Raw genomic sequence first — 69551 nt, 5'->3', positions numbered from 1 at the left:
CAACTTAATAAATAGAGTATAGATGAAGATGATGCTAAAAATTCTATATTGAATGATGCAGCGAATTAAATATGCATTTAAGGAAATGAAAGTAGGGGGTAATAAATTGGAGTAATTGGTCAGACAGCATATTTTACCAGGTAAGTAGCTCCATGGACCCCAAATCAGTAGTACCAAAATAAAGCAATGACAGCTTCTAGAGAACAACACTTGAAATATTGGTAGCCCTAACCCTACTAACACATTGCTAAAGCTCTCAACTCCCTCTGAAGACCTAGACAGACTGATTTATTTCGTATTTTTTCTTGTATTCCTTGTGCTTCATGCCAACTGATAAACCTAGTTTCAGCACTATACTGGTACAGTTTTAGCTTAGGATGCAAAGTCAATAAACCTAAGTTTTCAGCCTTCAAAAAAGTAAATAGATATATACATCTGGATAATAATTTAGATGCATTCGTTGAAACAGGACTGCCATTGTAACTTGCATATTACACATATTAACCAATGATTTTTTTTAGAGAAAGAACATTCTAGTTAATTATAAATAATATATAAAATGACAGTAGCCTACCTGAGCAGTGTTATAGACAATATATTCATTATACAAAAGCTCCGAGGCTCGAATGGATGACGGAACAGGCCGCCCACTAGGAACTGTCACTTCATCCCGCCATTTTATAAACTCAGATTCTTTCGGAACATTCTTGCCTAATCCTTTGGTTGAGTGTTTCCCTTCAGGAGGCTTTTCCATATACTGAAAAGGAAATCAATATAAAAAGTAATACATTTGGATATTAAGCAACTCTGTAGACATATGTAATAAAACATGATAAGAAGACTAGACACTTTATGTAATATTATATAAGATTTTAATAGTTGGGAATGAAGAGACAGGTGAACTATTTATTTAAAAAAGAGAGACAAGTAGACTTACACAAGCTTTCTTGAGTTCATGGACCTCTCCCAAGGCAACCTCACTAAGAAGCATTAGTCCGACAGGGGATTTGTTGTCAGTATAGCAATATTGTGCACTCTTACTGACAAGATCAGCAAAATAAAGCCCTTTCCCAAACTATTACCAGAAAAAGTATATACGTTAACTCAGGCAATGCGTGCCATTTCAATAACAAAACACATAAACAAAGAGAGAACAAGAGAGAGAGAGAGAGAGAGAGAGAGAGAGAGATTCAACCATGTAACCAGTTGCAGGAGCTTCTGGAGGTGCTATTCGTAGTCCTTGGCTGAGGATACCCACAAAGTTTGTCACCCGAGAGCCTAGTGAATACAAAGCATAAAAGACTTGGTGAAAGAATGCTACAATCATCAGCTCTTTATATTGATATAATGCTAAAAAATCAGTTCTTTATACAGATACCACACTGCCACCATCAGTTCCTTACAGAAACTACACTGCAGCAAGCATCCCATGTGCTTATCTGATGCTTATCTAAAGATTTTGCATGTGTCATGTAATGCAGTTGCACCAGGGCAATCACATTAAACTCAATGCAACGTATTGCACACTATAATAAATGAGTAGGAAAAAATGTAAATGGAGCAACTTTATATAACAAACTGTCACATAAAATGTTTCATCTCATCTAATTCTGAGATTCCAAGGGAAAAACAGTTAAGTATCCAAGATAAGTCACCCTGATGGATACTGAGACAGATCTGGCGATAATATCTGATCAATCCAAACTATCTAATATTATTTAATTCGACAGAGCATCCTTCCCTATGAAAATCCAAGTTAATTTCCAAAAAATCACAATGATTTGTGTTTATTTGACTTACCATGCCAAAGGAGCATTCTATTTCCAAGTTTGTTTCTGTACTCTTCATATTTGTCATATTCACCTTCCCTTTCTAGTGAGAACACTTCCTCCAGCTCTAGACTCCAGTCCTGAGTGTGACCAAATATAATTCAGAAAATAGGATTTGTAGAATTTCACCAAAACCAAAAAATGTATAAAATCTTAACCAGCAGGAAAAATACTCAAATTCCGATAATATCAAATATTCCAACCTTGTGTGTAGGAGCATGAGTTGTTTTGAGGTACTTCTCAACTAATTGGTAATCTTCACTATTGTGAGGAACAGGGGAAATACCACAATGAAGCTTCTTATATTTTTCATCAAAAGAGTCCTCATCTTGGACACCAAAACCTACTAATCTTGAAGCTATTTCAATGTCCTGAAGAGCTTCTAGCATTTTTACCTACAAAGAGAATTCGCATAACATGTAAGTTTTATAAAAAGGAACTTTAATAAGTTAAATCATTTCTAAACTTGAGATATCATACTGATTTTGGACACAAAGTACAGTTTTTGAAACAAGAAGATTGTTAAGCAAATTAAATAGTAGATTTCAAGAAATGAGTGTACGTTCTGTCATAAATCTCAAACAAGGAGTCCATTTACATATAACACATGAAATTGCTATTTGGCTTCTGGACAAGTCCTAACCATGAGCCTCTTAAATCTAAGAATTTTCACTCTGTGGTTAGTATTTCAACACTTTTCGAAGAAAAAAGAAGAATTAAAAGAATACTTTTCCACATAAAAACAAACTAGATAATTCTCTTGGCTATTTTCTTCTTGTCCTTCAGAAGAATACCGAAAGACAACTGTGCATAAAACAACCAGAAGTTAAAAGAGTCATGACATCATATACATAAATGTTTTCAAAAGTTATTCGGGGAACAATATTGAAAAATAAGGACAAACCAAATCAAAAGAAATACTAAACAAAGAAAAAGTTATTCATGCCAGGAGTCATTAATTTGAGTTAATTTAGGTTTTTAAATTTCTAGGAAAGTGCGTTCCAATAAAACATAGATTCCAAGGGTTCACAGGTTGCAGGGAAATAAATATAATTTTGGATATTGTTTAAGTTATAAATAGTAGAAAAGGGTCTCTAGACCCTAACCTCTCCAACACTCATTTCTCCTGCAAATTTCACAATTCACAACTATCAACTGAAGAAATAGAAAATGTAAAGACACAAGGAAACCAATTATGTTTAAATTATTAAAAGACAACAACCTTGAACTTAAATTCATCTTCATCTCTAATAACATGAGGATGAATGGAAGGAATCACAGTGAAAAATCGATTACTAGCATCAATAATCAAGCTCTCTTTAACAGATGGCTCATAGTTATCATTGTTTAGTAGATTTTGTATCTCTGTTAATGCTTCAAAACCTGCAAAAGAAAACAACATGCAGTCATTCGATAATCACTGAATTTTGTACGTCTGAGCTACCAAAAAACAGACATGGCATATGTGACTTTACCCTTCTGGATGTTGCTTTTGCTGAGTTTCCCGAGAGGCATTTCTGATAAGTTTATCTCAAACTCCATCATGGCAGCTCTGCAAATGTATCAAACCATACCATCAATCAAGACAACAACGTGCTATGCTAACAATAGTCAACGTTCTCAGTTAAAACTATGATGTATATGGTTACTGGCAACTAAACCAAGCCAATTCAAGATCCTGCAACACCTCTGCTTGCTTGCAGACTGACAGTGCAAGCCAAGCACTTCAATGCTTCCAAAAAAGCCTACCTCAACAGCAAGCCAAGCTCAAGTTCACATTCACCACTCTTGAGCTCTTGCAGCACATACTCCGGCTTTTTGCACCATATACAGTTCAACAATTTCAAACACTAAACATCGTACAAGGTAAATATCAAATTTGCATAAACTGAAGTGTGAGATATTAGGGTTTGGGTTGACCGCTCTCCTATTGATAAACTAACTGATGGTAAAAATTACAATAATAACTCTACTCCCTTAACCTTAAGAATCTAATTTTCAAAAGAAAATACTTCCCTGCAAAATAAATAATTGTTTTTTGAGAAAAGGTGTTTTTTTATTAAAGCCCGAAGGCAAGGACATCAAGAGCCCAGGAGGGATCGGAAGCATTAGCAATACAATTGGCAGATCTATGGATATGAATCCATACAAAGAAAAGTAAATAAACTCCAAATATAATTTCTAACAGTAAATATGTGAGGCTTACTCAAAAAAAAAACTTTCTCAAAAAACAGTAAATATGTGAGGGCAAACTAAGAAATCGAAAAGGCAAAAGTTGGCCCACCTATTGTCAACCTCAAGCTTATACCTTTATTTTCAAAGTCAAAAAATTTTGAGCAACCAAAGCTTCAGAGAGGCCCAAGTAACCATTCTTCACCTCAAGAAAGATTGAGAATATGTTGATCAGAGATGCTGATCAAGTGACCCATAATAAGGCCAATAAGGAGCCTAAGTTCTGCTGGAAAAACATACAATCCTAAACCCATGAGCTTAGGGATATTTCCTGAGAGTGTTGTTTTCTTCTCCAAGAAAATAACCATAATTGCACCACTGATGATTTCTTCTAATAAATAAGAGTGCCCTGTAGAAATCAATTAATAGCGCCATGCAGGCATAGGAGACAAGCCATGAGGCCAGGAGGTTTCACATTGTATCCAAAGGGAAAAGCAACATGAAATTCTCTCAGAGGAAGAGCATATTTGTACCTGTAAGTTTCAACATCAAAAAGCATCTTGACTAATTCCACCAGCTGAGGAGCAAGTTTGCTCTCCTTATGATGATCTTTCTTCTTAGTCACTGGTTTGTTAACTCCATAATCCTACAAGGTTCAATAAAAAAAATATTTCACAAATGATGTGCTGATCAACAGATCATAGAAAGGCCCTTGAAAATCGAACGCAGTTCAGAGGATAAACAAATTATGAAATACTCTTACAATTTCCAGAGGAAAAAATCTGCCCGGCTGCTTTTCAAAGTTTTGCTTTTTTTCCCATGCTTCCCATGGGTTACCCGTCTTCTCAAAGAACAAGCGCTTGAACTCCCGAATACAATCTGCTTCTGGCATCTCCTCCAGCTTTGTCCCACCTATCTTTTCATTTCCTACTCGGCCCCACTTACGGAAAACATAGCAGTTGGATATTTTATCCTCTTGAATGATTTGAAGAATATAGTAGCTTTGATAAAAAGTCGAAGTCAGGCTCCACAGGAAACACATATTTAATGAGAATGAGAGAGAGAGAGAGAGAGAGAGAGAGAGAGAGAGAGAGAGAGAGAGAGAGAGACCTGTTAACGCCAGTGGATAGGTCAGACATGTTCAAAGTTGTATTGTAGACACTAGTACCATCCTCGAGGATGTGACCATAGTCTTGCAAGCCAGAGGCTCCATGAACTGCACTTTGCCCTTTGACTTTGACAGTCATTGTATCATTTTTCAAAGCTTCACTGACAAATTCCACTTTGTACTGATCAACTGCAAGCTTTTTCTTTTTTTTGAAACAGTCAACCAGATAATCCTCCCGCACAATGGGTACTTTCATCCTCCTGTCAAACGAGTGTTAGCTATGTGAAGCAAAAAAAATGAACACAAATACTCAGCCCGAAGAAAGAAATGAAAAAGAGAATTTACCGTGCTTTTCTTATCTCGATATTTTCGGCATCCAGTTCTACATTCACTACTAAACAGCTACTTTCTGCAATAACCCAAAGCATAAAACAGGAGTCACTTCTTATTGCATATACACTCTCATGGCCAAAGACTCTCATACAAGCACAAGAGTAAGATTCAAATAGGCTAGACAGGGTAGCGTTTACAGTGAGGACTCAGATACAGAAGAGACTGATCACCTTTTTTGACCTTTGAATGCACCACTCCACCCACTCCTTCAATCTTTTTCTTCCACTCACCCTGCACATTGCGTCACTAGAGCTGAGCATATTAAAATAAAGAAAAACTACAACAACAGGAGCAACAATGTTAAGAACAGTATTTTCCAAAAAAACAATGTTAAGAACAGAAATAACAACAACATCAACAGTATCAATACTGATGAGTAAGAGGAGAGAAATTCCTTGAAGAACAATAGAACAATATAAACAGTGATTTGAGTAGTAGCTATACTAGTAACTCTTCTAAGAATTTCTAGTATTTTTAGTTGTATACCACCTTTAATCAATGATAGCCAATCATTTGCTCCCTTTGATAGTCACAGAGAAAAAGACATGCTACAAAATAAAGACATGCTAACCAAAATAATCTGCAGAACAAGTAAATTTTCACCAATAGATGTAGACACTTTTAATAAATTCTTTAACAGTATTTTTAAGGGAAATGGGCCTGGAGATAATTTCTAGTAACAAGCACCTTAAGCTTTTTTTACAAGTCTATATCAGGAGAACAACTATAAATATTGCAGCAGGAGATAACTGTATCATATGAAGCAGAAACTTACCTGAATAGCTGAGAAAACAGTAAAGTATATCTCAGTTTAGAAGTTAAGAAATAAAAATAAAAAGATAAAACATTAACGTCGACTGTATTGCATTCCTTTGTTTGAGGAAAATTAGTTTTTACCATGTCATGCACACTTGCAAAGAGATAACCAGACAAACCAAGAATGTATCATCACTACCAATACTTCAAACAAGTAAACTTACATTATTCTCCCTGATTCATGCAACTAAACAAGCCTACAAGACATTTATCAACTTTTTGAGGAAAGTAACCCATAAAAATCTTTAGGAGTCCATTGCAATAGGGCGCCTTGCTTTTAATTATGATTGTATAAAATTAAAATAAGAACTTAAACTTCCTAATTGTGTCCAAGAGTTACCCCAGTGTGAGATTAAACAAGAGTTTTTCAGAGAAGGCATGTTAGACATGCCAGTTAAATATAAAATATACTTATAAACATAGATTATGTAGAGAGAGAATCTGTGGAAAACCCAACAGCAATGCCTAAAAATATAGAAAAAAAGAAATTCATCAACATGGACAACCAACCAAGCAAAGATTGTGCGTCATCTTGGCCTCTAGGACTGCCCAAGCAGGCACTACAAAGGAAGACCCAAAGTTCTAACTGGAGTGAAACATCACAAGTTACTGTTTTTAACAGTGGAAGAAATACGTGAAGAAGCAAAAGCACTGGAGAAAACGTAGAACTTTGATAAGTTTTGAAAAGTGGGGTAGATGTTTAAGAACTACTTCTACAGAAAAAGATGACTTCGTCTGGGAGCAAAACAATTTTCAGTATCGATGAAGAGAGAAATGGTATTATCAAGATCTTCATAAAACATGTCATGAAGAATTTGATTTTTCTAAACTTGTGGAACTGGTAGTTTGATATGGTAGAGAAAAACAATGAGATAAACACAAAGTTTTGCAGACTTAGGCCCTCAATTAAAAGATCAAAAGACTCCTAGCAGCAATTAAAACTTCTTTTTTTTTACGACGCATAGTTGAAGTTAGATCTTTGCTCCTTGGGAAGGCTGCCCTTCAACAAGTCTAGGCAAAAGACTGCACAAATTCATAGAAAACACCTTGACATCATTTCTTATGAGCTGATATCACAAAAATGCTTGATCAGGACATTACTATATATGTGCAAATAAAAAGGTAAATATCTAAAACATTGCAAATGGGTGGCGGGCCAGCCAAGAAAAGAAAATACCTCACTATACTGCATCATTGACTACTTTTTACATGGCAGATGATACTTTCACAGGAAAGAACTATAACAATTATTTATAATTAGCCTACACAACTCATATAAGTATAGCCTGCACAACTCATATAAGTATGGCCTACAACTTTCACAGGAAAGAACCATAACAACTATTTATAATTAGCCACAAAACAAGACAAAAAAAGAAAATTACCACAGATTCCTTCTCCAATCCTGCAATTGCAACTTTCAGATCCTCCAATTTCCCACTTTTAGATGTGTGACCAACCTCATCTGAGCATTTTGACACAGATGGAGGCAAAATCCTATCAGGTTTCTTTGCCTTCTGAGACTTGAACCACTACAAGAAAACAACACCCATCACAAGGTTGATACCAACTACAAGAACAGATACAAAAAACATTACAAATTTGTACCTTTGTAAGATAATCATTAGTTGTTTCTTCCGGTATTTTCCATTTCCCCTTCAAACGAAGGTGTTCGGTCGTTGAGTACGAACATTTGCTCCATGCCGATACATACCCATGGCAGACATATTTACCCCCAGAATAATAGAGGGAACCAGAACAAATAGGACATATATCAAGTGCTCCAAACAGCATCCCATCAGCACTTTAAAGGCAAACATCAAAGACACATGTCAGTTTTACATGAAAACCAGCGAGATCTACAAAATAAAAATAGTGGTGAACCATGTCATATCTGAAATTTTTGCAAAGTTGAGATGCATGATCACTGAATCGTTTCAAGTTGATTATACAGTGTCATTCTCCTAAGCTCACCAAATTGATCAATGTTAACTTTTATAACTTTTATAACTTTTTGGGAATGAAAATGGGTTGACCAGTTATAATAGCCTTTCCTCCACGAAGATGAAAAGAACCAGAATAAGAGAGCTACTAAATGCTCTAACAAGCAACTCGTTGGCACTTGAGGAAGAAGGCTTAGAGAAAGTTTTAAGTTTGTGACATGAAAATACCAGAAAAAGGGGCAGCTAATGGTTTTAGTGCTTCTTTGACTCTTGAGATGTTTTTAGAAAACTCAAGTCAATTAAGTTCAAGTCAAAATCAATTGTCAGCTTCCATAGGAAACTCAATATTCAGATATCTAAGTTAAGATTTTGAATTGGTTTCCCATTTCAAAGAAAAGAAAAGAAGAAGAAGAAGAAGAAGAAGAAGAAGAAAGAAAGAAAGAAAAAACTGTCTCTGTTTCTTCTCCACCGATGGCGAATTTGCTCAAAGGAAAAGAAGACATAACATGTTTTCCAACTGATTGAGTCAACCTGCAACTCAGCCAAGCAACTCACTATGAGGAGGGAACTGGCTAGGTCAGAGACTCTGACTCGACCCTTCTATTCTGGAGGAGTCACCCCCGACTCACCCCTAGTCATGCTACCAGACTTGCGAGTTCTGATCAACTCAGAAATTTGGAACCCCAAGTCAGTTCCCGGTTCTGAATAAAAAAAAAAAAAAACTGAAATACAAAAAGAGCCTCCTCCAAAGCTAAAAGAAGTGAAAAGGCACATGAAAATGCAACAAATACCAAAGGGAAGAATGAGGACTGCTCAGAAGGAGTTGATACCCATTCCTTCACCAAGTAAACATTAGCACCATTTCTAACATATTACCCAGTAGCTCAAAAAGCTCATCAAAAACTGGTACCAAAAGGTGGAAAATACAAGCAAATTTTTTAGTCAAGTGGATTTAAACAGTCAGTAGAACAAGATCGCTGGCAACAGTTCTCCTTACCAATCAATTCAAAGTTGTATACAAGTGGCCGTTGAACAAAATACCTTTTTGAGGTTTCATACAATCAAGACAAAAGCTAAATTAAGTCAGGGTATTTGGTCTTTAAACTACTGGTAATAAAGTCGCAAAGCTATACAAAGACAGCTAAACTAGATAGCAAGAGCAAAGAAACTACAGCAGACATTGTCATTACATAGAACTCTACAGAAACTGGGAATGAAAATTTCATTACTTTTTTTTGAAATGAATGAAAATTTCATTATGACCACAAAAATGTTTTAAAATAATCTTCAGGATACACTAGCACTCAAAGCTAAAGACTGGAGATTTACCAACGGTCCCGTAGATCAAATTCAGATCCTGATGAATCTTGGCTGTTAACTTCAAGCATCTCTCGCATCTCCGCTGTTGTCACATGCCTTTTAAGATCATCTTTAATGACCCACAAGGCTCTACTTTGTTCTTCCAACTTTTTGTCCAGACTGGAAGAGTCTGAATTGGAGCTCTGTTTATTTCCATCAGATTTGGCAACTTTGGTCTTTTGCTCATCGCTTGATCCGTGTTTTCTTTTAATGCCCTTTGAAGGGAGCTGCTGAGAAACTTCATCCTTAGTGTCTTGCTTCTTACCTTTGGAACCTGAGAGTTAATAATAGATTCAATTTAGGCAGCAAAAAATTCAAACTAGGAGATTAGGATCACTTTTTATTGTGGGGAAGAGAGATTTGGGATGTTGTACACAAGAAAATTTGATTTTTTACATTCCAATCTCAATACTCCAGAATCACATCCAAATCAATTATCAACTGATTAAGAAATAGTTTGATATTTTCCCTTTTTTTAAGTAATTCAAATGGCACAACTAGCAGATATACTTTTTTTCAACTTAACTAGCAGATATTCTTGATGTAATGTTTTTGCTCAGTAAGTATATTTGCAATTGGCCAAATGACCCCTCAAGTGGACAAGAATGAAAGCCCATACCATCTATTGTTTTGGTAGTAGAAGCATTCTTTTTGGCTACAGCAAGAACAGATTCCTTGTCTTCAGCCGAAAGATTATCCCAACCCGCTATCTTTTCAACCTGAACTGAAGGAGAAACTTCTATGAAACAGTTGACATGGTGCCAAGTAAGACCTTTGCGGCCTTGTCCATCATTTTTGGTAGAAACACGAATCTAACACACACAAGGCAAAAAAAAACATCATTAGTAAAATATTATGCTTAACAAAAATGAGGAAGAGAAGATACACATCATGGGATAAAATAACTAATAATATAAGCACCATGCAGAAATTTTCAACACCAGCTTAAAGAAAGCCCAATGGAGGAATCTTGAGGTTCCTAATGAGGAACACTCCAACTTTCTGTTCCAATAAAATAAACAGTATTTGACAAAAATGAACATAGCAAAACTCAAGTGCAGGGATTCTTAAATTCATCTGATAGATTTGGCAGAACTTCACCATCAAAGAAAGAGATAACATTTACAATTTATTTCCTTTGGAGCAAAGACGACTGTACAGATATGAAAATTCAGCCTCATTGAGCACAAAAAGAAAATGTTTAAAGAAAGAAAGATCACATTGATAAATTGTAAAATAGACTCTTTCCAAGCTCCAAGAATAAATCAGAAGAAGTAAATGAAATAAGCCAACATACATTTCCTTTAACGATCTTTTGACTGCAGATTTTGCAAGAAGCACGAGATGTCTGGGAGACTTCTATTGCATACTCAATTGATGGAACAGCAGATATATTCATAGAATTTCCTTCTATATATTTCTTTATCTTCTGCTGATCTTCCCATCGCAGCAAATCTATCCCTTCAACATCATCAAGCCTATAATACAAGCAAACAAAATTATTTACTGAATTAGTATTAAAATATGTTTGAATGAATTTCTTAAAGATGTCAACTAGAAGTTGGTTGAAAAAATATTGACAAACTGTTAGACTTGGTTACATGCAGGCATTCTAGTCTCTATGCCATTAGCAGTTTCAAAGTTGAATTTCTCAACCTTTGAGACCATCTTTCACTTTAAGAAAAATATGGAGGCACACTGCAACTAACAAAAATCTCCAAACGGCCAGAGCTTCCTATTTCTAAACTAAGATGATCTCAATCAGGTAAAAAAGTGTATATTTGTAATTCAACTCTGTCAAGCAGATCCTCTCAATTCGGTAAAAAGGATTCCTCAAAGCATGCAGAGATAGAGATAAGTGGCTTGAGCCTTATTTTCACAAAAAGAAAAAAGAAAAAAAATTGGCTTGGGCCTTTAGTTCAATGGTTAAATAGGGAGAAGGGTGGAGTTCAAGTCTCACCAGGGGGTAGAGGCGTGTGTGCATGTCTAGTCAACATTCCCCCCCAAACAAACAAAAAAAAAAAAAAAAATTAGAGATATAAATGGTGGAAAGACATACGATTTGATCTGGTTTGATTTCTTCAGAATGCAGTCTGCATGATTCCACATCTAGACCAAGAAAACAGTAGATTTTAGAAACTGTCACATGCAGCAAATAACACAACAGAAAGTAAAGCTGCTTTAAAATAAGTATATGCTTCACAATAAGTACGTCAAACACATATGCTAGCAACAGTTTGTTTATAGGTCAGAAGAGATGTTAAGTGAATGAAGCCAAACCCATACGATAAAGTATGTAATTTGTCAGCACCTTAGCTTTGTGCTTATCAGTATAAAGACTAACTGACTGATTTGAACACTCTAAATATAAAGTGCAAATGATTTAATAATTTACTTAGCTTGGCTTGATCAAGACTTTTACCACTTTAGTTGATCAATCACAAGCACAGCCATGACTAAATTCAAATGCAGTCAGCTTAAAAGAGAATGGATGTGCTTCTGGTATGATGAAACCATCATCTCCAAGAGAACTAGAACCCATACTCGATACAAAGAGTTATGGTACCTACAAAATAAAAATTGAATAGACAAAAACATGCTTTTTCGGTACCTAGACTAAAACGCGACGTATTTTACTAGTGTTATAAAAGAACCTCCATTTTTGTGCTAAAAATTGCAATGAATTATAAAAATTCACCCACCACCCCCTACCTGTAACACCTTGGAAAGTGTAGAAACAAGGAGCAGAAAGCAACAACGCAACCTTTTCTCCAGAGAAAAAAATTCATCACTATACCTACGTAACCGTTGGTTCAAGTACAGACAAAAAATCACCATACGAAGAACAAAAACGCCAAACGTACCAAATCATTAAAAAAAAAAAAAAAAAAAACGAAAGCAATCGAACTGGCACAAATTGCTCAATAAACATCCGAAGAGCCAGTTAATTAAGTTGATGAGCATAACGGGCTCACTGGAGCACGAGAAGATGCGATTATGAAAAACGGAAGTGAAACTAAACATGCAATGTGGCAGTGAGAGTGAGAGAAAGAACGATACGGGCATGAATCCGTCGAACTGTGAGGCAGCCACCATTTTCCCTAATCTGAGTTTTTCTTTGTCGATTGGAATCTTGCAGGATTTGCACGAAGAGCGAGAAGATTTCGCGTATTCCGCTTTCCATGGCTTCGGAGGGTTCGACATGAAGTAGAGAATGGCTACAAAGAAAGCACCGAGGAGGAGTACTCTGCAGTTCCTCAAGCACACGACCAAAGGAACTTCTGTCGTCTCGCTGTTTATTTTTGGCGCCTTGAAAACCGCGGCGCATTATAGCATTTTAATGACACGTGTTATAACATCACCAGGCTGACTTTCAAAATATAAAAAGCACATTTTTAAAAGTTATATTTATTAAAAAAAGGCCAGAAACTTACGATCATAAACCCGTCGAACTGAGTTGCAGGTTTCACTTTTCCTAGTCTAAACCTCTCGTATAAAATCGATTTCCTGCATTTCTTGCACCTTGAACGAGCAGACTTGGCGTATTCAGCTTTCCAAGCCTTCACGATAGTAGTCTCCATTGAATCAGAACTCTCTCTCTCTCTCTTCTCTCTCACAGTATCTTTATCTGGGTTGGGGTGCCGAGCTCCATGAACTCGAGCTTTCTTATATAGAAGGAGCGCCAGAGAAGCCTTCCTTTCTGTAGCAAATTTCACGGAGGAATGAGTCCTGGAGAAGCTTGATTTAATTTTGTTTGGAGAGAACAGAGTTGTGTTGGAGAAGGAAGAGTTATCTTAATCATGGTTGAAGAAATCCTTAAGAAAGACAGATGGTTTGTGGTATGAGTTGAAAAGCCAAATGTATGATAATTTTCTATTGGACATTGCGATTAGGACGAGAGAGAGAGAAAGAGAGAGTTTTGAGCCCCTAAAATTGAAAAGAAAAGAAAAAAATAAGAATTTGACTCTTATAGTAAGTTAATTCACTTTCACGCTCTCTCACTCTTGTTCTGTGCTTTCTGCCCTCTTACTTTTGCATTTGGATATAATAAAAATTAAGTATTTGTTTAAGTATTTTACTTTATATATTTAATTAAATTAAAAAAATTAATTTTTTTTAATATTTATTAATTTAAACAAGTTCAAATTTATCTTAGTTTATTAATTGAATAGTTAAATAAAAATAATCTTATACAAATTAAATCTATCAGAGTAATTTTATATAATAAAATACCCTATTTTTTATTTATATAAATCCATGATTTTAATATTGTTGGAAGATGAGGCAAACCCACACAACTAAGGAAGGCCCACACATCCAAGAGATGTAGAAGATGGACTCAAGTCCCACAGACCAAAGATAAAGCCCACTTGCCTATACAATAATGGTAGGATGGTAAATAAATAATCATCTCATAGAATAACATTGATGTAATTAGGTTAAGTATTAGGGGTATTATTGTAATATTATAGTTTGATTAATTTATGAATTGAGCTTTAGGGGGAGGGTTAGGACACAGTCTATAACCTCTTTTCTTCTTCCTCATTTCTCCCAATGAGTCCCTCTCTCTTTTTCTTCGTGAGCTACATCCATAGATTCCTAAAAATCAACAAATATTATATTTGATTTCTAATTTAAGAGTGAGAATTTAGATATTACAATGTAAAAATTTGATTAACTATTTCAATATTATAAAAGTCAGTATTTGTCTGATCATTTTATTTTATACAATTAATTAATTAACTATATTTAAATTATTTTTTATTTTAAAAGTTAAATAAATTTTTATAAATATATTAATTTAAAATTAATTAAAATAAAATTTAATTCTATTAAAGTAATTTTATATAATAAAATACATTTTTATTTATATAAATTCCTTATTTTTAATATTATATTTAATGATTATTTTAAGAGTGAGAATTTAGATATTGTAAAGTTATAATTTGATTAACATTTGGATATTATAAAAGTAAGAATTTGTTTAATCGTTTTATTTTATATATTTAATTAATTAAATAAAATTAACTTATTTTAAATTATTTATTAATTTTAAAAAATTAAAATATATTTTAGTTTAGTAAAAAAACTATCTTATAAAATTAAATCTAAAAAAGTAATTTTTATAATAAAATACCCTCTTTTTTATCTACATAAAGTTATTATTTTTAATATTATATTTAATCAATATTTTAAGAGTGAGAATTTAGATATTAAAAAGTAACAATTTGATTAAGAATTTGGATATTATAAAAGTAAAATTTGCCTAAGTATTTTACTTTTAAATATTTAATCAAATAATTTTTATTTTTTTATTTTTTTAATTATTTATTATTTTTTACAAGTTAAAATCTATCTTAACTTATTAATTGAAATTAAATAAAAATATCTGATAAAAGTTAATTCTATTTAATTTTTTAGTATTTTTCACTATTCACTAACACAAAAAATTACTTATCACTATACTTTCTATTGCGCACACTAACACAAAAAACGTAATTCGTTGTCACTAGGTAATTCACTTTTATTATTATTATTATTATTATTATTATTAATATATACATATAATAGTTTTCAAACTTGAAAATTTTATAAATTAAAAAAAAATATATATATAATGATTATTATATGAATACATAAAGGGAGAGGGCTTGCCCCTCATCCTCCAAGATGACAATAAGGGTTCCAAAAAAGGATTGAGTTGCTGAGATTGGCAAGATGAAAACGAGATAATGTCTGAAAATTTGTCTTCATTTCTGTTAATATACTCATAATTATATCTCAAACAAACTCGACTTCCTTTTGTTTTTTCTATTAATTGATTCGCTAGCGAAGGAGACGACCATGTTAGGAATTAGATGCTCTAATTCTAAACTGACAAGATCAATAATAATAATTATGAAAGAAAGGAAAGCAAACGCAGAAAAATACAACAAGATTTATATAGGTTCACCTAAACATGAAACTAGGTCCTGTCTTTCGCCGTTGTAATAATCCACTATAAAGATAAAATAGTTTATAAGAGAAATCGCACACACTTATAGGTGTTTTTCTTTAACCTCTCTTTGGTCGTAGTTTGTGATACTCCTCGAATGATGAATGATAAAAAAAAACCCTAATAGTGACACCCCAAATATAAAGAGAAAACTAGGGCAATCACGATACCAGAGTGAAACCCCCAAAGTGCCCTTAATGAAATAATAGTCAATATATCATAGACCTTTCGGGGGCTCCGCCCCCCTTCCTTCCCCCACAGCGATCTTAGGTCGATCCGTGTACCGACTCAACGTAGGGTGTAGATTAGACTCCACAACTTAACAGACCACCCATGTATAACTTTCGAAGATACGATGATTAATGGCAATGGCTATAAGAGGAAAATCGGTTCAAAAAATAAACTAATCATCAACACAAATGATGTTGTCTTTACTTCCGGGTGAAGATGCCACCAACTGGAAGATAAGTTTTTGGATGATTTCTACTGTGAGAAAGGAAATGAAGTTGTCTATGCTTCTGAGTGAAGATGCCACCAACAAGTAACAGAGCAAGTTACAGAACAAAGCAACACGACTTCCAAAAATAAACTAATCTGGTAGAGACGCTTGATAAAAAGGGAGAGAAAAAGACACCAACACCACTAAACTAAAATGATATTTGAAAACTTGATGTGCATAGATTAAGGGGGAGCTATTTCACTACATCGACAAATTTTATAAACACCTACTTATAGAGATTTTTTTATTTTTTTTATTTTTTTGAGATTAGGTTTTGTCATCATAAAAAAAGGGAGATAGTTGACCCAGCGTTGACCTCATTTTGATTTTGATGATAACAAAAGTTAACTGATCTAACATTGGCGAATCTAGCATTTTAGATACAATTTCTTCAAGAGACACACAAATCAAGGTCTATACAAAGAACTGACGAAAACTTCTCAAAGACCTCAAGTTTCACTATGTCAAAGTCATCTTGAAGAAGCACCCTCAGAAATAAGAAGCAAAGAATTGAAGACTAGAGTTTAGGCCGTCTATAAAAATCACAAAACTCAATTTATATAAGAGAACGAACCCAAATCTTCAAACTTGTGGTAGAATGGAAATCTTTGGAGCTTTCAGTCAAAATTGCATTGTCCACATGTTTTATCGATGCATACTATGTTTTAAACATGTTAGAATCACTTAGGGTCAAATTTATTCATGATTTAAAATTGTACTTAGAAATTTGGCATTGATTTGATTGATCAACATCTGCCAATGATTGATCAACTAGAAGTGCACAGAAAAAAAATATAAAACACGATCGATCAATTTGGCCAAGTTCTAATTGGTCAATCAATTTGGCCAAGTTCAAATTGATCAATCAAATATAACTTGGTCAAATTGCGCTATGAAGCATGATGGATTATCCTATGTTAGACCAATCGATCAATGATGTCCATGCAATGTAAAACATATGAAGAATGATCAATCATTGACTAGCCATTGATTGATCACACATGCATTACAATGCCAGTAGGAAAACCGATTGATCAATCAATCCTTGGACATTGATCAATCAACTTAACTTGTTAGACCCGACGGGAGGACATTGATTGATCATACCATCGATCAAAATGTCATTTTCTAACAAAAATATAGTTGTTACACACGATTGATCACTAAATACTTTACATTGATCGATCAATGTCTAGTCAACTTTTTGCAAACAGGCAAGTAACGACTAATTTGGCTTGGTGAACTTATAAATACCTCACCAAACATGATTTTAAGAAGTTGGTGAGTATTTACTCATCTCAAAGTTATTATCCTTGAAAATTCTTCCTTACTTCATTTTTTAGAGAAAAATTCTTATTTTGAAAAACCATTCAAATTTTGCTTAATTCTTTGTGAGCATTCATTTATTCAAGCTCCAAATCATCTTCATTATACATCAAAGATGGAGGCTTGGACAAATAAGGAAGAAGGTTGTCTCTCCAAGTTTATAAAAGGGTACAATTTGAGTGTCATTAACTTAAGGAAGAACCCATCTCACCAATCCTAGACCAGACACATTAAAATTGGATAATATTCTACTCAAGAATTGGTTTAAATTAGGCCAATCAAAATTGTATTTATACTTATAAAAAAAACCATGAGCAGGCATTCCCACAAGCCTTAGGAGTTGATTGATGTTCTAAGATAGGAAGCGAATTAGGCATAAACTAGCTAGCTCAAGATTAATGGTAGTTAAGGGTATCTCCATTAAAAATGAATTTAAAACCTCAGAAGAATTAAGAAATATTTCGAACTTGAAAATTTAGGAGTGAAGCCCAGGTTCATCATTTCTCTACTTTTGTCTCTACTCATGCCATGCATTGAGTATTATCTTTTTTATAAATGACAAAGACGGGGGAAAAAAGTGTAGCATAAATTAAGGAAGATTTTACACCACATTGGAATAAATTGGAATAAAGACCCATGTATGCATAAATCAAAGGGGAGTTAATTACCATGCACAAATCTTGGGGGAACCCATGTTTAGGAAGTTAAGTCCTTGTGTTGAAATATTAGAACTTTTAGAACTTTACTTCATATGGTTGATGAATTTTGGAAGATGCATATAGATATGTTTTTTTGGCAATATCATACCATTTCCAAAAATTATCAACATATACCTTTAATATATATATAAATTTCAAGATAGGGATTTGTCATTAGGAAAAAAAGGGGGAGATTGCTAAACCCAAGGTAAAATTATATTAGTATCCATTATTCGATGATAACAAAATGGGTAACTTGAAAGTGTGCTACTAATGGTGTCATGAGTGTATTTCATACACATACCTTCCAATACAAATATTATGAGGTCTATGGCAAAATCTCAAAACAAAAGAATGATCAATCAAGTTGCGAAGTCAAAACTCGAAGTAAAAACTCATTGAAGATTGTTGTTGTGAAGAAGCACTGACACTTAAAGACTCGAAGACCTAGAGTCAAAGTCAAATAGAAAATCTCAAGAACTCCAGCTATATAAGTAGATAATCATCCAAACTCAATTTTTTAAGCACAATTATGTTATGAATTTTTAGGCCATAAAATATTTCAAAACCATGTTTTAACTGAATGCATATAAATGTTTTACAATCATAAATCCCTTAGAATAACCTATATCATGCTTAAATATCAAAATAATACTCTGACATATGGTATGATTGATCAACCTACATTGGCTTGATCAATCATCTAGAATGCAAAGTAATAGAGCTTATAGAGCATGATCGATCATTAGCTCAGACATTGATCAATCACATGAAATATTCTCAAATGAGATTATAAAGCATGACCGATCATACTCTATTACATGATCGATCACACAGAACTATGCATAGCTAGTTCTATAAAGCATGATCAATCATTTAAAATAGATTGATTGATCAATGAGTTTTTTGAAAAGTTGAAAACTCGTTGATCGAAGCCTTGATCGATCAACAAACATAGAGAACACAAAAAATATAGTTGTTTATATGGTTGATTAATTGTACCTTTTCATTGATCGATAAACACTTTTTATAACTTTTTATAAATGGTTAAAAAATGGCCAGTTTTTTCGAAAAACTTAGAAATAGGCCCCTAAACTTATTGAGGATGTATCTAACCTCTAGAATAATATTTTTGTCCTTAAAATTCTGATTTTAGCCATTTGAAAAGACCTCAAATTTGCTTTACATTCTTTGCATTTAATTTTCCATTGAGCTCCTATACATTTCAGTTCACATGCTTAAAAATTTGGATGCTTGGATCTCACTAGAAGAAGGACTATCTCTCTAAAAGAAAGTTGTAAGTTCGATTATACTCTTTTGTATTTTACTTTTCTTTGATAGAGTTTCTCTAGTACCTTAATGCTAGAATAATTAATATTTGAGGGACTCAAATCTGAAAAGGGAGTGCCAACTAGAGTTGGAACCTAGCTTGTATGGAATCTCTGGGAGAGATCGATTTGTTTAATCGGGATTTTGGCTTAAAGTGAGTCAGAAATCTCTTTCTAAATTTTCAGCTAATAGAGCTTGTTAATGAAAAATTTCAAAACAAGGGTTATTGGGTAATGACTACTATTAGGGGAACTCTAAGAACAAAAAGCCATTGTTTCCTTATTGTGCATGCTTGTTAATCATTTATTATATTTTATTATTATAAATTAAATACTTAAATTTTAATTTAAAATTTTAATTCACCCTCTCTTAAGAAGCTACCTGGGCCAACTGTAGGTTCGAGTTTTTCCAACCCTAACCATAGGGTCTAATACCAAAGATATTCTCTTTTGAAAATGTAAAGAACATATATGTGAAGTAAAAGTAAGTAAAATGGTTAATGGTTTTTATTTTTAGGGTTAATTGAGGAAATTAAAAATCTACTGAACTTTTCATTGACATAGAAATCACTAATAAAAACAAATATCTTAACTGAATAATAAATGATATTTTTTTTTAAAAAAAAATCAAGGTTTCATAGAAGAGCCTACTTTTTCTCTTTTGGGAATTAACTTTCTTTTATGGGAAGTGGGAAAAAACCATTAGTGCACATAAGACACAGAGAAAATTGAAGTGGAAAATATATCATCTAGAACATCTATGTCAGGCTAAATAAGAACCTAGTCCCACTCCGTGTTCCCTTGCACTATGAGCAAGGACAATCAAACAAGGTCAAAGAAAAAACCTATGTGGGTTCATGCCCTGAACCCAACTAGTGTGTCAAATATCATCTCTATAATTCCGTTGATTTTCAGGATTTCATAGATTTAATTTATAGAAAAAAAAAGGAGATGGGAGAAAACAAGAGGAAGAAAGAGATTATGGACTTGTGTCTTAACCCTCCTCGCTCAATTTATCGATGAATAAGATTATAATATTATTATAATACCCTTAAAACCTAATCTAGTTACATCAATACCTCTTTATTTACTATCATGCCATCGATGTGTGGACCTATAGACTTCTCCTGGGTATGTGGGCTTGGGTCTATCTTCCAACATCTTAAAAAATAAATCGGTAGATATATACGGAAATAAAAATATTATTTTTTAGTTTTCTTAATTATTTTTATTATTCTATGCTTTTATGTTATAAAACTAAGTTGATGTTTATAATTATTTATTATATTTAGTGATTTTTTTAAATATAAATAAAAATGAGTTACGAAGTGAAGCGCGGACAAGGCGATGGGATTGAGAAAAGACAAAACAAGCGAAAGAAGAAGAAAAGGAAAAAACCGTTCACGAATGAATTAGGCTTTGTGCTTTCAGCTAGAGAGAAGTCCCTCTGTAACCCTCATCCGAGCGAGTGACCTTTCTGCTTCTTTCCTCCTCTTCTTTGTTTTTCCAACCAGTTGAAGGTAAGCTGTCTTCTCTTCTTTCTCTCCGCTTTTCTTCTTCTTTTTTTTTTTTTTTAATTTTTTTTTTATGGTATGTATCTGTGCTTTTCTCATCAGATCTCTTCGCCTGAGATTCGGGAGGCAATCTGAGCGTTTCAGATCTGTAGGTTAGAGCCATTTTTCTTTCGGATCCTTGACTTTTCTTATCTTCCTCTGGACTATCAGATTTTCACCCTTAATTTTCCAATTTTTCTTTATTGTTTTTGAAGAGGTCAATTTTTGCTTTACTACGACATGCAATCAAATTTATTTTGAAATCTATTTTATCTAGAATTACGAATGAAGCTTTTACTCTTCTATCATTTTGCCATGCCTCAATTACATGAAAAGAGAAAATAACCAAAATACTATCCGATGCATGCTTACAGACTTGTATTTGTTCCGTTTTGCTGAAGCAGGCCCTGGATATTGAGTAATTCGTGTGCTTTCTTCTGCTATTACCTCTTCCAAATTTTGTGATTGGTTTGTTGATGGATATGTATCTTTCCTTCTTTTTTTTCTTTCTTGAGGAATTTCGGTAGATATGAGAAACAAGAGGTTTTATGTGATTTGGCATTTCATAAAACATCATCTCCTTACATATTATCATTTTTAACTTGATGAACTCATAGAAATCTCTCATGGCTATGCAATAAATATCATTTCTATAAAAAGCAGAATATTGTGTTGTGAAACTCACTTATAGTTCTTATTGACTATTGCTTAAGAACCATGGTTGGCTGTTTGGTTATCAATAACACAAAATTCCTAAGTGAGAAAGAAATTCTCAAACACTGATAAGTGTGTAGATTTCTCAGTATGTATAGAGAAACTTTATACATTTTCATAAGGTAGAGAATTTTTTTAGAAATCTGTCTTTTTTATTCTTCTTTTTTGTTTTTTATTATTCTGTTAGTCTTTTTCTTTTGCATTTTTCTCTTTCCTTTTCCTGTTTTCTTATTCTTTCCACTCTACCTATCTGATATTAGTTTATATGGACCAATTTGCAAAAGAAGAAGCTTATTAAATTGGTGATTCTGTTTAAGGAATTAATGGAAATGATGATTTGAATTAGAACAATATAAAGTGATTCTTTGTGTTGCATTGGTGCAATTCAGTCACCAGTATTTTTATCAACCCTGCTAAGAAAATTAAATACTAAATTTTGATGAGTAGGTTCTATAGAGTTCAATAGAGTGATCTTCTTTTGATTATACTTGTTTCTTTCCATTTCATCTTTTTTTTCTTTTCTTTTCTTTTCCTTCTCTTTCTGTTTTCTTTTTCTTGTCTGTTTTGTTCTTATCTTGATTTTTTTTTCTCCATTTTCCGTGTCTTTCTATCATTTTCTTCTTCTTTTTCTGTTTTCTTTCTCATTTGTTATGTTTTTCCTTTTCTTCTCCATTTTTTCCTCCCAACCAGAAAAAAACGTAATCTGCCCATCTTGCTGACTGTTCTCTTGTCATTTTGTCATTAAATTTCTGTCCAAACCCCATTTTTTTCATGTTTAACGTTTTCCCTTTCGGCCCAAAATTCTAATCAGAACATAGCTATTTCCTTCACTCTATGTTCTCTGGCTTTCTTCAGTCTCTTGTCCTCATCTTTCTCTCTTGGGTCCAGATGTGTGTCTTTTTTGTAGTTTATTTATGCCATTATTTTTCTCTTTTTTATTTTTTATTGTTTATGTTTTTTGGTAGAAGCGCATCCCAACAGCTACAGGGAAATTTTTTTGTTGCTTTCTTCTGTAGAAGATTTTACGGCTATTTTTTTACCTCTATGCTTCTCCCAGTCAATCCCCTCTCCTCATCTTTTTGTTATCTCAGTCATTTATTGGAACATGTCCAAGCATGAATTGGGGATTGATTTTATTCAACTTTTGTGACTTTCAGAGTTGCTCAATAAATTTGGATTGGCGGTATGTAGAATCATATAAAGCTTGATTTATAAAGCCACCAGAATTTTTCGACTGTGTTTGCTGGTACTATATCAGTACAAAAAAGGATTCTCCTTTCAATTCCATACATTTAAATTGTTCACAAAAGAATTTAGAGTGTGAGTGGGATACGTTTCTTTATATATTACTTTTTACTCTGACAATTTTTTTTACTTTATGTTATTTGACTATTGTACTATGACCACGATGTGCTTTTATTTGCATTGATCTGGAATTCTATTATTTCTATGTTACCTTACCATAGGAGTGTGATGATAATGTTGTTTCCATGTGATGAGGAGAATTGGGTTGTTTTTTATACGCTATATGGTTTTATTCACTTGCCTATTGTGCCTCCTATTTATTACTTTGTCGACAGTCATTTATTGATGGCAGTGTTGTCCCTTTGGTTTCTAATCTTACAAATTCAGCCTTGTAATGTAAACTTTTTCAACAAAGCTAGATTTCAGTTTAATGATTTTACCCTTGATGTTTCTGTTTTACTAGTGTTTCGCTATTGATGTACTGAATCTTTTTGGTGTATCATGTAATTCAGTGTGATTTATATTTTTCACATAAACTGTTTGATTAAACTTTGTCAAGGTAGTACTTTTTTTTCTTTCAAACAGATACAAGTTTATTATTTATGACAATATTAAATCTAGTTCTATTTATGTCTGCCATCTACATGGTATTTGAGTATGTGCATGTATAAATTTAAATATCATATATTTATATATGTATATGTGTACATATGTATGTACATGCATTTAAGATCAGCAGCAGAATGATTTGGCTTTAGTGGTTTAAAATTATATAAGCCATTAATGGAATTACTCTTTCCATTGGTGGTTGTCTCTGTAATATAATTACCTTTCCTCAAATGAAATCACTATTATTAGTTATTATAATTTTTCTTTTTTAAGCTATCTAAAAATTACTTTTTAAAATTTAATTCACTGTATGCATTATTTTCCAAAATTTTATAAATAGGTAGTTATATTTATTTATAGGCTCTATTGCTGGTAAACTAAAATATCCAAAGCTTTATTTTCATCGTGTAAAATCTCGTTAAGTTACTAGCAGTTTGCACCCCTTTCTAATTGCTTTTCTTTTTGGCAGACATGCACATTTTTTAGTTTGCAAATTGGATTTACTAGCAGCAGGCAAAAACCTTACTTCTCAGACGTGTAGAGAAAGAAAGAGACAAAAGCCGTTGACACAAAGAGATGCCTACTCAGAAGATTGAATCAGGTCACCAAGATGTGGTCCATGATGCAGCTATGGATTACTATGGCAAGCGCCTTGCCACTGCCTCTTCGGACAACACTGTGAAAATTATCGGGGTCACCACTTCCTCCCACCAGCACCTTGCCACTCTCACAGGTCACATTGGCCCTGTCTGGCAGGTCTCCTGGGCTCACCCTAAATTCGGATCCATACTAGCCTCCTGCTCCTATGATGCACGTGTCATCATCTGGAAGGAAACCCCTCAAAATGAGTGGATCCAGGCTCATGTCTTTACCGATCAGAAATCCTCCGTTAATTCCATTGCTTGGGCCCCCCATGAGCTTGGTCTTTGTCTCGCTTGTGGATCTTCTGATGGCAGTGTCTCTGTCTACACTGCTAGATCTGACGGTGGATGGGATAAGGCCACCATTGACCAAGCCCATCTAGTAGGAGTTACATCTGTCTCATGGGCGCCAGCCACTGCGCCAGGTGCGCTTGTGGGTGGGTCTGGCGGGGCTCTTGATCAGCCGGTTCAGAAACTTGTCTCAGGTGGTTGTGATAATACCCTGAAGGTCTGGAAGCTCTCTAATGGTAATTGGAAGATGGACTGTTTCCCAGCACTACAAAAGCATAGCGACTGGGTTAGGGATGTTGCCTGGGCACCGAATCTAGGACTACCCAAATCCACCATTGCTAGTGCTTCACAGGATGGGACGGTTGTGATCTGGACTGTGGCCAAAGAAGGGGGTCAGTGGGAAGGGAGGCTTTTGAAGGATTTTAATACACCGGTTTGGAGGGTTTCCTGGTCGCTTACTGGGAATTTGTTGGCTGTGGCTGACGGGAATAACAATGTGACATTGTGGAAAGAATCTGTAGACGGAGAATGGCAGCAGGTCACAACTGTTGAACCCTAGATGTAGGGTTTAAGGTTTTCTGTGTGTTACTACCTAGTGTGGGAATTTTGTTTCACTTTATACTGTTTCTGTGTAGTGTTTTCCCAATTTTATTCCTTTTTATTCTGTTAATTGGTATGAACTATGAACTATTGATACTGTTACATGGTGCTTATGAACTAATTTTTTGGTTCTCTAATGGGTTGTTTGATAGTCCTCTCGTCTCTTCCATTCCTTTCATTCATGGCAGATGCTTGCATTCCGATACTTCCAATTTGGGTTAGGAAGGAGGATATGTGTTGGGATCATCCCCATGGTGGAAAGAATGGCCTTGCACCTTTTGGCTTCCCTATTCTTTCAATTGGCAAATGTAGGAGGTGATGAAACTTGACATGCCTGAAAAGTTTGGCCTTGCACCTTTTGGCTTCCCTATTCTTTCAATTGGCAAATGTAGGAGGTGATGAAACTTGACATGCCTGAAAAGTTTGAAAAGTTGTAACAATGAAAACTGTCCCACTGGTTATGGTTCCTACGGGGCTGACTTTCCAACCCAAAGCTCTATGATTTAGTACTATTTATAGTCCTAGTTATAATGTGTGTTTAATAAGACTACTACACGAAACTTGATAAAAGTTTACTTAATCACCACCTTAATATCAAGTTTCTTCAGATACCATGTTGGATTTAGGATTCCATGATAAAGTCTTCGAATAGGATGAGAAGGTTGAGAGGGAGAAGAAGAGGAGAAGAAATGAGAAAGTTTGGGAGAAGAGGGAAGAATTAATGATCTACCTTTTGCCTTGAACCTCTATTTATAGTTTATAAAGGAAGGTTACAATAACTACAATGCTTTTAGGGTTAAAAGTTTTCAAAAGGAAAAGACATAAGTGGACGTATATCATCTTACATAATTACACTCTTGTGTTATCCTTATGAGAAAAACACTTAATTACCCTTTGTGTTACCTCCTTGACGTGGGTAAGGTTATTACCTTAATGCCACTTGAGGTGTCTTCCAACAGGTTTGTTTCCAAAAATCAATTGAATCATCAATTTTGCTCAAACTTCTCAAACTACGAGGCTTTGAATTTTTCACTCTTAGTTTGAGGTTGGAGACACCTAACTTCGAAGGTCTTAATTATTTGACTCTTGATCTAAGTCTTTGAACAATAAAAAACCTAGCTTTATTTCACATATCATAGCATACTCTAAATCAATCGTAGCATAGATAACAGCGTCAGTATCATACTTTCAAGCTACTCATTTTGTTATTATCAAAACCATGGAGATCAATATGAATCTAACTTAGGTCTAACACAATCAAGATAAGAAATATGTGGTTCCAAGGCCCCATTGATGTTCAAGTTTGTTTTCCCTCATTTTCTGCAAATCTTCAAGTTGGTTCTGTTCCCCATGTGGTTTATCATGCCTCTTGGCATTTTAACCTTTAGCATGAACTTCTTGATAATGAAGCTCCTTGTCTATTGGGTTCTGGAAAGGATTGAACAAGTGCACTTTTGTTGTTAATGCCCTTTGTCTATTTTGTTGTTATTTGTAGGACTATCTGGAATGGACAGAACAACTACACTCATATTCTTCTTACTAGTGCAATCATTATGGATAATACAAGTTATATCTGTTTGAATGAGTCTAGTTTGGTCATCTGTTTGAATAAGATGCAAAAGCAAAGATGAGAATGCTGAATGACACGTTACAAGACTAGGAAAGACAAAATTAGATCTAAATACATAAAAAATACTTAAAGAGTAGCAACAAATGGAAGAGAATAAGAGAGAGTGGTTTCAAATTGGTATGGACATCTTTGAATGAGGCCTAGTAGTTGACCTGTGATGAAAGTCTTACACTAAAATTGTGGATGAATAATTACAAGAGGAAGACCAAAAAATTCCTAGGGTTTAAATGTGAAGGAAACACTTGAAAAATGGGACAAAATGGAGATAGGTAAGGTCAGAGCAGTAAAAAAGAAGGATGATGATGATGATGATGATCACATATTACTGAAAACGGTTATCACAAGAAGGATGTTTGCTTATGAGTTTTATTCGGAAAGAAATATCGATGGTAGTCAATCGAAAATGGAACCCCATGTTAATGGCGGTCTATCATGTAATTTATTTCTTTTCAACTATGTATGAGGAAAGTAGAGTCAATATGAGAAGGATAAATAAAAAGGGCAGAAGTATGGATTCTCAGGAAGCACAATTCATTTAAAACAAAACTATAAGAAGCAGTAACCCTCAGGTTCTGGTTCCACCCATTACAACCAGGTTTATGAAGTAGTTGTTATAGAAAAAAGATTCGAAGAGGGAAGTAATTGCAGTACTTTTCATTGATGAGGAAGACGGTATTTATAGAGACCCTAAGGTATCTTTAGAAACCATGACGATTACAAAGATTACAACTCTTCAGCTATGTGTCGTAGTTGGATACAAGATTTGAATTAGAGTCTATCTCGAACTTGATAAACCCGTATCCTTTATCTCTATCAGTTGCAACGTATAACATAATAAGAGGTTGGAAATTATTAATCCTCCATTACTTTCAAAACCTTGGACCTTATGATTTATAATAGATGTAATTCCTAATCAACACACTTGTGTACTCAAATTTTTTTCCTGGTCTATTTCTCATTCTGGTACGACATGAACAAACAGATTTACAAACTCTTCTCCAAAAATGTCAAAACTAAAATGAAATCAAGCAAAATAAGCGTCGACAAACATTTCTTATACACACATAAGACTAGAAAACATACATTTTGCCTCCATGGTTTCATAGGAGAGATGAAGCACAGACTTTCAGCTTCTCCAGAAATGTTCGCTTCAAGGGGCCAGGGAGAGACGGGAATGAGAGGGAATGAGAAGCGACTCTGGACCAAAGCTCTCTCTCTCCCCCTCTCTCTCTATATATAATATGTAATGGGTGTTTTGTTAGAAAAGTAAAAGTGAGAACACGTTCGAAGAAAAAACTTATAACTTCAACATAGTACATTTTACTATATTTGACGAATGATGATATGTACTCATGTCAGTACAAGTGTTTGTATGTTTATAATAATTACAAAATTGAGATGCAAATTGTTTTCCTCAAAATAAGAACCTCTACCCCTTAGTAAAGCAAAAATGGTTTGTTTTAGATAGTTTTTATTAGTTGGATATGATTTCAACTCTTGCAAATTTCAATGCACAAGGGAAAAAATTGAAAAAATAAAAAGAAGTGAGTGTTAAATTTTCTATTGGATGATGGTTGAAAATGAGTCCAACCCATTAAACATAACTTTAAAAGATCCTTCCTTTTTTTTAATAAAAGGATTTGCTTTTGTATTAAAAAATAAACCTTGATATTATCATTATTGTACGAGTTATTGTTTAAGTGATGCATAGACCACTTTGAATTTTCATAATTGGGAATTAATTTTTTCTTTTTATTTTTAAGAATAATTTTAAAACTTTATTAAGAGAGAAACTTTACATTCTCTATGAATCCGGATATGCTTTTAGTCTAGAAACATAAATGTGGGTTTACACAAGTAGTAACTTGCCTAGACAAGGATTATGAAGGTTTTTTTTTTCCTGGTTTACTACAATATAACAAGCAATGAAATCCAATAGATAAATATATTGGAAATGAAAGCCACCATGACTTGACTTGGGAATGAAAATAGACCAACGAAGAAGTTGGCTAGCTTGGGTATGAAAAGGACAAAATGTGTATTTGACTATTGAGTGGTAAATGCCCATATTAAATTTTTGGACCAACCAACGCAATGCACCAAGTTGGCCAAAAAAGGGGTAAACGAGAGTATAAAAAAGTTTGATAGGAAAAAGGATGCCAAGTAAAAGGTTAATGGAGAGTTAAAATAAAATAAAATAACCACCACCTTAATAAGAAGGAGATTGTAACGCTAGTAATGAAATAACTTAACAAATTTGACTAAGAATAACTTTTTCTAGGGTGACCACAATTTTTTGGAGTTAACTAACTTTTGTGCTTTGATACCATGTTGAATTTTTGGAAAAGAGAAAAAATTCACTAAATTGATGTAATTTGAGTGCTTGAGCCTCTATTTATAATAGAGGAAAGAAGTAGAATCCAATTATAATTAAACCACCCTTATCCCAGTTACACTCAACGTTAAATACTAAAAAATAAGTCTTAGAACAATTAAATAACTGAATACAAATAGAAGACTAGCATAACTAAAACACCTTTAAAGTCAAACTCTCCTATGAAACCTTCTTCCATAATAATTCTAACTCTGTACGATTTCTTGGGGTAAGAGTCATGTAAGACTCTTCTATACTGCTCTTCAATAGCCCAAATGAGGACTTAAACTAGCTAGTGTAAAAGGCCTAAATGAAACTTGACTAGCTTGTGGAAAAATGCATAATGAAGACTTTAAGTGGACATTGTGGTCCAACAAATGATACAAGTATATATGTAGCGTGACCTATGGGATAGACTAAGATGCTCAAAGTTCACAAACACATTGCCATTAGAATAAAAAGGACAACTATAAAAATATTCAAGTATCACCTATGAAAATGAGATAATATCGTTAGTAATGTGTCTTTATGCTTAGAAAAAAACATATCTAGGTAAGAAAGTGTAGAGAGAAATAATCATTCACTTAAAATAAGTTTACTTGAAAAATCAAAGATAGTTGAGTTTAGTAATCAAATCTGGGTCTATTAATTGGATCCGACAAAAGAAAGAGAGAGCTAGAGAGAGAGACATGATAATTATAGTTAATTAATGTGATTTAATTAAATTATATTTTAACTCACATAATTTAATTAATTTAATTTTTAATTATTAATTTTTACCTAAATGTAAATTAATGAATTATTATTTAAATTTAATCAAATAATTTTTAATTTATTATTATTATAAAATGAAGGTCAATTATTATATTTGTGATAATTTCAATTATTTATGTACTTTGTATTTTAATTAAATTATTGTTAATTATGCAATTTTAAAAAATAAATAAATAAATTAAATTAAATTAACTCAACAATTATTATTTTTATTATAGTATAACTAATTAATATTTTAAAATATTATTTTTATTAATTATTATAAAATTTTAATTATTTAATCTATGATTTAATTATTATATTTTTAATATATATTACAAATTAAAATTTCCAAAAACTTATGAACTTCATTCCCATAGTGCCGTGAGCACCTGTGTTCCCCCAATTGAGCCCCTACCACTACATATATTGAATCCCCTACAAAAGGAACTCCACACCCTCAACCTACAATGTATCTCCATCCACATGAAAAAACAAATAGAAAATTTTAAAAATAAACTCATTGACTTGTCACTACTGATTATCGTATCGCGTTGCCAATTTCCCTCTTGGCCTGGATCGTCAGCGATCTCCCTCTTGACCTAAGTTGTTGCTACCATGCAAGCAGTCTCGCTTTGTGAGGGAGGGGGTTCTCTACAGAAGTAGAATTCCACCATAGTAGATGATCTTTTATAGCAAAATTATACTTCCATGGAAAAAGAAATTTAAAAACTTTTGAAGAACACAAATTTTCTCTTAAATAAAGATAATTTTGGTAGAAATTTTTTCTTTACCAAAAATGGGAATTTTTTTTTGTGGTGGAAAATAAATTCCACCATGATGGTTTAATTTTTTTTTATTAAAAACTATTTTTATGAAAATTGTTTCCACAAAAAAATATTATATAACTTTTATGTAAAAAAATATTTTTCAAAAGTTCTTTCTTTTCCAAAAAAACTTATTTCAACTGATAAGTAATTTTGCCTAAAGAAAGTATTTACTTTCATGAATTTGTCATAACTCTACTAGTAGAAAATCATTTTTCGATGGTAGAGTTTTTTTTAGTTACTCTCCGGTTGAAATATTATTTATGCTTGAATAAGGTGGCTTCTGTCAACAAAAGCAAAATCTCTTTTTTCTCGTAGTTTTATATTTAATTATGTAATTAATTAATTTAAGTTTTAGTTGCAAACCTATGCTAAAGCCTTGACTTGGTCAAGGTACATGACATGGTTGAACCCGATTCAATTGACCTATCCAGTCGCGATTTTCTTTCTATGTCAGGTAATGCAAAACAAAGAGATTCAAATTGCATGACAAACCAATTACATGAGCAATACTGTCTTGCACTGGGACACAATCACCACCCCCTCCAGTTTATTCTCAACTTGTGACACTACTATGAACGGTCCCACTGTGATCAAACCTTGAAGTGTTCTAAAGCAGTGCTAAAATCTGATCTGGTGAGATAATGAATGAAGTACTCATCAGCCATGGTGTCTCTGTAAATCGCAGGTTTTTCTTCAGTTATCAGCTCCTTGATAGGGCCAAACGACCTCTTGGATCGGTAAGCACTGAAGAAGCAGGCCACAGATACCCTTTGCTGTGTTTTGTTGGCCAACACCCTGTGAGGTAAACTTATCAAAGTATCATTACTCATCAGCTGCACAGGAAGAAAAACTCATGTTTCTCTCAGGAAATTTGCAGTTCAATTTATGAAAATATGAAGAAGAAAGAGAAGGACGTATTGCCTGAAGAAGGTCGCCATTGTTGATCACCAGAGCTCCATGAACAGGTTGGATAGAGATCCATCTGTCCTGGTGAAGAAGCTGGAGGCCTCCGACCTGGTCTTGCAGAAGTATTGTGAGGAAGCAGGGATCGGTGTGCTTGTTGGTGCCGAAGGTTAAATCTGGCTGAGGGCAAGGTGGGTAGTAGTGTGAGATGACTCTCAGTCCGTTCATGCAAGCTCTCTCTTTGAAATACCCAGGCTCGAGGCATAGAGCTTCAGAGATTATCCCGTAGAGGTCTTCCCCAAGCTTCGTTGCTTGCTTCACGTAGTCAAACAGGATCTCTCTGCAACTCATTAATCATTGAGCTTGATGAACAAAAGAAAAATACTTAAAATAAAGGCAATATTTCAGATGAGTTTTCGGAATCCCATCTGGTTTACAACCCTAATCTTGTAAGGAGAAGAGAAGTGAAAAAAAAAAAAAAGAAACCTGCAAGCGGCGGGAACTTCCTCAGGGGAAGGCGGCTCCGGCGCCATCTCAACTACTAATGAGTTTCTCCAATTGGGATATGCTCCATCAATGTTGAGATCAGTCTGGAATTGTACCTTACTACTGTTGTGGCAATCGTACTTCTTGGCCTCAACTCCCGTCTCCTTCGCTTCATTGAAACTCCTCACCCCTTCCATCATCTCCTCCAAGATGTTGATCGGGATGCCATGGTTGATCACCTGATAGAATCCCCATTTCTCCGATGCACGGCGGACCTCGTCGATGATCTCAGCTCGCCGAACGCCATCGATGCCAGCAAGGTCGACGATGGGTATCTGTTCTTCCTCAGCCATTTCTCCTTTGCTACCTCAACTGAGTTTGAAGCTCATGTTTATATAATGTGAAGTTATGATTTTGATTTCTGTAAATCAAATTGGTTTTCAAATGATTTGATTAGAACCTCTCACCTGCTTCCTTGATTACATTTCAAATGGAGAAAATCATGCATCTTAATCATCCAAAACCAAAGATAATAAAACTCTATGTAGTCTTAATCATTCAAGTCAAAATAATTGTATAGTTCCAAACAACCCATATTTTTTTTTTGTGATTAGCACATCTGCAAGATTATCATAAATCACAATCAGATTTATTATTCCAAGGGTGGAAGGGTTTAGGGTTATGGCCTGCAACAAAGATTCCATCTTGTTTTCTAATGAAATAGACAGAAACAAAGACAAAGAGAAGGTGACCCTTTGTCCCTTTTCATTAATCATATCGAGAGGAAAGGAATTTAAATTAATAAAGACAATAGTTTCAAGACAGGTATGAAAATAACTTGATATTATTCAAAATCATTATAAAGAACCACAACCCTAAATTTGTCATCATCCACTATGAATATAAAGTAAGCAGCATAGACCACTTTAGAATGTGAAAGTTACCAATCACATCATATGAAAGACATACCTCTACTACTTATTAGTCACTAGTCAAGGTTTTATGAAATAATAAACCATCATTCTATATTAAAATACTCTATGGATATGAACTTAAACATTACAATATATATATCACATTCTTGGTAGCCCAATAGAATATAAAACATAATGATAGATATCTAAAGCAATACATACATATAATAATTGATGTTAATTGTGGGGGAGTATACGGTGTATAAACGGAACAGACTAAGTTATTCCATGCCGCTCTATTTATATGCAAAAGATCGGAATATGGTATTATCAATATATAGAATTTTTTTTTATATACCATTTATTTACCAATTTATGGAATTGGTAAAATGGGTATTATGTAAATAAACTTAATAATAATACAAATGACTTAAAAATTCTAAAAACCATAAAAGTATAAAAGAAATCACATTATCTTAGACAAAGAAGCCTAAGAATGATGTTAATATATAACAAAATCCATAAAAGAATTCTTAGAAAAAACTAAATCAAAACATACATTCACTCAACTAAAAGTTTATCGAATTGCTTTGATATATAATCGACTAATAGGTTAATTAATAATATGGAATAACCTTTGCCCATTGTCATTCCATTTAATAAATAGTAAATAGACAATCAAATGAAATTATTAGAATGGAAGAATGTTTGTTATGTTTTATTCTATTTAATAAATGATATAGAAATCGAATAAACGAGTAATATTGACACCTCAGTTAATTGAACCCAATATATCTCCTAAGTAGAAGAGCAGAAGAGGAAAAGAAAATAAATAGAAAGAGAAGCCACCAGAAAATAGATAGTGCAACCTCCAAGAAACCAAGGGCGATGGGCATGAGGGTAAAAAGGAAATTTTTTTCCTTCTTGATATGATATGATCCTAGTAGATTAGATTTATCTTTAATTGATATAATCTTTCAGTTTCTATAATCTCACCTAGATATATGTAATTTTTTAATTTCCTAGAATCGCTCCTTAAGTTATGTAATCCTAGTTGATTAAGGAGTTTCCTAAATAATAGTATAAATAGGGGTTTTGGTTGAAGGAAGAGATCAGGGAATCATTTTCCAAAATCTCTCTTGCATCTCTTTCTCCTCTCAAATTTGTGTCCTAGCACCTCTCCTCTCCTCTCCTCTCCTTTTTTTTTTTCTTTCCTTCTAGCTCTCTCTATCTCCCTCGCTTCCTCTACTTTAGTCTTTATTCTTCCTTTCTCTCCTATTCCAACTCTCTTAACCTCTCTCTCAAATCTTCCTTGAATATCAAGCAAAGATAAATGACCTTTCACAAGTGGGGTCCTTATCAATTGGTATGAGAGTAGTCCTTTTTTGGGTCATTCTTCATCTCAACCGTTAACAAAATAGAAAATCAATTTGGCTAGATTATAGATCTGATGACTTATCAGATTATCTACTCACAAGAAGCATAGGTTATGTGAAAAATATTATACTTGAATGGACGATATTTAAGTTTAATTTCGTAAGTCATAAGTTTCAAGTAAATCTGATCTCTTTGTAATTAGATATCCCCATTGGAGTTGACAAGGGTCATGTTGCAGAATAAAGCAAATCAAACAACTAGAAATGATTCAAGACGAGATCTTTAAATATCTATATATACCAAATTAAAGATCGTTAAGTCTACTTTCTGGAGCAATAAGCCGTTTGACATTCTGAGCTATAATTAGTGAGATATCGCCATTAGTAGTCATAAGGGTCAGTCTTTTCGAAACTTTCATTTTTCTTCTTGAACCCATTCAACCTAACCAACCTAGCCCTCTGTTTCCCTTCCTTGATTATCTAAAACCCCTAAAACATTATTCTTTTCACCATACTTCACATCTTTCACCTCATTCTAGAGTCATATTAGGTCTACACCAATCCACAAAAACAAAATCTATAACCCTACATCTAAGAAGAAACAATCAAAGGCATTAGGTCCTAGTTCTATAGTAGTACATTCTAAGCGTTTCAGTCATTAGAATGAAAGCTCCAACTGTGTATTGGTTCTAGTGAAATTTGCATCTCTCAATTGAGCTAATAATAAGTATAGGCTATTAGTTCAAATGTCAACGGAAGATGAGGGCGTTAAGGAAGATGATGGAGCCTCAACTTCCCTTCGAATTTATTTGCAGCCAAACCCATGGCCCTAGACCTTATTAAATTATATCCCAAACCCCCTTAATATTGTCTTCCTTCTCCAAAGTTACCTCTACCTAAAAAAGGAATAAACATGGTGAACACAAGATGCATGGAACAACAACAACAACAACAATATGAGGTGCTACTCACCAGTTTGCCAAGAAAGTTCAGGAAAAAAATATTTCTAGTTTGGAAGAACAAATATAGCAACTAACATGCATATTTAAATCCTTCATCAAAGTAAGGGTGGCAAAACCTCCTTCCCCTCCTCAACAAGAAGTGGATTATGAAACGTCAACAAAACCTGTTTTTGGTAAACTTTCTTGTTCACCACCACCCATTTGAATGACAGGCATTACCGTGTTCAATGATTATTATCACTATTTTGTGTTCGAAATCCTTTGAGGTTGGTTTTGACTCTTTTTTATCACTCATATTTTTTATTTTTTTTAGAGTTTGTGTCTAGTTGAGTACTTATCTTAGGATACTTTGATGGAGGAGATAACTACTACAATAAATTTTGTTTTTTCTTAAAGTTGGATCACTAACATTACTGCTCAGCTTAATAGGGAGGATAGAAGGAGAAGTATTAAAGCTGAAGTTTCAAGTTTTATGGTAATCAAAATTTATGTGACTCGAATATCTAAGTTAGGGTGGAATACAATGTGTAGAATTTATTCTTGAATACCAATAATCTTTTTCATTACAAACTGAAGATATAAATTCCAACTTAAAAGCGGGGAGGGGGGGAGGGGGGGGGGGGGGGGTGTGGGGAAGTTGAATTGCTTGTATGTAAGTGTCTACATGACTCTCATTTTAAGAAGTTTCACAAAGTAACAATTAATATAGGTGAAGTCTTACTAGAGTCTCATAGAAGGAAGTCTCACAAAAGTGCTCAGTTAAAATGTGTTTAATTATGTTATTCTTCTATTTTTGTTTAGTTGTTTAATTACTCTAGAACTTATCTTTAGGAGTTAAACTTGGAGCGTAACTGGGACATGGATATGTTATTCATAATTCGATTCTACTTGTTTCCTTTATTATAAATAGAAGTTTATTGTACTCAATTATAATCAAGTTAATGATCTATTTTTTTCCTTTTCCAGAAATCCAATATGATTTAACTTTATTATATGTTATATTTTTAAGGTGAAGGTGTACATAAATTAGAATTTTCAAGACTACTTAATGTAGAGGTGCATAGCTAAGTATTGAGGTCTCTAGATCTACACATATTAGTAAAATGAGTTCTATGTTATTTATTGTTTGAAATAAATTTATGTAAATTATTAATAATTTTTTCAACTTTATCAGGAAGACATGCATAAGTTGGTTATAGTATCTCAGTCAACCGGTGTTGTACTAGGCGATGGTGAGATAGTCGACAAAATATTGGGAGTTAGGATTGGCAATGAGAAGGGGATGGATCTTGGTGCACCTTATCTTCCGGCATTCCAAAGTCTGAGGTCACATAGTATTATTTCAATCAAGCGAACAAACTTGGATAATTTTGCATATATGAAGCAAGAAATTAGCATGTGTGAAGTTAGCTATGAGTTAGCTTCATAATCAAGTGAGTTAGATGATGCAATAATGGTTGTTTGTGGTACACTCCCACTACGTTCATCCTTGATTCATCTTCTTCTAATCTCTCCAACTCATAATTGCATCGTAACCACCCTTCTTAGCACATTTTTATGTTTTTTGTGTTAGATTATTTTTTAATATTTTTTTGTGTTAGATAGACTTTTTATGGGTATTTTTTAATTTAATTTAACTCACATGTACGATTTTAGTATTTTTTATTTTATTTATATTACTATTTTATTAAATTATAGAATATTTTAATTTAAAAATTTCTAACAATAGTAAGAATTATAATAAATAATAAAATAAAATAATATTTTCTCAACCAAAAAGATTAAACATATTTTTAAGTGGGCATAAATAATTATTGAAAAAAATTGAAATATATTTCGTATGGCGGAATTTTTCCATAAAATATTTTACTGATAAGTTAAAAATACTATTATTGATGGAAAAGTCTGTCGTAGACTATGTTTAACTATATACATAATTTGATTAGCGGCAGAATATCCATTGTAGATATTATTAAATATAAATTAAAAAATTAATTTGAGGCAATTATTTCATTGCAAATTTTTTTTTGAAAAATTAAGATATTATTTACACTAGAATTTTCTACTAGTAAGCTAATAAAAATAAAAGTTTAGTTCAAATGGAAATTCGCAGAAAATATTTCATAAATAAAAATAAAAAAGTCAATTTCTTCGAAATATTTGTTAAAAGTGAGGGGTATTTTGATAATTTTTCTATAGTTGATTATGTTCTAAAGGTCTAATTAAATTATTTATAATAGGAGCATTATGGTCCTATTTTACATCATAATCACTTTTGAGTTATCAATAAAAGGAGTTAGGAATCAACCTGATCCACATCTCTAGAATTTCAGTTCAACATGACTTGCTCCTCTCTTTTCTTCTTTCTTCCTTCTCCAACCAAGTTTCATTAATGGCTGTATTAACAGCAAGAGACAGTTTCAACGAAAATATGTTTCTCTTTGAATGAGTTCTCCTGTTCAAAAGTATCACCGCAACAACGTTAGAGAATGGCTTCAAAAAAAGAAGAACTGAGAATGGCTTCACGATAACTTTCCTTTGTATTCGTCTCTCATATAGATACTGTGTAAGCTGAGTGATCTTCCCAGAATCAAGTCTCCCCGATCACCATTACTATCTGATTTTCACGAACCACCTGTCGCAGTTCATTACGAACGGAATAAATTGGAAGAGATCGTCTTAGCTGCGACATGGGTTTTGAACGATTGGCCTGTATATTTTGTAAGAAGTAAATTTCAGCTGCTTCCCCTGCATCTGTTGTGTCTGTATCAATCTGCTCAGTTGTCTTCTCCGGGAGCTTCCAGAATCTATGCCGGGATCTATTCTGGCTCAGTTTCTGTTGAATTTCCCTCACTAAAGCGGAGTCTTCGTGTGATATAATCAACCATGTCTGAAGTGGGATTCTTGATGGGCATTACTAGTTCAGATTGTTTGGTGAAAACAAATCTTCCGACGTCAATGAATGGGGTTTCTGTATCATGAACAATAAGAACAACCATGAGTTCTTCGAAGAACTTGTATAAATCTCATAAATTGCTTAGAGGAAAAAAGTAAAAAAAACTTTTGTGGAGATTAAAAACACAATTAAAAATATTAAGTCTAGTTATATTCACCAACGTCAAGATGGCCGAGTTGGTCTAAGGCGCCAGTTTCAGGTACTGGTCCGAAAGGGCATGGGTTCGAATCCCATTCTTGACATAATTAAAAATCTTTTTAATTTTTAAAAGTAGCACTTGAGATCCACAAAACTGTTGTCCTTTCAGCCCCTTCTTTTTCGGTATCTAACCTTAGCTCTCTCGAAAAGCAACTGACTCGGCAATCTAACTCAGGTTTTTGGTGCCGAGTCAAGTCTTGCCTCACCTTGGCCTGTACCATGAAACAACACGTTCTCTTTTGTGTCTTCATAGTAAATAGTGGAAAAATTAGTTATGGTGTTTGTATTTACTCTAAAAATAAATTACTTTTTATAAATAATAAAAATAAGGTTAAAAGTAAGAGGTAAGTTATCGAAAATAGGAAATTCATTTTCATTTCATTTTCAACATATCTTAAGGTTATATTTGGAACACATAAAGTGGGTAGAAAATAAAATAAAATAAAAGAGGTTTATTTTCTCTTGTTTGGATGCCCATGGAATGGAAAAGAAACATTTATCTTGTTCAGATACACTTGAAAAAAGAAAAAGAAAATAAAATTAGTAATATTTTGGAATTTTGATGATTAAAATTTTCTCTCAAGTTTCTATTTCTTTTATTTTCTCTCCAAATTCCATCATTCTGTAAAAAAAAAAAATCTCTCATTTTTTTTTTTTTTTTTTTTTTTTTGTGGGTTCCAAATAGGCTAAAGCTGAGAAGAATCGAGAAGGATTAAAAGAAGAAAAAAATTGTCCCAAAAATGACAGAAATTTTGAAATATTTTCCTATTGGCATAAACACACCTTTAGAACCTATTTAGACTATGTTGAGGAGAACAGAGGCCCAGTGCAACCAAGTCATAAATTATGTTATCTACAACCCCCTCTATGGTTTAATTATACTTCTTAGACATCAATGTCGGATATTATTTAATTTTGTAATATTTTAACCAAATATTTGTTGATTATAAGTTTCATTAATATTTTTAGAAGTTATGTAACTTTTAATTATCATTTATAAATTCTATGGTTGTTTTATTAGAATTTAGTAGTTCCCTTGTAAAATATTGATTTACACATAATAAATGGGTCATGAAATACACTAAATTGATCAACTATGTGTAACAACTATATTTTTTGTGTTTTTTAAGTCTATTGATCGATCAAGACATCAATCCATGAGTTTTCAACTTTTAAGAAAATAGAAAACTCAGTGACCAATCAATCCATTTTGATTTATCGATCATGCTTTATAAAACTGGCTATGCAAAATTCTGTATGATCAATCTTGTAATAGGGGATGATCAATCATGCTTTATAACATCTTCTTGGCAATATTCTGTATGATCAATCATATTTGAGCCAATGATCGATCATGATTTATAAGTTATGCCTAACTGCATTCTGGATGATCAATCAAGCTCATGCAGGTTGATCGATCATGCCATATGCCGATGTACTATTTTGACATTTAAACGTGATATAGGCTCTTCCAAGGGATTTAACATTATAAATTATTTATATGCATTTAGTTAAACATGGTTTTGAAATATTTTATACCCTAAAGCTCTGTAACATGAATGTGTTTAAGAATCAAAATTTGGTTTGCGATCGGGATTTACCATTATAAAATATTTATGTGCATTTAGTTAAACATGGTTTAGAAATATTTTATGCCCTAAAGCTCTATAACATAAATGTGTTTAATAATCAAAGTTTGATTTACGATCTATTTATATAGCTAGAGTTCTTGAGATTTTCTAATGATGTTCAGACTCTAGTCTAAGTCTTTAGTCTTCTTTTTTATGTAAGTTCTTATTCACAACAACAATCTTTAATGTATTTTTTATTTCGAGTTTTTACTTAATAACTTGATTTATCATTCTTTTGTCTCGAGCTTTTGCCATAGACTTCATAATATTTGTGCTAAAAGGCACATGTCTAAAGTACACAGATAACACCATTAGTAGTATACTTTCAAACTACCCATTTTATTAACATCGAAATAATGGATCCCAACACTTACAACTTTTGACTAACACAAAATTTTTATTGAGCACGTTTTTGGTACTAAGTGTCCATGTATAGGCAAATTTAATTACGATCCAATATAATAGAAACATACTTACTAATGTAGCAACTGCACAAATTGATATGAAATCTGTAAGTTAGTCAAACAACTAACATGTTTCCTTCTCTTGTCGTCTTTTTCCTTTTTGTAGCTCTTCCTTATATTTAACTCTGTTTATCATGGTGTTTGTAAAGGGAAAACTGAAAGAACCTCAGCCATTAAGATTACTATAACAAGTGTATTTGCCCTTCACCAAAGCCTACTAATTCTTCCTATTGCTAAAGCACCTCGCTACTTATTAGACATTATTTACAGATATTGAAGTATAGTCAGCCTTTACATTTGTATGAACTCCTTTTGGAAATGGTCACTTCATATGATCATTGGCTTGGTACAAGAATATCATTGGCCTGGTTCTATAAATTGTTCATTTATACAAACCTTTTAGAACCATGAACCATGCAAAGCCTACATTTACAATTAAATTATTCCGCTCGAAGTTTCAGTGGGCTAGCATGATCACTGGAGAACCTCAGTAAAATAAATCTCAGGATTATCCTTGTGCCTTGTGACAAGATTCTCATGGTAGACTTGTTAGACTAAACATGAATATCTAATTATTCGCATGAAATTCATTGAAAAAAAATGTAAACTGATGCCCGAAATCTTACTTCCCTCCATACGATCAGATTCCGTATAAATCACCACTGTTCTCTACTTCTGTTTTGCACTTCCGCTCTCCGATCACTCTCAGCGATGGTGTAAACTGAAGGGGTGAGTGAGTTATGAGATAAGGGACCAAACCGTAGATTTAAATCTAACCTCCCATCAAGGTTCTTCATGGCTTCGTGTTACCGAGGGAGTTGAAACTGCAGGGAGTTGTAACTGCCAGAAGTTGAGACCATGATTATGAGAAACCGTTTCTCATGATAAAATGGTTAACATTCTCCCACTTGGTCAAAACTTCTAATATAATATTAAACCCATCGATAATATGCATTTAAGTAATAAATACATGAATCATGGTGATAGGTCCTCTAATGACGAGTATTACCTTCCATGTATTACTATGTATTTATTTCTTATACTTTATGAATAAACCCTATGTTTATTCATGGTCCAACAAAGACGAATTTTCTCAAAATTAAGGTGCACATAATATGAGAAAAACATCACAATAATTAAGAATTTCATTGAAATAATATTGTTCATACAATGAAAAATTACATAATGGAACTAAGTCCCATATTCATGACATGATCCTTGAATTTAAATGGTGGCATGCCCTTAATCAAAGGGGATCTGCTATCACTAATTCAATGCTTACATGCTCAATGATGACTTTCTTTTCTTTAACACAATATCTTCTGGCCAAATACTTTATGTCGATGTGTTTACTTCGACTTTCACTATTATTGTTCTTGGCAATAAAAACAATAACTGAATTGTCGCAATATATTCTCAATGGCCTAGAGATAGAATCCATAATTCTAAGCCCAGAAATGAAGCTCTTAAGCCATACACCATGTGAAGTAGCCTCAAAATAGGAAACTAACTCGGCTTCCATAGTGGACGTGGTAGTCAAAGTTTGTTTGGAACTCCTCCATAATATAGCTCCATTGGCCATCAAAAAAATGTATTCTGATGTTGATTTGCTTGAATCAATACAACCAGCAAAGTCGGAATCTGAGTAACCAATTACTTCTAAATTATCCTTCCGTCTATACATCAGCATGTAGTCTTTGGTTCCTTGAAGGTACCTCATTACTTTCTTTGCTACTCTCTAGGGTCTATCCCTGAATTACTCTAATATCGTTCCAATATTCCTACAAAAAAGCAATGTCAGGTCTTATGCAGACTTGAACATACATTAGGCTTCTGACAATATAGGTATATGGAATGTCCTTCATTTGTTCCCTTTCAAGGTCGTTCTTCGGGAATTGGTTCAAATTGAACCTATCACCCTTCACATTGGGAGTTATACTTGGTGAACAATCCTTCATCCAAAATCTCTCTAAAACTTTATTAATACAGGTTTCTTGAGACAAACCTAAGATGCCTCAAAATTTGTCTTTATGAATGTTAATGCCAATGACTTAAGATGCCTCACCCATTCCTTCATATTAAAATTTTTAGAGAGAAATTGTTTCACCTCATGCAGAAAACCCTTATCATTGGTTGCTAGCAAAATGTCATCCACATATAAAATAAGAAAATAGATTTTACTCCCAATGACCTTCTGGTATATACATTGATCCATAATGTTTTCTACAAAACCGAATGAAGAAATTACATTATGGAATTTCAAATACCATTGGCAGGAAGCTTGTTTTAATCCATATATGGACTTTTTTAGCTTGCAAACCAATTGCTCACCATCACTAGAGGGGAATCCTTCAGGTTGTTTCATGTAAACTACCTCCTCTAGATCTCCACTGAGAAATGCCATTTTCACATCCATTTGTTGCAACTCTAAGTCAAAATGGGGCTACTAATGCCAAAATAATGCGCAAGGAATCTTTCTTAGATACATGAGAAAAAGTTAATGTGTAATCGATTTATTTTTCTGTGTGAATCCCTTAGCAACGAGTCTTGCCTTGAATCTCTCATTGTTGCCTAATGAGTCTTTCTTTGTCTTAAAGACCCATTTACATCCAATGACTTTAAATCCACTAGGCAACTCAACAAGATCCCAGACTCCGTTACTCTTCATAGAATTCATCTCTTCCTTCATGGAAATGTACCATAATTCTGATTCTTTGCAACTCATGGCTTGTGGAAGGAACTTGGGATAATTTTCGGCTCTAATATTGTAGTCAGATTCTTGCAGATTCACAACATAATCTTCAGGAATTGCGGATCTCTTTCGTCTAGTAGATCTTCTTAATATTGTACCATCATATTCCTGAGAAGTATGTGGTTCAACTAGTTGGTCAAAAGTGTTTGGCAACTCTTAAACTACCTGAATGTTGTCAGCACCTTGTGGAACATTAATGATTGGTTGTTCAACACCATTTTGTACTTGAAGGGTGCTGTAAACAATAACCAATCTATCACTTGAGGTAGAGGTTGAGATTCTGAATGATCTTTCTCAGAAATTATGTTCCAAGTTGGAGCTCCCACTTGTCAAATCATTTTCAAGAAACTTTGCATTTCTTGATTCCACAATCCTAGAGTTGTGAGATGGACAATAAAATCTGTAACCTTTGGACCTTTAAGTATATCCAATGAAATACCCACTAATGGTCTTTGGGTCCAGCTTCTTCTCTTCTGGATTATAAATTTTCACTTCAGAGGGGCATCCCAAAACACGCATATGTCGCAAACTCGGTTTCCAACCTTTCCATAATTCAAATGGTGTTTTAGGAACAACCTTGGTTGGAACTCGGTTTAATATATACACTGCCATCTTAAGTTCTTTAGCCCACAAGGATCTAGGAAGATTGGAGCTGCTAAGCATACTTCGCACCATGCCTAATAATATTCGGTTTCTTCTTTTTGCTACACCATTTTGGTCCTGTAAACCAGGCATGGTATATTGGGCAACAATCCCATGTTCTTGAAGAAACTTTGCAAATGGCCCAGGTGCTTGTCCATTCTCTGTGTATCCACCATAGTATTTTCCACCTCTATCTGATCTCAATCTTAATTTGCTTACCGCATTGTGTCTCTACTTCAGCCTTAAAGATCGTAAAGGCATCTAATGCTTCATTTTTGTTATAAAGCGTGTAGAGGTACATGTATCGTGAGTAATCATCTATAAAAGAGATAAAGTATTTCTGAGTCCATGTCTGGACTACATGTATGATCTCTAATATGGCTGAACTCCTATTGGCATTTTTCTTTGACTTGTTAGTCTACTTTCCCTTAATGTAGTCTACACAAGTCTCAAAATCAGTAAAATCTAGAGTATTAATACCCCTCCATTTACTAATCTTTTAATTCTATCCATGGAGATTTGACCTAATCTTCGGTGCCACAATGTAGAGAAATCCTCATTATTAACACCTCTTTTAGTACCAGTGTGAACATGCATTGAATCGTAAGTGGCATTATTTTTTAAATTAATGCTATAAAGACCATCAGACAAAATACCATTCCCAACACAATCAGACTTATAATATAAACTGAAAGATGAGTCTGAAAAATTAAAGAAATATTCATAAGGTACAAGCCTTGAAATTGAAATCAAGTTTCTAGAAAAACTTGGAACATAAAAGGTTTTATCTAATTTTTTTAAAAATCCACTACTTAAATTTAAATAGCAAGTTCCTATAGCTTCCACATGTGAGCTCATCTTGTCTCCTGAGAAAATGTGATGCTCACTTCCCACTGGTTTCCTTAGGTTTTGCAATCCCTACAAGGAATTCGAGATGTGGATCGTTGATCCAAAATCAATCCACCAAGTGTTAATATTAATATTAACCATATTAGATTCATAACAAAAGGTTGGATTACCTTTGTCCGCAAGTCATTTATGAAACTTGGCACATTCCTTCTTCATGTGTCCCTTTTTTTTACAAAAGAAGCACTTGAAATCTTTCTTAATACCACTTTGGGGGGATATTTTACCCTTCCCTTTCTGTCTGGCTTGATATTTTCCCTTTCCATGCGCTGCCAGCATGACACTTTCTCCTTGTTCCATCACCAGTCTCCCTTCCTCTTGAACACACATGGTGTGTTGTACGAGATTTTGAAGGGTCCATATTGGTGCAGAAGGGTATTCAGGATGTAGTGCACTGGGAAATATTCCGACATTTCAACCTCGAGTTTCTTCAATTGAGCAGCAATATCCCTCATTTGCATGATGTGCTTGTACACACCTCTCATACTGGTGTGCCTTAGTGATGAGAGCTTCATGATTGGGGTGCTTGCTAGTGCCTTATCTGAAGTGACAAATTATTTATCAATAGCTTTCAGCAAGTCTTTGACATTTTCATGCTGATCAACAGAACCACGAATACCAATAACAATTCTAGTCTTAATGAACATAACATTGAGGCAATTAGATCACTCCCATCATTCATAAAGCATGATTTCAGCTACAGTGCTGGTATTAGTTATTGTCGGTGGTCCGTCTTTCCTAATAGCATAATCTATGTCCATCCACCCTAAATGAAGAAGAATTCTCTCTTTCCAGACCTTATAGTTATCTCCCATAAGATCATGGATATCACAACGAATATCAGAGAAATTTGTAGGTTGTACAACTGCATAAAATTACAAATTACATGCTTATGTTAAAACTGAAGCCTCAATAAAATATTATGCTTTACCAATGTAAATCATGCTTAAAAATTGAATCTATTTTCATAAAAAATGCCTATGCGCTAAATTTTTTAATTCAAGCAGATTCAATTATTCTTTATGATAAAACTATCAAATTATTTATGAATTCATAATTCCTGTGGGTAAATTATGAATAATTTGATATTTTATCTTAATTAATAAACTCAAATATAATAAAAATTCTAGTGGGATAAAATTTATTGTATTAAGTACAATTAATTTTAATTAATATCTACTTTTTTATGATAAAACTATCAAATTATTTATGAATTCATAATTTCTATGGGTAAATTATGAATAACTTGATATTTTATCCTAACTAATAAACTCAAATATAATAAAAATTCCTGTGGGATAAAATTTATAATATTTAATAAAATTAGTTATAATTAATGTCTAATATTCTTTATGTGATCCTAATCATAATATATAATTTTTATTAAATTAAAGATGTTGTGGCTACTCTTTAATTAATAAAAAATATCTGGATCACTAGACATTAAATCACATAAATGTATGAGAATAACATGAATTGCATAATTTTAACTCACATTAACATGTTATCATTATGCAAAAAATATTCTCATAATATATGCATAATTAAAAACTATAATATTATGCATAACTTTAATTTCATGTATTTAAGTATATGCTAAAAATGCATAAAAAACAATTACAGGAAATAAATATAAAATTTTCAACTTATTTGACACACGACGACCAGTGGCCTTCTGGTCACTGGCGCCGAATTTGTTGCCAACACTCGGATTCGAATCCACGCTGGCACAAAAGTAAAATTTGAGAACCGAGTCAACTCGGTCCTCTCTTGGGAGAATCACCTTGGCAAGTTGGAACGAAAAGCAGATGCAACCTGTTCGAGTCAACCCAAACCGTCAGGGTTTTTTTTATTTACACTAAGTCGCCCCGGCTTGAGAGTCGATTTTTGAGCTGGAACGGCGAGTCACATACGATTCAGCCCGAAACAACTTGGAATCTATTTACTAAAAAACCTTATGATTTTAATTTTTATGTTTCTGCGTGCTGGTGGTCATCTTCAACCTCCATCCGCGCGCAAAAACTAAGGTTCACCGACATTCCTAAATGACGTCGACACTGACGAACCTTTCAGAATGGTTGCCGGCGTTGGTGCTGCGTCTAACGCCAACGCATTACACAAATGCGAGGACCGCCGGTCGTCGCCCTCGTGATCGCATAGAGAGTGCGTAGAGTGGAGCCTTTTGGCCGAGTGCCACTGATCTGCCTTCATCGAATTAGACGTTGGTCATTTCCAATACCACATGGTGCTTGCGGTGATCACGACCATGCACCGACATCTATTCGATGTTCGGGTCTACCTTCGTCGTAAAAAAGACGCTCCTCACAAAAACAGAGAGTGAGAAGCAATCGATACGCATGATCAAAGGTGTGCTCTGATACCAATTGTTAGACTAAACATGAATGTCTAATTATCCGCATGAAATTCATTGACTGAAAATGTAAACTAAAGCCCAAAATCTTACCTCCTTCCATACGATCTCTGCTTCTATTTGGTACTTCCGCTCTCTGATCACTCTCAGCGATGGTGTAAACTGAAGGGGTGAGTGAGTTACAAGATAGGGGACCAAACCGTATATTTTAGGCCAACCTTCCATCAAGGTTCTTCATGGCTTCGTGTTACCGAGGGAGTTGCAACTGCAGAAGTTGAGACCACGATTATGAGAAACCATTTCTCATGATAAAACGATTAACAAGACTATGAGATCATGGTTCCTAAGTTGCTTGTTAGGTTCCATAAGGATAAACCCAGAGGGGGGGGGGGGGGGGGGGGGGGGGGGGGGGGCGCTTGAATAGGCTTATCAAGTTGTAGTTTTGAACACACAAAGCATGCAACTTAACAAGTAACTACAATGAAAACAACAAATAGTGGTTCACAACCCGAGATTGTCTTGGACTGCTAATCCATTCCCAAGGTGTTTGCATCTCAGAGTTAACTATGTTTGGCAGCAAAACTATATCTCAATAATAGACCCAAAGGTCCAAATTATAACACCTACACAACACTAGGGATTTATGATCAGTAGTACTAGGTACATGCACCTAGCCCCTCAAAGGGATTTTCAGCAATTACCAAATAGCTTATCCAACCTTTTGATCGGTTAAAACTTGGTATGGATTATTGGCTTTAAAATTGAGCATATAAGCTTCTTAAATAGGTAGACATTACAATATCAAAGTACAAAAGAATACACCTAGTCTACGGTGATTCTACTATAATAAATAGTAGCTCAATTTAATCTCAAATATGTGATTTCAAAGTATGAGCACAATTAGATACGAAAAACTCAATAATGGCATTTTTGAAAACTTGTGGAAAGGTCCCAATCTAGAGTATGATTTAATAGTCTCTCGACCAAAACTTATTTGAACTCAGATGCAAAATATTTCAAAATATTCACAAGCAAAGTTTAGGATGAAAAGTACTAAGTATACACAATAAATTTTAAACTAACAGTCACAAATACTTAGCTATTGGAAGACCCCATTGCTTGGCTCTTTGAAAATCTCAAATTACTTGGGAAGGCTGGGTGAGCTTGAGTTTCTTTGTATTACTGTACTGATTGTTGGTTAACAACATAAGTGGTGAGAAATCGTTTAAATAGACATGATCAAATGGTCAGAAAATTAGTTGTTTTAGAGTAATTTTTCCTAGAAAATGACACTTGGTCATTTTGTAAAAATTGCCAAATAGATTGCAAAAACTTCGGAAAAATAACAAAAATTCATGATTTGGACTGCTAAACACATTGGTAAGTCACTTAGAGGTTTGGTTTATGTTGGCCAAATCAATTTGTGAAATTTCTCCTGCAAACTTTTTCAAGTGAGATGTTCGGATGTCTAAGGTTCGATAGAATGGTCTTTATAAATTGCTCCTATTTCCTTCCTTTTAGGCTTTCAGACTATTGGCCGAATCGGTACTTATACACACTGTTCTCAAAATACTAGAAGTCAGGCATCGTAAAAGATTTTTTTAGTTGTTATGTTGTATCTAGAGGAAAAGAAGTTTGTTAGGTACTAGCTAAAACCTACATAGCGCAATGAATTTGACACATTATACAATTAAACTTACCTCATATAGTATTTACATGTTGGTGTCTGCGATTAGGGGTGGGTGTTTGGCTAAAACATCTTGGATTTTCAAGAGGGCGACACATTTCACCCCTTATACAAAAGTAACATTACGTAATATTACACTCAATATATATCTTGTTAGATGCTTCTTAAATATCTAAGGTCTAGAATGTCTAGAATTTTAACATGGGAAAAAAGTCTTATAAGCCAAAACCCAATGGTATTATTCTAAACTAGATGAGTTTTTTTCGTATGTTTTTAATGCTTTTTACTTTGACACTTAGTAGCAAACATTTTTTTTTAAATCACTCCCTCTAAGATTAAAACATTAGAGATAATATGTGCTCTAATTATCATATATTAGGTACTAATGAATATGCACGCTCAAGAACTTCATGGTGCCAAAACATGCTTTACTCTCTTTTTTTGGACTAGAGAGGCTAGGGGCTATTCTCTTCTCTCCGAGTGGGCTCCTAGAAAAACAATGTGGAGATTGTTAACTTCCTAACTCATGATGATCTCAATTTCCAAATTTGAGCCTACATTATGTTAATTTGAATTTTTGTAGCAAGGGGTCGACTCCTTTGGAAGTGATAGACTCTATTTTGAATTTTTGGCCATCTACAATGGAATGCATGTAGTCACTCATTTGATGTAGTTGACTCCTCCATCTTAGTAGCTCTTTTTTTTTGTATAAGAGTTCACTCCATTCTAATTAAAAACTTATTGTTTTAATGGGTCGATTCCTTTTTTCTACTTTTGATGCTTCTGCCTCACAAAGGGGTTGACTCCATTTATTTTCAAAACTCACTGTTTTGATGGGTCGAGTCCTTTTGTCGTTGTTTCTCCTGCAAAAGGATCAATTCCTTTTAGTGTGGTTGGCTGAATTTTTGTGCTTCAAGTCTTCAACTATCCTATAGAAGGGGTTGACTCATTTCCAAATTTACAACTCACTGTTTATACTGGTCGACTCTTTTAGACTTTAGTTCTTCACTTCTTCAACTGAAGGGTTGGACTCCTTTTTAAATTCAAACTCACTATTTATAGTGGTTGACTCTTTTTGACTTTATTTTTTATTTCTTTATCGACTTCTCTACATGTGCTAGACTCCTTTTATTTTATGCTCCAAGTTTTCATCTTACCTATTGAAATGCTTGACTCCTACGCATGGAGTTTAACTCCTTTTGCCCTGATTACAAATATACATTTCTTTGCTATAACAATTGCACTTGTACGCCATGGTTAAAATAATCATTTGTAGATTTCGGGTACCTACAGATCATCTTGAGTTTAAAATTTTTAGATCCAATCTAATCCATTTACTTTATAGATGGACTGGTTTGGGTTAGGTTTTGTTTATAATATCCACATATTGATTTTTATTATGTGCAGATCAATATTTTTACCGAAATACTAATCCAATCCATTTATTTGAGGATTCGATCGGGTTTTGCAGATTGGGGGGTGGTTTGGGTTTGAGATTAACCTGAACTATTTGCAGCCCTAGGTAGAGTATAGAGCAATGACTTACATTGTGAGTGAGTTTATGTGGGTAAAAGCCGTTCTTGTTGAGTTGGGAATTGAAATAAAAAACCTATAATCATGAACTGTGACAATCAACAATTATATTTATAACTACTAACTTTATTTTTTTATAAAAAAACTAAGCATATTGAAGTGGATTGTCATTTTATTGGAGATGCTGTGATGCAAGGGGAAATTATTAACCTTATGTGAAATCATCTTAGCAATTTGGAGACATTTTTCCTAGAACTATTGAGAAGTATGAGTATGTGATATTTTTTGACAAGCTGGGGATATTTGATATTTGTGATCTAGTTTGAGAGGAGGGTTAGAAAATATAGAATCAGGTTTATTTTGGTCATTTCACTATTGTAGTTATGTTCGTTGTTAGTCCTGAAGTGTCATAGGGCGGGCATTTATGAGTCTGGTGCCTGTTGTTTTCGTTTTCAAGCTTTATGTTACAAGGCGTAACTGGTGCATGTAATAAGGGCATTATTGTCCTTTCTTATTATTTTTCACTAAAGTGATATTGAAGACAGATAAGGGGTTGCTTAGCCTCAATTGACTGCTGCTCATTCAAGGCAACTTTCTGCAATTCTTCTCTCCTCTCTTTCCACCTCTCTTCTACATCTCTTCAATTGTAAGATTTTAGAGTTACAATCTTGGATCATATTAGTTTCCATCACTCTTCTGACATAAGATGGCTTTGTACTACCTACTTATTAACTTGTGTAGTTCACCATCATGAGAAGGATTTGAAAGTTGGTGAGGCATCAGAAAGGAAATTTATACCAAGGGCAATTATTCATTGATCTACAGAATGATGGAATTAAGCCCATGATTCATATTTCATTGTCATAACCCGTTCTTCATCCCTCTCTTCACCATCACTGAGTAGCATTTTGATTGACAAAATGACCTCTGGGAGGTGACACAGTCCCCATATAGCTCCGTGAGTTCGGTCAAGAAGCTTGCAGACTTGGTTATGTGTCTGAGCAGATAACATCGGATGAGTAGGAGACAAGACTTTCATTTCAAAACAAAAGATGCTCAGGACATTTGGTTCTCAGTAGATAGGAAAGTTGTTAGTGAAAGATGAAGAAATCAGGTGAAAAATACCTCACATAGTTGCATTGCGATCACATCTCTCATTCCCTGCTGGTACCATATCACAAAGGCCAAATAGTTGGGATAGTTACTGGCTTCAGCAATTTCGAATGTCATATTCTTATCACACTGGAAGAAGAAGAAGTGGAGGGGCAATGCTCAGATTTGGCAAATAAGATTTCATGGAGTGTGAAATGTCTGTACTCAATGTCAACGACTCCACCAGCAAGGAGAGTGGCCGCAGAGTCTTTGGTCTGTGCCATCTTGCCAAAAGCTTGCTTGCTGAGTATAAAGTCTGTACGATCACTGATTCCATGGTCGGTTTCCTCTGAATTAGTGTAGTAAACAGCCCGGGATTGAGTGAAGCAGTTAGAACATGTGGCAGCTTTTGTCCTAGTGTGGCTGAGGAAGAAGAGAATAATGATGCAGAGAAGATACTGATGAAGCCATGAAGAAATAAAGAGCCCAAAGGTGGTGGTTCTGAAGAGTGAAAAAGCACCAAGTTTTGTTTTATAAAAGAGAGTTTTACCAAAATAACAGTTTGAAAAAACTTATTTCTGAAAACAACGACAGTATAAACTTATTTTAAAAAATACCGAACTTTAACCGGTCCACTGTACATGTGGACAGTCAAAGACGACACGTAAGCTTTGACTGCTTATGTGTCTTTACGTCATCAGTGTAACGTGAGTACATTAAAACATAAGCTGCCACGTTATTATCCCGACACATCAGCTGCCACGTAAGCTGCCACATCATTATATATTACCGTCTTTTTGCCCTGTCATCTAGGGCCACGTAAGTGTCTGCCATGTCAGCCCTCACTTATATTTTTCGTTCTAATCTCTTCCTCGATCTTTCTCCTCGCCTCTCGTATCAGCCCCTCTCCTCTCGCCGCTCCCCTACTGCCGCTGCTCGGCCTCGGCCTCGACGCCCCCCTCTCAACTGCTCTCTCTTTGCCTCAAACTCAAACTTTGTCTCAGCCTCATCTCTCATTCTTCTTCTCCATTCCCCTCTGTTCATCCCTTTTCTCAAAACCAAAAACTATTATTTCATCTCTTCGTCGCCCCCTCTCTCAAAACCGAACCCTATAATTTCCTCTCAGCGCCCCCTCTCTTAATACCCTATTATTTCACTCTTTCGCCGCCCCTTCTCTCAAAACCGAAGCCCTACTCACCCTCCAAACCCGATTTTGAATTTCAGAAGCTGATTTAGCAGGGTGATTTTTTAGGGCGTTCGTTAGTTGAATCTATTTACTATGTTTAATTATAATGTTGATTTGAATTTAGGTGTTTAATTATTATTTTTTTTTTGCAATTTACTGTTTAATTTTGATTTTATGTTAATGAAATTTTTGTCAATTGCAGATAAATTAAAATTATTGTAAAGTTTAATTTAAGTTTATGGATTTTCTATATAATTTGCTGTTTTTTAGTTTATGGATTCCTATGCCATTGAATGTTGTATTTTTTGAAGTTTCTAGTTTAATTTTAGTTAATTTCGTTTAATTTTTTGATTTATGAAGTTACATTTTACTCTATTGAGATAAGATTTGCAAGATTTTTAGTTGCTAGTTGTTGTTAAATAAATTTGAAGTGTCATGGAATGATCATTCCATGTGGTGAGGAGCTTTGGGTGTTATAAATATCCACCACATGAGTTTTGTTTTGTTTTGTTTATGTTTTCTTATGTTTGCCCTAGTTACTAGGATGGGTACAAATTCTGATTAAGAGTAGGTTGGGTAATGGAAAGTGGGTTGAGTCCAGTTCAAACTAGGTTGAGTCGCTTTCACGGGCGTCCATTAGCTAATGAAGCCCGACCCCCCATCACTGACGGTTCGTAGTGACTGTGAAGTCATACGGGGCTCTACCAGAGGTATTTGGTGAATTTGGACTTAGGTGTGTTTTTGCATTGTTAGGACTAATCATAAAAACTAAAACTTAGATAATTTTTTGCATAAATAAACTCTTACTAATGCATGTAGTTTTTATAGATAATATGGCGTCAGTTGTTGGATTCTTCTGTTGATGCAATGGACAATTGAAGGAGAAGTCTGGGTATTTTCATAGTTATGATGGAGGTCAATCACAAATGAAAAGGATTGCAGTTTCGAATAAGTTTAGCGAGTTCTTAGTAATGATGTACAGATTCACAGGGTGGGATGGTGATACTCATCAAATGTTTATTAAGGCAAAAATTCCATTTTCTGACGGGGTTTTTGTTATCTCAAAGGTGGAAAATGATGATGATTTGATTGAATTATTTGAGATGGCTTCAAGTAATCGATCTATGGTTGAGATTTTCTTAGAAAAGGTCCTAAGACAAAGAGCCAATTGAAGGGAAGGTACGAGGAATCGAACTTTATTGGTGAAACATCCTGTCCCCAAGAACAAGAATTACCACGTATACAGGAGTAAATATTTATGTACGTATATTTATGATATGAATTGTTAAGTTTACATGACTTGTTTTTTAAGTACAAACTAATATCTATATAGGTTTAATACACAAGGGCGTGAAGTGGGGTTTTTGAACCCCTCGTCTATTGCATCATTGTCTGAGTGTGGAACGTCTTCTCCCATGTCATTCTTTTACCCTTTCGTTGTTAAATGTGTGATATTTATGTTATACCTACTCGTATTTTTATGTTTATTGTTGTGTTTATTCAGGGTTGTTAATGATAATGATAGTGATAGTTTTAGTGATAATGATATTGGTTCAGAAGATAGTGAAGGGGATGGGCATGAGATATTCGAAGTCGGGGTTCATAGAAACAAAGTTGAAACAACATATTCAATTGGGTACCCAGATATATATAAAGATGCCTAGGAGGTTAATACTAGATGTATCAAATATGATTCTAGAATAATAAATATTTTAAACTCAACATCAAATAATATCAGCGTGGGTCAAATATTTGAGGATAAGTCTTAAATATATTTTTTTTGAAAAAATACTCCATTGAAAGACATGTTAAGTATAAGACATTAAGGTTTAGTAGTTTTGATTATAAAATTAAATGTGGTGTAGATGGATGCCCTTGGAGTGTTTCTGCATCATGTGATCGAAGGAGTCGTCAATTTAAAATAAGAAAGTATGGTGCAGATCACGCTTGTGTTAATAGTATTATTCGCGAAGATAATCCAGTGTGTACATCATCTTTCATTTGTAAAGTCATTATGCCAACACCGAAGACGAAATTTACTTTGAGCCCTAATGATATACAACAGATCATGAAAGATAAGTATCATATCCCTGTCGAGTATGGGAAAACTTGGAGAGCAAAATGCAAGGCTATAAAAGCAATTTATGGTGATTAGGATGAATCATATAATCTTTTTCCACGGTTTTTAGATGCAATAAAAGAGGCGAATCCATCTAATGAATTTATACTGTGTTGTGAGGAATTTGGCCATGAAAGGATGTTTAAGTGTGTTTTTTGGGCATTTGGGTCATCCATTGCAGGATTTCAATACTATAGACCCCTTATTAGTGTTGATGGAACACATTTATATGGGAAGTATCCTCATTGTCTGTTGATTGCTACTACTCTTGATGGGAACAATGGTCTTTTTCCTCTAGCTTTTGCTATTGTTGAATCAGAACATCAAAACAGTTGGAAATGGTTTTTAGCTGGTCTAGATCGTTTTGTTATTAAAGGAAAAAAACGATTTACTCTGATTTTAGATCGTCAAAAGGGTTTAATAAGGGCAGTCGAGAGGCAATTTCTACCTTCAGAATGTTTTCATCATTTTTGTGTGCGTCATTTAGTTGCCAATTTCAAGAAGACGTTCAAAAATGAAACATTGATTGCTCTCATATGGTATGCAGGAAGGAAGACAAATATTATTGAATTTGATCATACGATGGAGTTGATTGAGCAACAAAGTTAGAGAGAGAAAGAATTATTGACAGAAGGACAATTGAGTCCTGAGTTTTGGTCATTAGCTCACGATGACAATGTTCGTTTTGGTGTGTTGACCACCAATATGTCGAAGAGCTTTAATAATGTTCGAAGTGGTGCTAGAAGGCTTCCAATTCTAGCATTGGTGGCAGCAACCTTTTATAGATTGAATAATTTTTTTTTGTGAAAAGACATGAATCTGCAGAAAAGATGACATCGTTCAGTACTCTATCTATTGATGCTTCTCTAAAAAATAAGATGGATACAACAAGAGCATGTCGTGTACATCGGTATACGAATAATATGCATGAAATCACTATGGACGATGAAAAGTTGTATCGGGTTGATTTGGCGAATATGACATGTACATGCACCCATTTTCAAATGGAACAAATTCCTTGTACCCATACCATTGCAGTGTGTGCAAAAATCAATTATTATTTCAATCAATTGTGTGGTCCCTGGTATATAACAGAGGCATATAGAGGAACATATGCAATTGGATTCTATCTTCCTAAAGATAAACTCTACTGGCCTAATACGGATGTTCGAGTTGTTCCACCAATTGCAAGGAAGCAACCAGGTCGTCTACGTTCAGTTCATATACGTACAAAAATGGATAACGGAGAATGTGGTACCTATGTTTGTGGTACATGTAAACAATCAGGGCGTAACTCTAGAAAATGTCGAAACCCGCCAGTTAACTCAAAGCATGTGATCGAAGGAGTCATCAATTTAAGATAAGAATGTATGGTGGAGATCACACTTGTGTTAATAATATTATTCGCGAAGATAATCCAGTGTGTACATTATCTTTCATTTGTAAAGTAATTATGCCAACAGTGAAGACGAAATTTACTTTGAGTCCTAATGATATACATCAGATCATGAAAGATCAGTATCATATCTCTATCGAGTATGGGAAAACTTGGAGAGCAAAATGCAAGGCTATAAAAGCAATTTATGGTGATTGGGATGAATTATATAATCTTTTTCCACGGTTTTTAGATGCAATAAAAGAGGTGAATCCAGCTAATGAATTTATACTGCGTTGTGAAGAATTTGGCAATGAAAGGATGTTTAAGTGTGTTTTTTGGGCATTTGGGTCATCCATTGCAGGATTTCAATACTATAGACCCCTTATTAGTGTTGATGGAACACATTTATATGGGAAGTATCCTCATTGTCTGTTGATTGCTACTACTCTTGATGGGAACAATGGTCTTTTTCCTCTAGCTTTTGCTATTGTTGAATCAGAACATCAAAACAGTTGGAAATGGTTTTTAGCTTGTCTAGATCGTTTTGTTATTAAAGGAAAAAAACCATTTACTTTGATTTCAGATCGTCAAAAGGGTTTAATAAGGGCAGTCGAGAGGCAATTTCTACCTTCAGAATGTTTTCATCGTTTTTGTGTGCGTCATTTAGTTGCCAATTTCAAGAAGACGTTCAAAAATGAAACATTGATTGCTCTCATATGATATGCAGGAAGGAAGACAAATATTATTGAATTTGATCATACGATGGAGTTGATTGAGCAACAAAGTTAGAGAGAGAAAGAATTATTGACAGAAGGACAATTGAGTCCTGAGTTTTGGTCATTAGCTCACGATGACAATGTTCGCTTTGGTGTGTTGACCACCAATATGTCTAAGAGCTTTAATAATGTTCGAAGAGGTGCTAGAAGGCTTCCAATTCTAGCATTGGTGGCAGCAACCTTTTATAGATTGAATAATTTTTTTTTGTGAAAAGACATGAATCTGCAGAAAAGATGACATCGTTCAGTACTCTATCTATTGATGCTTCTCTAAAAAATAAGATGGATACAACAAGAGCATGTCGTGTACATCGGTATACGAATAATATGCATGAAATCACTATGGACGATGAAAAGTTGTATCAGGTTGATTTGGCGAATATGACATGTACATGCACCCATTTTCAAATGGAACAAATTCCTTGTACCCATACCATTGCAGTGTGTGCAAAAATCAATTATTATTTCAATCAATTGTGTGGTCCTTGGTATACAATAGAGGCATATAGAGGAACATATGCAATTGGATTCTATCTTCCTAAAGATAAACTCTACTGGCCTAATACAGATGTTCGAGTTGTTCCACCAATTGCAAGGAAACAACCAGGTCGTCTACGTTCAGTTCATATACATAAAAAAATGGATAAAGGAGAACGTGGTACCTATGTTTGTGGTACATGTAAACAATCGGGGCGTAACTCTAGAAAATGTCGAAACCCGCCAGTTAACTCAAAGCATGTGATCGAAGGAGTCGTCAATTTAAGATAAGAATGTATGGTGGAGATCACACTTGTGTCAATAATATTATTCGCGAAGATAATCCAGTGTGTACATCATCTTTCATTTGTAAAGTCATTATGCCAACAGTGAAGACGAAATTTACTTTGAGTCCTAATGATAAATAGCAGATCATGAATGATAAGTATCATATCTCTATCGAGTATGGGAAAACATGGAGAGCAAAATGCAAGGCTATAAAATCAATTTATGGTGATTGGGATGAATCATATAATCTTTTGCCACGATTTTTAGATGCAATAAAAGAGGCGAATCTAGCTAATGAATTTATACTGTGTTGTGAGGAATTTGCCCATAAAAGGATGTTTAAGCCTGTTTTTTGGGCATTTGGGTCATCCATTGCAGGATTTCAATACTATACACCCTTATTAGTGTTGATGGAACACATTTATATGGGAAGTATCCTCATTGTCTGTTGATTGCTACTACTCTTGATGGGAACAATGGTCTTTTTCCTCTAGCTTTTGCTATTGTTGAATAAGAAAATCAAAACAGTTGGAAATGGTTTTTAGCTTGTCTAGATCGTTTTGTTATTAAAGGAAAAAAACCATTTACTCTGATTTCAGATCGTCAAAAGGGTTTAATAAGGGTAGTCGAGAGGCAATTTCTACCTTTGGAATGTTTTCATCGTTTTTGTGTGCGTCATTTAGTTGCCAATTTCAAGAAGACGTTCAAAAATGAAACATTGATTGCTCTCATATGGTATGCAGGAAGGAAGACAAATATTATTGACTTTGATCATACGTTGGAGTTGATTGAGCAACAAAGTTAGAGAGCGAAAGAATTATTGACAGAAGGACAATTGAGTCCTGAGTTTTGGTCATTAGCTCACGATGACAATGTTCGCTTTGGTGTGTTGACCACCAATATGTCTAAGAGCTTTAATAATGTTCGAAGAGGTGCTAGAAGGCTTCCAATTCTAGCATTGGTGGTAGCAACCTTTTATAGATTGAATAAATTTTTTTTGTGAAAAGACATGAATCTGTAGAAAAGATGACATTGTTTAGTACTCTATCCATTAATGCTTCTCTAAAAAATAAGATGGATACAACAAGAGCATGTCGTGTACATCTGTATACAAATAATATGCATGAAATCACTATGGACGATGAAAAGTTGTATCAGGTTGATTTGGCGAATATGACATGTACATGCACCCACTTTCAAATGGAACAAAATCCTTGTACCCATACCATTGCAGTGTGTGCAAAAATCAATTATTATTTCAATCAATTGTGTAGTCCTTGGTATACAACAGAGGCATATAGAGGAAAATATGCAATTGGATTCTATCTTCCTAAAGATAAACTCTACTGGCCTAATACGGATGTTCGAGTTGTTCCACCAATTGCAAGAAAGCAACCAGGTCATCTACGTTCAGTTCATATACATACGAAAATGGATAAAGGAGAACGTGGTACCTATGTTTGTGGTACATGTAAACAATCGGGACGTAACTCTAGAAAATGTCGAAACCCGCCAGTTAACTCAAAGCATGTGATCGAAGGAGTCGTCAATTTAACATAAGAATGTATGGTGGAGATCAAACTTGTGTTAATAATATTATTCGCGAAGATAATCCAGTGTGTACATCATCTTTCATTTCTAAAGTCATTATGCCAACTGTGAAGACGAAATTTACTTTGAGTCCTAATGATAAACAGCAGATCATGAAAGATAAGTATCATATCTATATCGAATATGGGAAAACATGGAGAGCAAAATGCAAGGCTATAAAAGTAATTTATGGTGATTGGGATGAATTATATAATCTTTTGCCACGGTTTTTAGATGCAATAAAAGAGGCGAATCCAGCTAATGAATTTATACTGTGTTGTGAGGAATTTGGCCATGAAAAGATGTTTAAGTGTATTTTTTGGGCATTTGGGTCATCCATTGCAGGATTTCAATACTATAGACCCCTTATTAGTGTTGATGGAACACATTTATATGGGAAGTATCCTCATTGTCTGTTGATTGCTACTACTCTTGATGGGAACAATGGTCTTTTTCCTCTAGCTTTTGCTATTGTTGAATCAAAAAATCAAAACAGTTGGAAAGGGTTTTTAGTTTGTCTAGATCATTTTGTTATTAAAGGAAAAAAACCATTTACTCTGATTTCAGATCGTCAAAAGGGTTTAATAAGGGCAGCCGAGAAGCAATTTCTACCATCGGAATGTTTTCATCATTTTTGTGTGCGTCATTTAGTTGCCAATTTCAAGAAGACGTTCAAAAATGAAACATTAATTACTCTCACATGGTCTACAGGAAGGAAGACAAATATTATTATTGAATTTGATCATACGATGGAGTTGATTGAGCAACAAAGTTTGAGAGCGAAAGAATTATTGACAGAAGGACAATTGAGTCCTGAGTTTTGGTCATTAGCTCACGATGACAATGTTCGCTTTGGTGTGTTGACCACCAATATGCCTAAGAGCTTTAATAATGTTCGAAGAGGTGCTAGAAGGCTTCCAATTCTAGCATTGGTGGTAGCAACCTTTTATAAATTGAATAAATTTTTTTTGTGAAAAGACATGAATCTGCAGAAAAGATGACATCGTTCAGTACTCTATCTATTGATGCTTCTCTAAAAAATAAGATGGATACAACAAGAGCATGTCGTGTACATCGGTATACGAATAATATGTATGAAATCACTATGGACGATGAAAAGTTGTATCAGGTTGATTTGGCGAATATGACATGTACATGCACCCATTTTCAAATGGAACAAATTCCTTGTACCCATACCATTGCAGTGTGTGCAAATATCAATTATTATTTCAATCAATTGTGTGGTCCTTGATATACAACAGAGGCATATAGAGGAACATATGCAATTGGATTCTATCTTCCTAAAGATAAACTAACTGGCCTAATACGGGCGTTCGAGTTATTCCACCAATTGCAAGGAAGCAACCTGGTCGTCCACATTCTGTTCATATACGTACAAAAATGGATGAAGGAGAACGTGATACCTATGTTTGTGGTACATGTAAACAATCGGGGCGTAACTCTAGAAAATGTCGAAACCCGCCAGTTAACTCAAAGCATGTGATCGAAGGAGTCGTCAATTTAACATAAGAATGTAGGGTGGAGATAACACTTGTGTTAATAGTATTATTCGCGAAGATAATCCAGTGTGTATATCATCTTTCATTTGTAGAGTTATTATGCTAACAGTGAAGACGAAATTTACTTTGAGTCCTAATGAAATACAGTAGATCATGAAAGATAAGTATCATATCTCTGTCGAGTATGGGAAAACATGGAGAGCAAAATGCAAGGCTATAAAAGTAATTTATGGTGATTGGGATGAATCATATAATCTTTTGCCACGGTTTTTAGATGCAATAAAAGAGGCGAATCCAGCTAATGAATTTATACTGTGTTGTGAGGAATTTGGCCATGAAAGGATGTTTAAGTGTGTCTTTTGGGCATTTGTGTCATCCATTGCAGGATTTCAATACTATAGACCCCTTATTAGTGTTGATGGAACACATTTATATGGGAAGTATCCTCATTGTCTGTTGATTGCTACTACTCTTGATGGGAACAATGGTCTTTTTCCTCTAGCTTTTGCTATTGTTGAATCAAAAATCAAAATAGTTGGAAATGGTTTTTAGCTTGTCTAGATTGTTTTTTTATTAAAGGAAAAAAACCATTTACTCTGATTTCAGATCGTCAAAAGGGTTTAATAAGGGCAGTCGAGAGGCAATTTCTCCTTCGGAATGTTTTCATCGTTTTTGTGTGCGTCATTTAGTTGCCAATTTCAAGAAGACGTTCAAAAATGAAACATAGATTGCTCTCATATGGTTTGCAGGAAGGAAGACAAATATTATTGAATTTGATCATACGATGGAGTTGATTGAGCAACAAAGTTAGAGAGCGAAAGAATTATTGATAGAAGGACAATTGAGTCCTGAGTTTTGGTCATTAGCTCATGATGACAATGTTCGCTTTGGTGTGTTGACCACCAATATGTCTAAGAGCTTTAATAATGTTTGAAGAGGTGCTAGAAGGTTTCCAATTCTAGCATTGGTGGCAGCAACCTTTTATAGATTTAATAATTTTTTTGTGAAAAGACATGAATCTGCAGAAAAGATGACATCGTTCAATACTCTATCTATTGATGCTTCTCTAAAAAATAAGATGGATACAACAAGAGCATGTCGTGTACATCGGTATACGAATAATATGTATGAAATCACTATGGACGATGAAAAGTTGTATCAGTATGATTTGGCGAATATGACATGTACATGCACCCATTTTCAAATGGAACAAATTCCTTGTATCCATACCATTGCAGTGTGTGTAAAAATCAATTATTATTTCAATCAATTGTGTGGTCCTTGGTATACAACAGAGGCATATAGAGGAACATATGCAATTGGATTCTATCTTCCTAAAGATAAACTCTATTGGCCTAATATGGGTGTTCGAGTTGTTCCACCAATTACAAGGAGCAACTAGGTTGTCCATGTTCAGTTCGTATGCGTACAAAAATGGATAAAGGAGAACGTGGTACCTATGTTTGTGGTACATGTAAACAATCGAGGCGTAACTTTAGAAAATGTCGAAACCCGCCAGTTAACTCAAAGCATGTGATCGAAGGAGTCTTCAATTAAAGATAAGAATGTATGGTGGAGATCACACTTGTGTTAATAATATTATTCGCGAAGATAATACAGTGTGTACATTATCTTTTATTTGTAAAGTCATTATGCCTACAGTGAGGATGGAATTTACTTTGAGTCCTAATGATGTACAACAAATCATGAAAGATAAGTATCATATCTCTGTCGAGTATGGGAAAGCATGGAGAGAAAAATGCAAGGCTATAAAAGCAATTTATGGTGATTGGGATGAATCATATAATCTTTTGCCACGATTTTTAGATGCAATAAAATAGGCGAATCCAGCTAATGAATTTATACTGTGTTGTAAGGAATTTGACTATGAAAAGATGTTTAAGTGTGTTTTTTGGGCTTTTGGGCCATCCATTGCTGGATTCCAATACTGTAGACCCCTTATTAGTATTGATGGAACACATTTATATGGGAAGTATCCTCATTGTCTATTTATTGCTACTACTCTTGATGAGAACAATGGTCTTTTTCCTCTAGCTTTTTCTATTATTGAATCAGAAAATCAAAATAGTTGGAAATGGTTTTTAGATTGTCTAGATCATTTTGTTATTAAAGGAAAAAACCATTTACTCTGATTTCAGATCGTCAAAAGGGTTTAATAAGGGCGGTCCAGAGATAATTTCTACCTTCAGAATCTTTTCATCATTTTTGTGTGCGTCATTTAGTTGCCAATTTCAAGAAGACGTTCAAAAATGAAACATTGATTGCTCTCATATGGTCTGCAGCAAGGAAGACAAATATTATTGAATTTGATCATACGATAGAGTTGATCGAACAACAAAGTGAGAGAGCGAAAGAATTATTGACATAAGTACAATTGAGTCCTGAGTTTTGGTCATTAGCTCACGATGACAATGTTCGCTTTGGTGTGTTGACCACCAATATGTCTGAGAGCTTTAATAATGTTCTAAGAGGTGCTAGAAGGCTTCCAATTCAAGCATTGGTGGCAACAACCTTTTATAGATTGAATAATATTTTTTGTGAAAAGACATGAATCTGCAGAAAAGATGACATCGTTCATTACTCCCTCTATTGATGTTTCTCTAAAAAATAAGATGGATACAGCAAGAACATGTCGTGTACATCAGTATACGAATAATATGTATGAAATCACTATGGACGATGAAAAGTTGTATCAGATGGATACAACAAGAGCTTTCAAATTAAGAAAAAAAGATTGAAAACTGTGTTCAGATTGTTAATGGGTGGATAGACTTAGAGACAGACCAGAATGGCTTTGTAGATTATGCACGAAGTCATGCAATGATATCAGATGAGAGTCAGAGGGAGATTTTAATTTTTCTCTTATTGATGAAACTACTTGGCAGAAGGATGATGATGAATGAGCTAGGTGTACCATTGGCTGTTGAGACTTGAGACATCTTTTAAACTTATTGAATGCATAATGTTATCTGGCTAAATAAATGAGGTTTGTCCTCTATGTTGGGTTTGCTTTACAGTTTGAGTCTATTTGGTTCGACCTCTGAAGGTTGTTAGAAAAACTGGGTATGCTATAAGTTGGTTCAAGAAATGTAATTTCAGTTTTTCGAACCCATGTCAAATATGTTGGGATGCCATGGCTCCCATTAACGATCTCTTTGACATCATTGTACAACATTTACTTTCCCTTGTGCCTTGACCACGATTTAACATTTTTTGCTTCAATGCTTCCATCGAGGGGTTTAAACCTACAAATTTATCGATACATTTATTTTTTTAGTTAATAAATATTTTAAATTGATAATAAAAGGTGTTGTAAGATTTTTAATTAACTAATGTATTTTTTTATAATTTATTATTTTTTAAATAAGGTCATAAAAGTATACAAATAAATTTTATTTTTAAACTCTAATATAAATTTTTTGTATATTTTTTTATTTTTAAATATTTTAAATCCATAGTAAATGGGTAAGAGTTAGATTTTTTCTAGTAATAAATATTTTAAATTTATAAATATATAATTTTTTAAATAAGGTGATAAAAATTATACAAATAAATTATATTTTTAATTTCTAAAATAACTTTTTTGTATATTTTTTAAATTTATAAATATTTTAAATCGATAATATATGGGTAAGACTTAAGAGTAAGATTTTTAAATTCATAAATATTTTAAATCTATAATAAACGTGTAAGAGTTAAATTTTTTCTATTTATAAATATCTTAAATTTTTAAATATTATTATTTTGTAAATAAGGTGATAAAAAGTATACAAATAAATTATATTTTAAACTCTAAAATAACTTTTTTGTATATTTTTTTAATTTATAAATATTTTAAATCGATAATATGTGGGTAAGACTTAAGAGTAAGATTTTTTCTATTTATAAATATTTTAAATCTAATTATTTTACTTATTTTATTTTTAAAATATTAAGTAATAAAAAGTGTAATGATAATTTTTTTAATTAATAAATATTTAAATTGATATTAAATTGTGTTAATTAAGTAAGAGTTAATTTTTTATTAAATGTTTTAATAATTTATTATTTTAGATATAAGGTAAAAAAAATGTATTTATTTTTTTAAAATTTTATCATGTAATGACGTGGCAACTGACATGACAGATAATGTGGCAACCGATGTGTTTATCTACCGTATCACACTGATGACGTGGTGATGCGTAAACAATCAAAGCTTACGTGTCGACTTTGACTTTCCACATATACAATGGACCGGTCAAAGTTCGATATTTTTGAAAATAAGTTGGTGCCATTGTTGTTTTCAGAAATAAGATTTTTCAAACTGTTATTTTGGTAAAAAACCATTTATAAAATGAAGGAATCATTGGAAGACCTTAGCATTTCGTTATGGATTAAATGAATGAAGTCATTTGCTATGGTTATCTTCAAATGAGGGCTTCAAAGCAACCCTTTTTTAGATTTGAATCAGATTCTCTAGGTCCCATATGCCTCATTGATCTTTTGCTGTAAACATTCCTAACATGAACATTCATGTTTGGCAGATTCCCTCTTGTCTCTTTGTGCTTGTCTGCCTCACCCGCATCCTATCTGAGGCTGTATGGACCCAATGATCTAGACTTAGTGCCATTTATAGGACCAGAGGCAGAAAGATTCTGTTGGTACCTTTCATCAGCTAAGCACAAGAAATTTCCTGGAAATCAGATAAAGAAGCCTGAATCTTGCATAGCCTGTTCTTGATTTCTGATCAGTAATGAGCAAATACAGTGAGCACCAGTAAATAGCTATGAGTTGGGGAATGCCACTGTTTAGCAGGTCCCAATTGAACCTTATGAGCAACACAGGGAAAAGAGGAGGAAACATAATTCCTTCAGTTATCGGATAAGATCTTATCTCATTGAATTTATCCCATGTTGAACCCAATAAGTCTATATGCATATTCTTTCATGTAACTCGACGGTAATAAAATATTCATAAATTCTATCGTATAATCCAGTTTTTTTTTTTTTGGTTGAAGCAATAAGAAACTCGATTTTCTGTTCAATAAGAAGAAATAGGGGTAACGAAGATGATGAACAGGAAGAGGGGACAATGAAAAGTGAGAAATAAAACTGGAAGAATCAATAAAAAAAAGGATGATCAATACAAGTAGATGGACCGTGAGAAAGATGAAATCATTAGTAAAGCTCGTCGTTATTCCATCAAACTGTTCTGCTCCTCTCCATTAGCATTGTCGACATCAATTTCGAGCCGCCTGCAACTGAACCTGAGCTCTGAGATTAGACCCGGAGATTTATTAACAAGAAGATAACGTCAACCTGGGTTGCTCCATTGTGGCGGCTGAACGGGGACTTTTTGGTCTCTGTTCTTTACTTTCTCTTTTGTCTTCACGAGTTAGAAAGCTGTCTTATATATATGTTATATTTATTTTTTAATATTTTAAATTTAATTATTTTTTAATATAAGAAAAAATTATAAATTGTAAGTTTTGAGACTTGAGAAGGTATTTTTTTAAAGGGTTCTCTTAAAGATATACTCTCAAGGAAAAATCTAATATTTTTAAAAATAAAAAAATGATTTAAATATATTTTAATTAGTCTGCATTTGAGTGTTTTTAGTGTGGCTAAAACTTTAATACTCAAGAAAAATCAACATTAAGAAAATTAATTAAAAAAAAGGATGATTATTATATGTATAAAATAAATAGGTGTACAAAGTTGTGTTTATTATTCATAATTGAAAGATAATAGAATTTATGGATTTTTTTATGAGGACTCATTCAAAGTAATGGGTTAAAATCTGTATTAAAACAAAATCATAACTGATTAGGGATGTCTATAGGTTGAGTCAGGATCTTATCTTATGATATTCACCCCTTCCCCATCTCTATACTCGAGAGACAGGGGATCAGAGGTGGCCACGTGTGGGTTCAATGTCGATAAGTAGATATATATTGAAGCCCCAACCTTGTGTTTCCATTTATGGACTAGTGGAAGTGTGTCTTCTTCTAAGGGCTTATTAGGTGCATTAAGTAAAATTGAAAAATGTGTTTTATGGTGCATGGTGACATTGTTTCTTTTTGTATTTAATCACTTGGACTTTTCCTTTTTAAAATTTTCTAAAATAACTAAATTTCTTTGTTATAGTTATTTCAATTTTTATATCAAATTAATAAATTAAATTATAAATAAAATTTTAGAAATAGGATTTGCATTTATATCAATTTGGTTTTAAATAGGAACCTGAACCAGTTTAGACTTGCTTTGCAGCTTAGAAGGTTTTTTCTTTTTCCTTGCAGGGTGAAGATAGGTCCCATACGAAAATCACCTTGTGGTCGAATTGGGGACGAAGTTAAGTCTTTAAATAATTTTTTTATACTATAAAATTAGTATATTATAAATTTTATATATTATATTATGTCATTATTTAGTCTGAGAGCTTGGTGGAAACTTTGTGAAGACTTCAACATTATTATATTTTTAATTATTTTATGTACACAATTTTTTTCTAAATCTATAGATTAACTCTTAATAATTACTATTTATTAGTTTTAACTCATAATTAATTATGGTGTTTAATAATAATGATATAAATATTATATAAACATATATAAAATATTATTTTATACACACTATTATTGTATATTTTAAAAATAATATGATATTATATTTTTAATAGTATTTATTAATGATTTATATTTATTTCATATTATATGATGGAAATATAGGGATAAGACAAGAGTATGTTAGAAATAAGTTGGCAAGATAGGAACCGGGTTGAAAACTCTACCCATTATTGGTTTAAATGGAGATAGGGTTGGGGGATGAAGTTGCAAAGTCATCTCTCATAAAAATTGACCTCAAACCAACCCAACTTATTGTCATCACTATATGAAAACCTTCAAAATCTGAATTGACATGATCAACAGACGTTTTGCTTCATCGGATTGAATAACTTATCTCATACCTAAAAATAAAACAGTCTAATCGATTCAAGTTGAGTACTTGCTTGAAAAAAAAAAAAAAAAAACTAGTCGAATTGTTACAAAATCCAAATCGATCAGTGAAAAGCAAAAAAAAAAAAAAAAAAAAAACCCTCTATTTAAAATTTACAAAAAAATATTGAATTTTAGATAATTTTAAATGAAATATTTCTTGGAAACTTTATAACCTCAATTCTTCTTCCAATGTTTAAACTATGGTCAGAGTCAATAGATTAAGGGAAGCCATTATTGTTATTGACCTTTGGTTTACATAAGCTTGACATACGCTTCCCATTTTGTTTTTTATTCATCTGGTGCCGGTGGGTGGAAAGGCTGAGGAAAATTCTGGGAATTAATCTAGTCTTTAACATCAGAATCAGAAGGAAACAATGGGAATATTTTAAAGAGACGACAACTGGGCGTTGCAGCTGCTCAGAATTAATATTTATCAATAGCTTGCAAGCACACTGAAGGGTAGACCTGGTCGTGAACATTACAGGTTTAACTAATTAACTTTCCTCCATTTCAGGTTTAAGCTGGTTTCGTGAATGGAAGATCCTATTTCCGTCTTACATTAAAATGAAAATTTTCAAAGCTATATGTCATCTTGAGATGGAAGTAAAACGACCTGTTCTTATGATTCTCAGATGAATGAACAGTTGTGATTCTTCTCATTAGGAGACAAGCTCCTGAAATTCTTACTTCCATGGACAACAATCGGAAGATTCTAAACTCTCTTAATCAACTCAGTCCTGAGGATGCCGCCATCTTTGACAACCAAAAACTAAACACAGTTCATAGATGGATACATCTCGGCTTCTTTAATGGGCAACTAGTTTCATCTGCAGACTGTTCACGTGCACGGATTTTTAATTCGATGACATCTCGATCAAGTTAGCAATGTTTAAAATTTGCAGTTGCAGAAAGCAAGAAGAGGTTAAGTTTTTGAGTTCACAGTTGACAAGAACTCGATTCATTGTTATATTCAGGTCAAGTCTAAGCTTGTGTGCGCAGTTATAATTTATGGGCGATTGGGTTGTTGAGTACAAATTATAAAGTCTAATCTTGTCATTTTCTTGATGGCGATTAAGAAATTCATCTCAGATTCTTTCATGTATTCACTGGTAGTATTAGTTGCTTGAAGCTGCACTTAGCCTGATAAAATGGTCGATTGATGGAATCAAACTGGTCGGGACGATAACACCAAGAGACTTTTAATCCAATTTATAATCCTGTTTCGACATTCCCGTTCCAAGTCAAACTAATCGGATTATGAGAAACCCAATTATTTGCCGAGTCTAAGTCAAATATTTTGCTGGATTGAACCAGGCAACTCAAAAACAAACGACTGAAGCACATCTCTTAAGTTTTAAATATCAAAAACCCAAAAAAATAATAATCAAGACGATCGATAGGCAGCCGTCTCTAAACGTTTGCTTCATATAACGCCAAACAAATCCTCCATTTTAAGGTTCCTAAAGTCTAGCCTGAACTCATATTTATTTACATAAATATCGGGATTTTTCAAAAAAAATTCCTATCCTTTGTTGCTAGTTGGATAATTAATTATCTACCGGGAAACCCTGGGTCAGCCGGCATCAGAGCAGAAGATTTGTCGCTTTTCCTTCTTTTTCTTTCTGTTCTTCAAAATTTGGT

The 69551-nt window shown here is 33.8% G+C and overlaps 11 protein-coding genes and 1 non-coding gene across 13 annotated transcripts in view; 8 read left to right on the top strand and 4 right to left on the bottom strand.

Moving 5' to 3' along the window:
- LOC137939118 (poly [ADP-ribose] polymerase 1) overlaps positions 1-12873 on the bottom strand; it is a 13664-nt gene extending 791 nt beyond the window's left edge. Inside the window, exons 1-19 of the mRNA XM_068784309.1 lie at positions 12681-12873; positions 11680-11729; positions 10918-11098; positions 10240-10432; positions 9591-9894; positions 7927-8122; positions 7704-7850; positions 5673-5733; positions 5455-5518; positions 5112-5369; positions 4765-5002; positions 4535-4647; positions 3305-3381; positions 3052-3212; positions 2033-2224; positions 1801-1909; positions 1196-1278; positions 938-1075; positions 575-757 (exon numbers count right to left, since the gene is read on the bottom strand). Coding sequence (XP_068640410.1) covers positions 575-757; positions 938-1075; positions 1196-1278; positions 1801-1909; positions 2033-2224; positions 3052-3212; positions 3305-3381; positions 4535-4647; positions 4765-5002; positions 5112-5369; positions 5455-5518; positions 5673-5733; positions 7704-7850; positions 7927-8122; positions 9591-9894; positions 10240-10432; positions 10918-11098; positions 11680-11729; positions 12681-12824 — 2892 coding nt within the window. The 5' untranslated portion in view covers positions 12825-12873. The remainder of the gene's footprint in view (positions 1-574; positions 758-937; positions 1076-1195; positions 1279-1800; positions 1910-2032; positions 2225-3051; positions 3213-3304; positions 3382-4534; positions 4648-4764; positions 5003-5111; positions 5370-5454; positions 5519-5672; positions 5734-7703; positions 7851-7926; positions 8123-9590; positions 9895-10239; positions 10433-10917; positions 11099-11679; positions 11730-12680) is intronic.
- Positions 12874-20836: 7963 nt separating this feature from the next.
- On the top strand, positions 20837-25256 carry LOC137939438 (protein transport protein SEC13 homolog B-like). 2 transcript variants are annotated; one of them, XM_068784706.1, is made up of 3 exons: positions 20837-20986; positions 21083-21132; positions 24057-25256. In XM_068784706.1, exon 3 carries the CDS (start codon positions 24164-24166, stop codon positions 25076-25078), a length of 915 nt encoding a protein of 304 aa, XP_068640807.1. In that variant the 5' UTR covers positions 20837-20986; positions 21083-21132; positions 24057-24163; the 3' UTR covers positions 25079-25256. The 2 variants fall into 2 exon arrangements, with proteins under 2 accessions (XP_068640807.1, XP_068640805.1); XM_068784704.1 differs by lacking the exon at positions 21083-21132.
- Positions 25257-29303: 4047 nt separating this feature from the next.
- LOC137938468 (1-aminocyclopropane-1-carboxylate oxidase homolog 1-like) lies at positions 29304-32448 on the bottom strand. Its single transcript, XM_068783423.1, has 7 exons — positions 32096-32448; positions 31628-31949; positions 31303-31539; positions 31101-31151; positions 30405-30478; positions 30269-30341; positions 29304-29384 (listed from the first exon to the last, which is right to left on the bottom strand). The coding sequence occupies exons 1-7, from the start codon at positions 32446-32448 to the stop codon at positions 29304-29306; spliced, it is 1191 nt and encodes a 396-aa protein (XP_068639524.1).
- A 6016-nt stretch (positions 32449-38464) lies between these two features.
- TRNAL-CAG (transfer RNA leucine (anticodon CAG)) lies at positions 38465-38545 on the top strand. Its single transcript has one exon. It is a non-coding gene; the product is annotated as a tRNA-Leu (tRNA).
- A 3297-nt stretch (positions 38546-41842) lies between these two features.
- LOC137938467 (secreted RxLR effector protein 161-like) lies at positions 41843-42316 on the bottom strand. Its single transcript, XM_068783422.1, has one exon. The coding sequence runs from the start codon at positions 42314-42316 to the stop codon at positions 41843-41845; it is 474 nt and encodes a 157-aa protein (XP_068639523.1).
- Positions 42317-51322: 9006 nt separating this feature from the next.
- On the bottom strand, positions 51323-52413 carry LOC137938466 (expansin-like B1). Its single transcript, XM_068783421.1, has 5 exons — positions 52370-52413; positions 52197-52214; positions 51771-52080; positions 51613-51729; positions 51323-51484 (listed from the first exon to the last, which is right to left on the bottom strand). The coding sequence occupies exons 1-5, from the start codon at positions 52411-52413 to the stop codon at positions 51323-51325; spliced, it is 651 nt and encodes a 216-aa protein (XP_068639522.1).
- Positions 52414-54779: 2366 nt separating this feature from the next.
- Positions 54780-55493, top strand: LOC137938465 (uncharacterized). The gene is made up of 2 exons (XM_068783420.1): positions 54780-54912; positions 54955-55493. The coding sequence occupies exons 1-2, from the start codon at positions 54780-54782 to the stop codon at positions 55491-55493; spliced, it is 672 nt and encodes a 223-aa protein (XP_068639521.1).
- A 96-nt stretch (positions 55494-55589) lies between these two features.
- LOC137938464 (uncharacterized) lies at positions 55590-56248 on the top strand. The gene is made up of 2 exons (XM_068783419.1): positions 55590-55620; positions 55710-56248. The coding sequence occupies exons 1-2, from the start codon at positions 55590-55592 to the stop codon at positions 56246-56248; spliced, it is 570 nt and encodes a 189-aa protein (XP_068639520.1).
- Positions 56249-56250: 2 nt separating this feature from the next.
- On the top strand, positions 56251-57806 carry LOC137938463 (uncharacterized). The gene is made up of 4 exons (XM_068783418.1): positions 56251-56908; positions 56990-57046; positions 57107-57178; positions 57268-57806. Exons 1-4 carry the CDS (start codon positions 56251-56253, stop codon positions 57804-57806), a joined length of 1326 nt encoding a protein of 441 aa, XP_068639519.1.
- Positions 57807-57949: 143 nt separating this feature from the next.
- On the top strand, positions 57950-59363 carry LOC137938462 (uncharacterized). Its single transcript, XM_068783417.1, has 5 exons — positions 57950-58110; positions 58182-58282; positions 58403-58603; positions 58664-58767; positions 58878-59363. Exons 1-5 carry the CDS (start codon positions 57950-57952, stop codon positions 59361-59363), a joined length of 1053 nt encoding a protein of 350 aa, XP_068639518.1.
- Positions 59364-59365: 2 nt separating this feature from the next.
- LOC137938461 (uncharacterized) lies at positions 59366-60897 on the top strand. Its single transcript, XM_068783415.1, has 3 exons — positions 59366-60296; positions 60386-60544; positions 60701-60897. Exons 1-3 carry the CDS (start codon positions 59366-59368, stop codon positions 60895-60897), a joined length of 1287 nt encoding a protein of 428 aa, XP_068639516.1.
- Positions 60898-61066: 169 nt separating this feature from the next.
- Positions 61067-62315, top strand: LOC137938460 (uncharacterized). Its single transcript, XM_068783414.1, has 4 exons — positions 61067-61457; positions 61520-61572; positions 61641-61719; positions 61939-62315. Exons 1-4 carry the CDS (start codon positions 61067-61069, stop codon positions 62313-62315), a joined length of 900 nt encoding a protein of 299 aa, XP_068639515.1.
- Positions 62316-69551: the final 7236 nt, after the last annotated feature.

Source organism: Aristolochia californica, unplaced genomic scaffold (assembly GCF_029961685.1).
Source record: "Aristolochia californica isolate CCGP_79_NKW_82.1479 unplaced genomic scaffold, dmAriCali1.0.hap1 SCAF_8, whole genome shotgun sequence".
Lineage (NCBI taxonomy): Eukaryota > Viridiplantae > Streptophyta > Magnoliopsida > Piperales > Aristolochiaceae > Aristolochia > Aristolochia californica.
This window is presented reverse-complemented; position numbering and strand designations above follow the sequence as displayed.

Coding starts and splice junctions, on each gene's coding strand:
- LOC137939438 (XM_068784704.1), top strand. CDS start 24,164: ATGCCTACTCAGAAGATTGAATCAGGTCACCAAGATGTGGTCCATGAT.
- LOC137938468 (XM_068783423.1), bottom strand. CDS start 32,448: ATGGCTGAGGAAGAACAGATACCCATCGTCGACCTTGCTGGCATCGAT. Junction 31,540..31,627: donor ACAATGGCGACCTTCTTCAG/GCAATACGTCCT, acceptor CTTCCTGTGCAG/CTGATGAGTAATGATACTTT. Junction 30,479..31,100: donor ATCGGGTTCAACCATGTCAT/GTACCTTGACCA, acceptor GCAACAACTTAG/GTCAAGAGGGAGATCGCTGA.
- LOC137938467 (XM_068783422.1), bottom strand. CDS start 42,316: ATGAGGTACCTTCAAGGAACCAAAGACTACATGCTGATGTATAGACGG.
- LOC137938466 (XM_068783421.1), bottom strand. CDS start 52,413: ATGGCAGACACTTACGTGGCCCTAGATGACAGGGCAAAAAGACG. Junction 51,730..51,770: donor CACTCCATGAAATCTTATTT/GCCAAATCTGAG, acceptor TTCTTCTTCCAG/TGTGATAAGAATATGACATT. Junction 51,485..51,612: donor TCGCAATGCAACTATGTGAG/GTATTTTTCACC, acceptor TTATCTGCTCAG/ACACATAACCAAGTCTGCAA.
- LOC137938465 (XM_068783420.1), top strand. CDS start 54,780: ATGCCAACACCGAAGACGAAATTTACTTTGAGCCCTAATGATATACAA. Junction 54,913..54,954: donor GGCTATAAAAGCAATTTATG/GTGATTAGGATG, acceptor CACGGTTTTTAG/ATGCAATAAAAGAGGCGAAT.
- LOC137938464 (XM_068783419.1), top strand. CDS start 55,590: ATGTCGAAGAGCTTTAATAATGTTCGAAGTG. Junction 55,621..55,709: donor CTTTAATAATGTTCGAAGTG/GTGCTAGAAGGC, acceptor ATGAATCTGCAG/AAAAGATGACATCGTTCAGT.
- LOC137938463 (XM_068783418.1), top strand. CDS start 56,251: ATGTATGGTGGAGATCACACTTGTGTTAATAATATTATTCGCGAAGAT. Junction 56,909..56,989: donor ACCTTCAGAATGTTTTCATC/GTTTTTGTGTGC, acceptor TATGATATGCAG/GAAGGAAGACAAATATTATT. Junction 57,179..57,267: donor CTTTAATAATGTTCGAAGAG/GTGCTAGAAGGC, acceptor ATGAATCTGCAG/AAAAGATGACATCGTTCAGT.
- LOC137938462 (XM_068783417.1), top strand. CDS start 57,950: ATGAATGATAAGTATCATATCTCTATCGAGTATGGGAAAACATGGAGA. Junction 58,283..58,402: donor TACTCTTGATGGGAACAATG/GTCTTTTTCCTC, acceptor CTCTGATTTCAG/ATCGTCAAAAGGGTTTAATA. Junction 58,604..58,663: donor GGAGTTGATTGAGCAACAAA/GTTAGAGAGCGA, acceptor TTTGGTCATTAG/CTCACGATGACAATGTTCGC.
- LOC137938461 (XM_068783415.1), top strand. CDS start 59,366: ATGTATGGTGGAGATCAAACTTGTGTTAATAATATTATTCGCGAAGAT. Junction 60,297..60,385: donor CTTTAATAATGTTCGAAGAG/GTGCTAGAAGGC, acceptor ATGAATCTGCAG/AAAAGATGACATCGTTCAGT. Junction 60,545..60,700: donor TGATTTGGCGAATATGACAT/GTACATGCACCC, acceptor ATCTTCCTAAAG/ATAAACTAACTGGCCTAATA.
- LOC137938460 (XM_068783414.1), top strand. CDS start 61,067: ATGAAAGATAAGTATCATATCTCTGTCGAGTATGGGAAAACATGGAGA. Junction 61,458..61,519: donor AATCAAAATAGTTGGAAATG/GTTTTTAGCTTG, acceptor CTCTGATTTCAG/ATCGTCAAAAGGGTTTAATA. Junction 61,720..61,938: donor GGAGTTGATTGAGCAACAAA/GTTAGAGAGCGA, acceptor ATGAATCTGCAG/AAAAGATGACATCGTTCAAT.